Source organism: Opisthocomus hoazin, chromosome 22, assembly GCF_030867145.1.
Source record: "Opisthocomus hoazin isolate bOpiHoa1 chromosome 22, bOpiHoa1.hap1, whole genome shotgun sequence".
Classification (NCBI taxonomy): Eukaryota; Metazoa; Chordata; class Aves; order Opisthocomiformes; family Opisthocomidae; genus Opisthocomus; species Opisthocomus hoazin.
Genome location: NC_134435.1, coordinates 4,279,085 through 4,351,173, shown reverse-complemented (window position 1 = coordinate 4,351,173; position 72,089 = coordinate 4,279,085). Strand labels below are relative to the sequence as shown.

The following is a 72,089-nucleotide window of genomic DNA, read 5'->3' as shown; positions in this document are numbered from 1 at the left end:
CCATAACCCAGTGCCCTCCCTATTTTTGCGTATCACTCCAAATTTTTTCACCCAGTCAACTGGGTGTTGGATGAACTATTTTCTTCAGCATCTTTGGGTCAAGGTGGCCCTGGATGGTGCTAGGAAGACGTTCCTCATCTACCCCACACCATCCTGCTCTTGCACCCGCTCTCAGCCCTTACAGCTGAGCGTGGGAAGCCCAGAGCAGCAGGACCAGGAGGGATCCGGTTATCCTCCCTCCACCCCAGCACTGCAGCATTACCGAAGAGCTCCATGTTATTCCTTGGTGAGAACAGCACAGGACATCACCATTTGGCTTGGCTGTCATGGAAGATGTCGAGGCTCCTGCAAGCTCAGAGAGGAGTTATTTATCACACGTCACTTCTTTCTTATAAAGTTATCTCAATACGATGTGTGGCAATGGGTAGAAGCACGCCGCAAGGAGAGGAAAAATGCAGCAACGCTTCGGCAATTGTTTGAGGGTTTCTTGAGGAAGAGCAGTGCTGGGCTGTGTTTCTTTCTCTTAACTTGTAGAGCAATTTTCATCCTTGAATCAGACATTATTTTCAGAAAGTACAGCTGCTGAGATTCACCAGGAGAGTATTTGCAATTGTGAATAATAAAATATTTATTAACCCAAGTACAGCAGATTAGAGCCTTCTATTCCTAGAAGATACAGTGCAGACAGCTTCTTTCTTAATGCAATGATGAGTTCTGTAAATCCAGGTAAAGCAATATCAGAAGCAGGCAAAGCACAACGCAAAATGAATTCATAAGTACTAAGTAAATTAAGAATCACTGCAAAGGATGACTTCTTATCTTTTAGAATTGGAAGGCTACACCTTACTGTAACAGAATACTTCAGGACTGATCACTTGCGCTGTATTGTTAAACACATGGTTTGTGAATATCTTGACCTTCACTCTGCCACTTCCGCACACATTTTATTTATTAGACACATATTTTTTAAAATAATGGTATATATTATTATACCATAGTTCTACTCCCCAACAATATAGTGGTATCCAAATTTAAAGCTGATAAATGTGCAGTGAGACACTTCAATATAACTCAAAGTTCCAATTTCAGGGAGGAAATTACACACTGGACCATCTCCCAGAAGGAGCTAATAAATTAATTCAGGGTCCTTATAGCACTACGCAGGCAAGCTGCTTTTCCAATGCATTTCTAGGTTCAACAACATTAAGTAATTAGGGAAAAAAAACCAATTCCCTGTAGAAATCACAGGAGTGGATAATCATTCCATCAACTTCAGCCATTTCCCTTAGCACCAAGGCAGGCGGTGAGACTCCTCGTATAAGCAGGGAAGAGGTTCCTCACAGCTCTGCTGAGCTGTCCTCTCGAGGAACCCAGTTTCTTTGTGGTTGAGAGTGCTGTGATTGATACCTTTGGTCATGAGTGGCAAACGCACAATCTGATGCAAGTGCTGTGACACTTGACTACGACCAGAATTTGAATACGAGTTTGAGGACTGCAGAGCAGACTTTCAAGACAGGTCAGCAACCGTCAAGTCCTTTAAAAAGAAATTCTCACCAAAACTGCGACAGTGGCAGCAGCTACGTGTTTGGTCTTCTGCAGACTTGTTCCATCCCATTCACTGTATTGTAGTGATCAACTCAACATCCATTGCTGGTAGAACAGAATGTCCTAATTTTTCGTTACTAAGAGATCTATTCTGTACGTAACTTTACAGATGATCTTGCCGTGAGTTAGCTCAATTCCGATGACTTCACCCCTCTGGAAGTATAAGCGCCTGCCTCATTTGGACATCAAATACCTCACATTGAGAGTGGGAGGATTTTTGAAAGTCCACAGCTTACCCTTCTGTCTTCTGCCACACATCAGAAATTTTCCCCTGACTCCAACGGGAGCCGAGTTAGACTAACACAGGCTTCCTTTTACAGCCAGTCCCTGCAGCCACATATTTGCAAATCATTCTTAGCTGTGGATATTTATGCTGCAAACATCTCTTCTTTTATCAATAAACACCTTTCAAAGCCAAGCCTTCGCTATGTAACAAACTTGAATTCAACAAGCGGATTTTAGGCATTTGTTGAAGAGCCAGAAATAATGAACAAACAGTTAAGGACTTTTATCTTTGGGAGCAGTCACTTGCCATAATTTTCCTTCTCTCTAAGTACATGTTTTGGCAGAGCTGCATTATTTTGTGTCTTACATAATATAGACTGGATAATTACCAAATGTCCCATATGTTGTAGGTCATTCCCACGGCTGTTGATGCTTAATCTCTTGTCTCCTGTTTCTCCACGAGCAGGCATCCTACCAAGTTTTGATGCACATAAGATACTGGGCAGGGGAAAAGAATTCCTCTTCAACAATAAAAAAGGAAAAGGAAAAAAAAGAGAGAGAAATGTTTCGAACTAGCAGAGCAAAACATTTTAATTGAGCTGATAAAAAAATCAGTCCAAAAAGGTATCAAAATCTCTCACAAGATGGCAAAATTTATCCAGCTCTGAATTTGCTGGGTGGATGCTGAGGGCAGGTTGGAATCTGGAGCAGAGACAAGAAATTATACAAACAGCAACTGTAGGAGAAGAGGGGGTATTTACGATAAGCAGCACAGTGCCTGACAGACTGATTCACAAGGAAACCGTGGCAGGACCATTCATTAGTGATTGACACTTCAGATCCCGAGGTGAAGAATTCCTGAGGCTCCGACAGTCTCGTGTTTGGGGGAAGGTAATGAGAGCATTTTGTGAGCAAAGTAGGTCACGGCTCAGCAGGAGAAGCACGTTGTCACATCAAGCTATGACGACGCATAACTTCCAAGAGCGACTCTTTTTTCCTGCAGTTATTTCGTTTAGCCAAGTATAATCCGTATTTTCAGGGAAACAAGATGGTTGTCATTTATGGGTCACCCTATTGTTCTTGGAATGGCTTTGTGAAAGAGAAAAGTGATTTCACTGTCTCACTACAAAGAATGGTGATTTGAGTAAGTAAGCTCAATTGTCTGAACAATATTCTGCAAATGAGTGCAAAAAATTATATCAGAGAACAAAGCATGAGTCACACAGAATTACTCAATAAGAAACAGCAAGTCAACTTGTACAGGATATGGGTAATGTGAATATCTCCTGAAGTTACGCTTCGCTGCAGCAGCAGTTATGACGGAGACAAGACACACACCGCAATAAAAATACCCGGTTGTTTCAAGAGTAATAAGTGGAAAATCTCAGGTGACAAAAACCAAACCAAAACTCAGACACATCGTATTTCCGATAGCTCACGTAAACTCTGCCGAGTGAGACCAGAAATTATCCAAAGAGGTCTGAGGAACTGTGATGTTTTGCCCGCTATCCCATCAGGAGCAAGAGACTAACGACAGGAATGATTGAGGCTAGATTTTGACACTTGACAGTACATAGAGTAGGTGTAGAAAAGATTACGGTTATGCACACAGATGGGAGAATTAGATCACTGGAGAACAGAAGTGTGACAGCATTAAGACAGATAAAGTAATTTATTTTATAGGAAATGATTATACAGTTGAGAATCATGGGGCTTTTTTTTTTTTTTCCATCAGAGTAAAAAGGAGAGAATATCTGATTTTTCTTCCACATGATCCACAAGATGTGTCATGTGCTTCTGACAGTGTCAGAGAGAAAGAAAATGATTTAGAGAGCGGTTGAACATTTGGATTTCTACCTGATTGACAGTCAGGGAATTGGCCCAGCATCAATGAGCATCTAATTAATTCTGGCAGAAAATACTGCCAACAATGCAGGAAAGCGGTCAAGTAATAGGTTCATAATCAATACATTGTGGTATGTATTAAAGAGCCACCACTGAAACGAATAATAATTTTACTAATTCCTTGTCCTGGGCTTCCCCCTGTAGAGGCTAGAACAACTTCTACATTTAAGAGTGGCTTTTTTCCAGTTCAGAGTTCATTTAATCTAGTGACCGAACATAAAAAAAACCACCAAAATGCTGGCAGCCACCCACTGGGAGTTACCCAGATCTCTTTGGGGAGGATGTCCTCCCAGATCTGGCAAAATAAGGTCTTTAGGTCTGAATTACAGGATTTTTTTATTGCTTTGCAACAGTGACACCATGCACAGTCCAGAAAATGTTTTGCATCGGGGTAGTAATGCTTCTGTCTTCTGCACCATGTACAAGCGTGCACAAAGCAAGACTGATATCAATTTTCTAATATCAAAATGGTTTGCGTTCCAGCACATTGAGGCCAAATCCTCTCTTATAGCCAACCCAGGAGTTTCCTATAAATGAAAAGACCAGAACTGAAATTCTATTAGAAAACGATGGAAGAAAAAAATTTTTAAGGAGGAGAAGCAGCTTCAGGTAGCTCAAAATTATTTCAGAGGTTAATTGACTTAGAAGTAATTGGTAATACCACTTAGGCACCAGGTAAGCAATTATATAATAAGAGCTCAAATGTGTGTTAAAAGCAAAGGGCTTTTATTAAATACTCGTGCAAAATATCTTCCCTAATGTTAGCTGTAAAACACACGCAGGCGGTACAAAGGTATCAGAGCCTTTCAAAGTCTTTCATATATTCTTCCTCCACACAGTAGAGACAGAGACATTCAGAGTTGAACAAATCATCAGAAGAAATGTATGTGCTTAAATTCCCTTTATTTCAGCAGCCTATGTATTGTCCGAGAGACACCAGATGGTCGTTTTTCTCAGATATTTAGGCATCTACACATGCAAATAAGTGCCCAGCAGTATTTTCAAGCATGTCCAAACACATCACTTGCTAAATAACCGTTAAAAATACTGATGCAAAATTTTCTTCCTATGAGATTTTTCTAAAATATCAAAGAGAAAAATACTTCCATGGAAGTTTGTCAGTAACTGAAAAGATGCGCACCTCCAGGCTATGGAGAGGGTAGCACATAGATCTGCGATATTGCAGCCAAATGCAATATTCGACAGGGCAAAGCAATGACAGCGGGTCTAGGAATAACCTGGCACTGCAAGAGTTAAAAACACCAGATAAAAGCTACAGCCAAATTTCCTTGTATCTCAACCACATAGTTATCATTGACCGTGCACACAAGGCATCCGCGCTCCCGAGCTTCAACAGCCAAAGGTCTCCAGCCCTCCCCCCCCTCCAGGATCCCCCAAAAACGGATGAGGGCACAAAAATACACATGGGAAGGCTGATTTTAACAAATTCAGCTGAAAGTTACCCTATAAACTTTCAGCAAAGAGTCTTGAATCACAAAAAGAGAAGACTGAGGCAGCGCAGAGTGCAGAAGATCCCAAGTATAAACGCTAATCAAGAATACCAAGATTTATCCCCCTCTTTCTATGAACGAGGATTTTGTGTACTCAAACACCAGCAGAGCTCTCTCTTAAACCAAACAGCCTGTGCTGGATGTTATTAAGGAGGAGCAGGGTCTTACTTTGGTTCTTAAGAAGAATGTATGTCAAGAGGGATATACCATAGGTTTTGTCCTAGTGGGGAACAATTAGAGAGCTTTAAAATGCAATAAAACGTTACAGGGAAAAATCTCTTAGCTATAATTCATAGTTTTGTCTCAAAGGGAATTAACAGCTTTTTATGACTTTGATCTTCTAAAGAATGAGTTTCTTAACTTCATTAGCCGTTTTGCTTACTTTTAAATACGGATGGCACGAGAGCTAAAAACCCAGCATTTTAAAAGGGACAGTCCCTCCTGTATTCGTCAAAATTGCCCTACTGAAGTTCAGTTCAAAAGTTCAGTTAAAGAGATTTTTGGCAGACAATCTGTTATAATTAATGAGCATTAATAATGAACAGCTGGCCTGACGTAGCCTTCAGGAAGGATCACAACCTTTCTCTCTGTGATCGCAGCGTAACGATTCCTTTTTACAATCACAATCTTTCTCGCTACTTAAAAATTTAGCAATGGGTTAAATGAGAGCAAGAGTTAGATAATTCCACTAACAACCAAAATTAAAAGTCCTTTAGCTCACAGTTCTCAGAGACCGCACTAACTGTACTGATTATAAAGCATGAATTTTAATAACAATACTGTACTCTATTCCTCACCAGCATAGGTTGAGAACTAATTAAAATACAACGGGAATCTAGTTGCCTCTATCTGGACAAGGACCATTACTGAGTAACTACATCTTCTTGCATCATCTCAAAAAGAAATAGCACTGGATAACACTGCTTTCCTCTGCAAAGTTAAAAGTCAGTTGAAGTTTTATTTTACTAAGGGAAGGCATTAGTTGCAAATATTTCAAGGGGCTGAGATTTGAGGTATTCCTATTTGCTTTATGTTTCATGCAGTTGTCCTTTCATGAGCACTGTCATAGATATGAAAGAAGATAATACTTTTATCCTAGCTGATACTGATTTTTGAGCTTTTCAAATTTATTTCCATTAAGTTATGGCAATGAAATTAAACCAAATTTATTTGTTCCATGAAGGAGCAGATGTTCCAGAAGCAATAATGTTTTAGATTATTAAAATAACCCTTAGGACATGCTGATAGATTTTCTTTCCAAGCATATTAAGGAAACATAAGTTTCAGACCATCTTTGCTGAGGGCATTTTACACCCTCGCTGGGTGGTGGCCAGTGAACACCAGGATGCTGCATGCTCACAGATGAGCCACCGCCCTACGATGGACACCTCTCCAAGGCATCCCGAAGCAAGGGCTGCTCCAGCACGGTCCAGTCCCATCCCATTTGGCAACCATGGGCAGCTGCCTTGCCTTGACTAGTAACAACTACAGACTTCATCAGTGAGAGCCCAAGACACCGAGCCATCAGAGTTAATGAAGAGGGTGAAGAGGATTTACAAGGTTCAGCCACGCTAACAGGAGAACCAAGAAGATGAGTAAGAGTGGTTTCCCCTCCAGCAGATGTTGCCAGCCAGGTTTGCCACTCACAGGTTACTTTTCCTATCTCTGCTGGTCAGCTGGGCTTCACTCTTTCTTCTGGCTTATACAAACACACAAATAACCCAAGCCAAACCTTGCTTTCCATAAAGGCCTGACCAACAACCTCCCATATAAACAAGGAGAGGGTGCTCCTGGGTTTATAGGGAGCCTTAGAAATGTGGAATGTGAGAAAAACTGACTGATTTCATCTGATTCAAGGCTGGGTCTGCTCCAGGCAGGGACGCTTCATAGTCATCTATGTATTTAAATGGAGCCTAAACATAGAGCGCTGATAATATTTGTCAAGTCCTTCTCCAGGATTCGGACTCCAGCACAGAAGAAGGAATAAGCAGACACAGAAACCTGGCGTACAGGTCTATGAGCCATTTTTCCCCTTTTTGGGAGAATATGCTTGGTGAACAGTACCAACCTTTCAGACCAGCTCTGCTGTAGGAATTGAAGCTAAAACGTTACCATTTTCTTATACATATGCAGGTGGCTTTGAAGAGAAGAAAAAAGGGAAGAGGTTGTTTTTCTTAATGAAGGCTTTAGACCAAAAAAAACCAACCAGACAAATCCTTTTGTTCTGCCATCCTACAGACTACTTCAGTTTGGGAGACAAGAGTTCAGCTGACGGAAACCTTGGCTCTTCTGAGGATTGACCATCTTCTGCCATGGGCAGGGAACTCGCTTCCAGAGATGCTCTGTGTGTTTTACAGAACGTTTCTATCTTAACACCAAAAAGACCTTTGAGTTACAAACAATGAGCAATGTGATCTGTTGAGTCAGACTGTTATGAATGACAAATGAGAAATTATAAAACTGTTTTGCTTTATTAAGCAGCACACAAACAATTAAACTCCCCAGTTCCCTGGCCTGCTGAGGAACACTGTGTTCAATTTTCCTTTAAGTTTTTTTGCAGTCACAGATGGAAATCTGCCTTAAAGCGGTAGCCAGCCACACTCAGAGCCTTGTACTTCCCCAGACAAAGTTTACCTAAAGCTCTGAAGTTAATGCCCAGTCTGAGCAGGGTGATGTGCTGCTCTCTAATCAGATCTGCTCTTCCTATTGCCGAGGGGCACCCAAGGACCTGCGAGTCAGCCTTTGGTAATTAATCCTCTGGAGCCCTGCAGGGTAAGGAGGGATTATCAAGTCCATTTTTCAAGCCGGGAAAGGGGCTGCAAAGTAGACACCTTGTTGCACAGAACCTGATCAGTGAGATATCCAGGCTTGGCATGCGTGCAGGGAGGCAGGGGTGCCCCTGCTCTGTAAAAGAGACTTCGATATCTATGTCTAGGGAATCACCTAGGTTGAACAACTCACCCTTGTTACTTGGTGTGGACTCCCCTCAAAATTTACAATCAGTATGGACCTTAAAAAAAAAAGCAAAAATCAATAACCAGATAAGCAAGAGGAATGGCCTCTACCCAACCTGTCACCTACTGTCTGATAGACACAGCCACAGCTTCCCAACCCTGACAGACCATGCCCAGACACCCGCAAAGAAGGAGGAAAAAATTCTGACACCGGACAGTTGAGTTGTACAAGTAAGAAGCCACGAATAAAGACAGGCTCTGCTAATAAAAGAATCCTCTGACAATCTGTGAAGCTTCCCGAACAACCCTAGTCTCATCCCAAACACCTAATGCTGGCAGACTTAAGGCAGGGAGTAGGGCAACGCCAGCGGAAAAGGATTTCTAGCTGAGCGTTCCAACATTTTCTCAAAAGATGATGGGTACCCCCCAGTCCCTCCTGATCGGAATTTCCTACAATGAAGCTAATATTGTGGTTCAACATGAAGTTTTACAGCATACCAGTAGAACAGGCAAGAGGAGGGTTTTATATATACACGTGGGATGTGTTTTGTGCAGCAGCCTGGAGAAAGACTCATTTTATTCCCTTTGAGAAGAGGCACGGATAGGAGAGACATGAAAAGCACTATTCCTCACAGCCTCCCCAAATCCACTTCTGATCCCCAGAGGCTGCATTCAGGATGGGACAGACGTTGCCATTTATTCATATTACAGGTTGGTAAGGGATTGTTAGTACCAAAAGCAAAACATATTCAAAACTAAAACCTCACAGTGAGTTGTAACGCTTCATCCCTTCTTTTCCTACCTACAATTCACCCCACGGTAATTGAGGTTAATTACTGGGAGTACAGACACTGCCTACAGCACGCAGCCCTGTCCATGCGCATCGCTGTTCTTGGACCCCTCTCCCAGAGCCAGCCCCGGGGAGCACCGTCGTGCTGCAGAGACAGGACTAACACACCGACACGTCGGGCAGCCCGCAGAGCAGCAGCCCATGTCTGCCCGAGGACCGAGCCGACGCACACCCAGCGACCTGGCCGAAGCCTTTCTCCTGCCCAGAGCTGGGCTGTCGCAGAGCCCCGCACTGCCTCTGCGTCCCCTTTCGCACCCAGCTCAGCTCGCACACCACTGCCTCGGGACCAGAAACCCGTTCTCTAAGTGCGAAGGAGGTACCAAAGACAACCTTTCTTTACAATTACACCCTTTGCCTTTACTTTCACACACCCACCCGCTCACGTGCTACGTGCGTGGATGTACTGATGCTGCATCCCCTGGAGCATCGCTGGACGCCCACCCACACACCCCTGGCTGCACGGAACTCAGTGGTGCTTTCCCTTCTGTATACACCAAGCAAGCTATTGTAAAGAGAAAAATTAGACGGTTTTCTTCAGGACACAGGAACATACATAGCTACCACACAAGGACACAAAATCTCTTGCTATGCATGAAGCTTCTAGCACTGCAAAGCCCCTCTGAAGCTCTGTCGGGCCGCTGCAGTAAGCTGGAACGGTGATGGGAGGGCAGGGAGCCCAGGATGCTGTCACTGTTCGCCAGTCAGTTCCCTAAGTCCACTTGAGCAATGGCAAAGCTTACCTGGATGGCAGGAGGTGCAGGATGCTTATTCTCTGTCCCCGGCGGAGTATGCCTTGGTGAGTCATGATGCTCCTCACAACCCAGAGAAGAATGAAGGATTTGGATCCAGCCCTGACAAAATGCACACAAGCTCCCTTTTTTCACAGACTTCTCTGGAAGCTTTCTTGATGCTTCTACTTCAGCTGGTACAAACATGCCCTGAGACACGTAATGTTAGAAGTTAGTTTTAAATAGCATACACAGGCTCTTTTGAAGCAAAATATTTTCTAGACATCTCTGCACTTGGGCCAATTTCTCCAGGCATCCAGCCTCATATTTAAGCAGCAAAGGCAAGACCTCCAGATGAGGTGTCTAGTGCTTAGTTTTATGCCCCTGCATTTGAAAATACCATCCTTCATACCTGACTCTAAGGCACCTGGAAATAAGCACTTTTCTTTGGAGTGTTTAAAACAGGAAATAATCTCTGTATATTATTTTTATTTCCTTTCCTTTATATGGTTTTAAGGCTGCTTTTATGCAGCACTGGAAAGTTACAGCCTATGATTTGTTGCATTCTGGTCTGCTAATAGAAACAACCCACCGACTGCCGCTCACTCCTGAGAGCAGAAGGATCGTAACGCAGATTGTAAACGGTTGCATTACTGAGAAACATAATGTTTCTCTCCACTTTCATTTCCCTCGGTTGATATTTGTCATGACAGAGGTTGAGTAAGCGTGTAAGAGAGAGATCATGCATTATTTACTAGCCTGGAAATGGGGAAAGGCTCCAGCTTTCCACTGCACGGCTGAACCCTGAGCAGTTCCCACCTGCTAAGATTTGGATCAGATTTGGTGGTGGCTTGGCTGAAAGACTCTTAAAAGCCAACACGATCGCCCTGCCAGCCCCAAGAGCAGCAGCTGAACGGTCCTGAGGATCGCAGACTCTGTTTTCCCTTCTTTCTGCTCTGGATCATTTATGCCACTATTTATTTCACGCTATGGCAAGACTCAAGTGAGTTCAGGCCAGAACTGCCACCAGGTCACCTTGACCATCGATAAATTCCTTGGGGTCAGCTGGGGCTGCAGGAGGCTCCAACATCTCCCAGATGAAACCTCTTGCTCTTGAATGCAGCTGGGGGAAGACATGCCCAGAGGGGAGGGCGAGACCAGAGGAGGCAGAGAGCCTCTCCAGCCCTGGGATTGTCCCCATGATGCCACCAGCGATGCTGACCCAACTTCCAAACACGCCAGAAATTGCACCACTGAAAAGTTTATTATTGTTAAACTCCAGGCAGCGTCAGATGTTCTGTGTTTGTCCTTGCAGCACCACTGCCAGTGCACACTCAAAAACTAACAAAACAAGTATTAAATGCTGGAAACCTTAAGAAAAAAAAGAAAAAGAAAACAAGCAACAATAACAGCAAAGCTACTAAATAAGAAATAACTTAATGAGCAAAATTTAGAAGGAACTGAAGACTTTAAAAGCTCTTCTAAATTAAGAAGAACAAAGGGAAAAGATCAGCTCACATTTTTGCAATTAAGGTATTATTTATGGCAATTTAGCTGTTTTAAGATTAAGCCTGGATACAGAACTACAGAAAACACAGCTGATTTGCCCCCAGAGCTTCCCATCAGTTTCTGTATCAGCCTCAGCCAGCCAGCAAGCAGGAGGGGTTTTGCGCAGTCCCGAGCCCGCGTGCACACAGGGCGCTTGTAAAACACCCGGAGGGTTTATCCCAGCTCCGGGTGGTCGGAGCGTGACCACCAGCAATGGTGCGCAGCCAAAGCGCTAGCACTGGAGCTGAACTATCGTATCTTCGGGGCAGAAAACAAGTCCTGCAAGAACGAGAGCGAACGTTTTGTAGGAGTAAAAAGGGAAAAAAATAAATAAAGATTTGGCTCTGTGTCCGCGTGCAACCTGCAGGTGAAAAGGGGTGGAAGAAGGAGGCTGAGAGGGGGCACCCCATGTTTGCAGGGAAGAGACACGCAGCCACGCAAGGTGGTGTGGAGGCACCAACCTGGCAGAGCAAACAGCCCGCTTGTCCCCTCCCAGCAGTGTCCCATCGGCGTGAGGTCCCGTCCACCTCCAAGGACTCCTCTAACAGCCCAGGGGAACGGTCCCTGCGGGCTCGAGGGATGGGGGGGAGGAGGAGGATGAGCACAGGGCCACCGAGGAGCCACCCGTGCAGAGCCTTTCCTTCTCCACCTCTGCCCAGCTTGACTCCGAGCCATCCAGCAGAGCACCACAGGGCTGCCAACAGCACGCTGCTTCCGTGGGGGAGAAAATGCACCCGTGGCTGCGAAATTCACGGGCATCCTCTGTCGTGCTTTTCCTCCCCGCTGCAGAGCTGGTAACGTTTGCAGAGAGGCTGTTTACAACCAACTTTTTGCTAAAGTATGGGAAACATTAAGACTGTCCACGCTAGTTATAGGACTCGGCCCCCAGAGGCCTTCCTGCTTTTTCTACAGACTAATAAAAACAATAAATAAATTTAAAAAGGATGTAGATTTTGGTTAAACTCAAAAATAGTCCAGGCAGGAGAGAGCTGAAGATGCGGTGGTCCTGGGAAGACATCCAGCCTTCCGGGCATCCATGTCACGCCGCTGCTCACAAACTCTCCTATTTCATGGAGACACAATAGGTAAAACAGTTGCAAACTGTATTAGCTTTTTTTATGACACTGTTGATTTTTCCAACCCCCGTGCTGGCTGCCTGCCTCGGTGTCCTGTGCTTTGAACCCGCACAGAGTAAATAGGTGTAACTGCTGCGGCTCCGCGGGCAGGAGACGTGTCCCGGGAGGAGCATGGGGTACGGGCAGAGAAAGAGGCCCCCAGCCTCCCTGGAGAGGAGCATGTGGAAGAGCCAGCTCATTCGGGCTGAAAAAGCGGGGGAAAAAATGAAAGAAAAAAAGAGAAACAAAAATCAGGAAAGCCTTAGAGGAAGATCTCTGTGTGACTTCAAAAGGTCCCCCACGACTTGGAGGTGAACACGCGGGTAGCGGCTTTTCTGAGGACAGATGCCAGAGGTGAACAGGGATGTGACAGCCTTCACCCGCCCCAGCAGAGCTGCTGGAGGCACAAGGGGTCTAACTGGAGCACCTGGAGCTTGGCAGGAGATGAGGAACACGCTGGCCGGGGTCTCAGAAGGTGTTGCCCTGTAGCAGAGGCATTATTTGATTTAAATTTTACCAGAAGATTTCTTCTCTCTTCATTCCCCCCTGTCCAGCAGAAACATTTTATTATGCTAATTGAAACATTTAACCACCCGGGACTGTTGGCTTCCATATCTCATCACAAGCAGCTGTAACGCGTGCTTGGATCAGCACCCTGGGACTGGGGAAGGCGTTTCGCCCTTGCCTCTCACAGGCACCAAGCGCTCCTCTCTTCCTCGCTCCTCTCGCCCCCGCCTCTGCCCCCTGCCCCTTTTTCAAGTTGCAATGCGTTAAAATAAAAGTATTAACAGCACTTATCTGATACATGGGAGTGAGAGATGGTGAGAGGGAGCTGGCAAGCATCCAGCGGCTAATAGCAGCATAAAAGCAATTTGATGAAAAAAAAAAATTTAACATGCTAATTGTCAGGCTGGAGACAGTGCTGGCGACCATACAGAAGGAGGGGAAGGCAAAAAAAAAAAAAAAGGCATTTTCTGATTACTCTATATTTTAACAATAAAGGTCTGAGGAAGACAGACAGGTTTCGACAGAATTTTCTTCTTTTTGTCCCACTCTTTGCTGCCCTCCCCCAGCTCAAAACCTCCAGCCAGAGCCGCCGGCACTCACAGGGCTTTATCGGAAGATCTCTTCCTTTTTAGCATCGTGTCACTGCCAGATGCACCACGGGCTGCAGAGCCGGTCGGCACCACCACGCAGTTCTCCCCTTCCCACGGTAGCAAGTGACGCTGCGGCGGAGCTTCTGTCGGGGGGAAAAAAGTCACGTCTGACAGCACCCTGCACAGTCCCACCTCACAGCTCGGCTCAGCCCAGGGCAGAGAGGAGGTTTCCGAAGAGCCAACCTGCCCTCCTCATTTACAGGGGGGCTTTTTGGGTGTTTCTTTTCTAAACAAAGGGACATTAGACAATTTATACATTTTTTTTTTTTTAATTTTTCTCAAAGCAACCGAAAGCAGTAGCTGGAAAGCTCAAGCAGAAAGCTCAGCCTCTTACCACAGTGCGCCGTTAACTGGGATTAAGAAAGTCAACCGATGCTTCACAGCACCAGGATTTCAACAGCACGGAGCCTCCCGAGGCAGAGAACCGCGACAGCAAATTCAGCAGGACCTCAAAGCAGCAGCTGCCTCTCCCCGCAGATGCCATTTCACCCCGGATTTGTGTGCATCCCACCCCTGAAAACCAGCTGGAAATCCATCGTGCCTTCCCTCCACGGACAGTGAGTGCTGCCAGCCAAAGCCTGGGCTCCCCTCTGCCCGGCTGCCAGCACCGGAGCTGGGTTAGGGAGAGCCTTTTCCCATGCAGGTGGAGCATCTCGGCAGATTCCCGGAGCAGAGCCCCAGCTTCTCGTCCCAGCAGACTGCTGGAGCTCCCAGCCCGTCCCGGCTGACCAGCAGATGATCCAGGGCTTTTCCCCAACAGAGGTGTGCTGGGGGAACGAGGGCCAGGACACGAGGTACCTGTATCATTTTTGATTAATATTTGTGGATGAATGCTGTAAATATGAGGCAAGAAGATTTAAAAGAAAGTCACTGACCCATGAAAGTGAATTAATTTGCTTTTAGACAAAATGCGGCTGGTTTTCAGCCTTTTACAAGCAGGAACATTATCCCTTTCCTATGCCAAAGACTGACTGTGTTTGCTCTCCTTCTTTACTTCTACCGTGGAGGAAATTTAAGCGAGAACATGTATAGTGAATTGCTAAATTCAACCAGTGCCACTGAAGCTCACCTAATCATTCAGACCAACACACCCTACCTGAGCAGCACACCGAGACCCGTCAGCTCCTCCGCTTTTTACATGTCGACAGCCAGGGCGTTAAAAGAAGGGGAAATAAATAAACCAGACCTGGTGACTTACATCATTCTGTTTTTCTTTCTGCTCTTGACTGTGACGCTCATTGTGCTCTTCATAAACTGCCAGCTGAAAAATTCTTTTTTTGCTACTCTTCCTTACGACAGATCGCTCAGGGAAGCGAGGAGCCCGTGGAGGACACAGGCTGTCTGACACCAGCGAGCAGCTATGTCTCACGACAGTAGCAGGCACCCGAGACCCGGTGCAACACGGCGTTATCGCCCCGTGTCCGTGAACGGATGCGACCCTCTTTAGCATAGCAGGCTGCATCGCAGGGAAAGAGTGCTGAAAAATATGCTGTGTGCAAATGGGAATAGCTGTAAATAAAAAAGCTCTGTTACGAACTCGAGAGAGAATTCTTCAGCAAATTTATACGGTTTTGTGCAACAAAATTGCCCCGTGATTCCAGATTAAGCTCTATACGTATGCAAATGTCATCATCCACCCATTCAGTGTCCATACGAGGACATTTGCATTAACAGCAATCTCTGATTTGGGCATCTGGTGGAGTTTGTTACCCACGGTTGTGAAACCATAGCATCAAATGTAAGAAACCGCAGTATATTTACCCAACGGCTCCACGCTGAGGGTACGAGTTTACTTTCCAGACTCCTTTCTCTCAGCTGCTGCTGAAACTGCGTGGTAATGCAGCGGGAGTCCTGCCAGGCAGGAGGAGAAAACGAGAAATGTTTATTTTAGGCTTTTGATTGTGATTCTGTTAAGGGCGATTTTGATGTTTTACTGCATCGTCGATCGGGTTTTAAGTTACCAGTTCCGTGAAACACTAAATACCCAAGGAATTTGCTTTCAACTTTCTAAAGCTACAAAGGAAATTACTCGCCACGGCATGACACCAAAGTAATCAGGACGGGGAGAAAGAAGGAGAGAAAATAAATAAAATTAATAGCATGTAAACTAACTAAAGGGGAGAGCAGAGTGCTCCGAGTTCAGTACATAAAGTAGATAACTTCTGAAAGCCATAAAACAGTTTTATGGGAGCAGTTGCTTTAATGCACAATATCTCCACTCCTTGCTTTTTATATAAATCTAGAACAAATAGAAGCATGCTTTATCAATACAGCAACAGTTTGATTCAACACTGATCACCGGCAAAACTCCCCAGTTTACATTACTAGCTGTCTGATTTTGTTCTAAGAGCTTCTGCTTAACCTTGTTAGCTGACATGCTATTTTACAGATGCTGACTGTTAATAAACTTGCAGTTACAGCACAATTCCAGATCCAACTGCATGAACCCCAAAGCAGTATTTCTGTCTCCCACTAACAGTGGGGAAAGGGCTTGCTTTTCTTTTTTATCCCCAGCAGCTGAACATACAACTGAATTGCAGCCATCCAGAAGCATCAAAGTCCTGAACCCTACTTTTGCTCCAGTTTTCGCTAGCGGATCATTGATCAGAAGAACAGGTTTCAAGTGGTGTCAGACGCTGTGCCCCTAAGCCTGTTCTTAACACGCAGCGTACAGCAGAAGTGCTGTGTGTATATACGTACAGAACTTATTTAATCCAAATGAATAGATTTTACAATGCAATTATACACATACAGGCTCGCACTCACGCACACAGATAAAATGTGTGTACATGGGAACCTGTTTGCAAGTCTTTTTTTTTTAACACAGAAATTGCACCATTGATAACACTTCCATGTCATTGTCTTGGTTACCATGTTTTATTATACTCAAGTTAAACTACTGTATGAACAGGTTTAAATAACTTATTCCTCGATAGGAGGCCAATTTTTATCTACTCTGAACCAAATTTAACTGGTGTAATTCCAGGTGATTAATGTAGAAATGGAGAATAAATTCAAGTGTGTTTATCTCAGCCCTTTTTGAATAAATCGAGTTTTATCAAATCAGGTATTCTTTATTTTTAAGTAACAGCTTGTTTTCAGCTATCAGCCACAATGAGTTTGGTCTAAGATTTTCTGCTGGCAAAAGCCTCAGAACCTGATAAAGCACATGTTGCATTGCACCCTACTGTACTTTATTTAAATGTTCAAGAATAACCTGAAAATAATCCCATTTTTCTCTACAGCCTGATAGTTGGAGTAATACCCCCAAAGAACCTGTCACGCTTAGAGTGCCAGCTGATTTACTGGGAAAGCTTTTATGCGTGCCCTGTGTCGCTCTCATCGATACCCAGAATCCTTTCTATTACACAGGAAAGCTTTATTAAAGACATTTTAACTGATGTCTGAAACATACGTACAGAAGATATCTGATATCTTCTCCTTCATCAAGCCCAAAAATCAAACTGACCATAAAACCCACTTCCCGACCACAGGCATGCCAGGGAGGGACCCACAGATGTTTATTCACTTGTTGTAAGTGGTTTATTAGGTGCACGACACACTTGGGGTCCCAAATGTGTACTCCACCCCTGCCCCTCACCTTCTGCCGGTCACGCTCCTGCCCCTGACACACACACACCATCCACTGGGTCTTTAGGGCAAGGCCCACTTGCTGAATGCACCTTTCAAAACAGCCTCTCGACGCCCGCAGCCCTGCAGCAGCCTCCTGCCTGCTGGCTTCTCTTCAAGGCAGCCTGGAGGTCAATAAGCTAAAACACGAAGGACGAGTGACATACCAGAAATCGGGGACATGGTGCTGTGAGAAACGGGGTGGCCCCAGTTCAGAGAGGTTTTTAATTATACGCTTTGCTTTCGAAGGATGAGTGGCTCCTGTAACGCTTTGGAGAGCATCCATACACTCAAAATACACGGTTATGTGCTCTGCTGAATCAGGACCTGTGTGTGTTAAATCAGGTTTTGACTCTTCTTCCTCTGAGCCAGGGAAACAGCTCATCACCTGCACATGGAAGCAGCAAGAGCTTTCGCATCTGATGCCACGCTTCTGACAGATCATTACTATTGTCATATTTCAGTCTATTGGCTTTAACCTCTTAGTCCAGATGGTTTTGCACCCAGCTGCCATTGGCACAGACACTGCCCATGGGGAGTTTGCCACAGCACTGGTACTGAGTAACCCAGGAGGGGCCGACAGCATGATGCTCCTCTGCAAGAGCACCCCAACCTTCAGAGCTCACTCATCCCACTGCTCCGCCTGAACACTGGGTTTGTTAACATTTCAGGGACCCAGCAGGATCCACCTTCTCACATTTCTTACTTCTAGGTGGGCTGTGGTGGGCTTTTCTTTAGGTATTCACCCTCCCGCATTTCCCTTTTCTCCAAACAAAAACGGGGAGCTGAGCGTTTTGTACACCCCACACCACGTGGCCATCAAAACTGATGCCTGGAAAGGACTCATCTGAAGGACTCGCAGGTCTGTCAAACTACACAGCAGGGCAAAAGGCAAAGAATAAATCCCAACAGCTAAATATTTCACGTCTGTTTGGGATGCCTCAGGCTGGTAAATGCCCTGGTGCTTCACGACCAAGCAGCAAGCAACGCTGCATTGCATGATCCTGCTCTCCCAACCGGTGTCAAACCACAAGAGCCACAGCAATTTGTAACTGCACTTGCTCTAATGAGTTTTCTTCTATCAGTATCTTCAAAAGAAATTAAAAGCCCTTGTCCCAGGACACCACTTCAAAACAGGAATCACCAAGATGAAGGCTCCTCCGCTACTCAGCTTCCATTAAGAAAACAAAGAGAAAAGGCTGAGGACTTGCATAAAGCCGCTGGCGAGCGCTAACAAGAGTGAGGGTTTAGTTACACTCCTCAGTATTTCTGTCCTTCCAAACTTACCAAGACTGATGCCAGAGAATGGCTGAAGAGGCTGAGCAGGCTCCGATTTCTTAGTGACAAGCGGATGTCCGCCACACACGCACAGCACAGGGCCAGACCTGATCCCAGCAGACGCGTGGGGCAAGAGGTTCAGTTCTGCTCTGCCCAGGCACCGTCCCTCCCTGAACGCCACTCTGACCATGGTCCTCATTCTCCTAAACCTGTTGAGAGCCAGGAGCTTCATCTACTTAGCATTCAGAACATGTAAAGCACCAGCAGATACATCACACTGAGCAGATCATAGGAAGACGCAGCTGGATTGTGTTCACAGTGCATTTGGCTTTAGGAGGTTGTTTCTTCCAAACCTTAATTCATAGGACCCTGAGCAAATAAGCAAATACAGAAACTACGGGTATAAGCAAAGTAGCTTAGTTTAAATCCATTAATCCACACAGAAAGTCTCTCGGGCAAGTTACACACACAGTTACACCTTGGTAAGCCTTTTTTTTTTCCCCCCTCATCTCCCCCTCCCTTGTGCCCTCCTGGCAGTACAAAATTCCTCCCCGAGGAGCTCAGCATTTGCCCAGGCAGTGCCTGTAGTACCTACCACTGGTGAGCTATCTCTGTGGACGCAACCTCCTCACTCCTAAATTTGCACTTCCAGGTTTAAGACAATACTTACCTCTAATCTCGTACAGGAAACTTCAGGAGAAATCCTTCTATAAAGATCTTTTAGAGCGCGAGTGTTCACCAGAGACCCAAGATCTCGCAGACCTCCGGACGCAAGTCTCCCCTGGGCTCTTACAGCAGAGTCTCTTTTGCATGGTCTCTCAAATTCCTCCAATCCAGCACTAAAGTTGGAATCACCCCCACAGCTCAGAGCTTTCTCGAGAGGCTCATGAGTTTGCTGACAGCAGTTCCTAAGTCCAAGAGACTTCAGAAAATGAGATTTCGCAGGAACAGTTGGATTATACTGCACTTCTTTGGTCCTGGAAATAAATGGGTTGTTTGCAGTAACAGGTACGCAACTTCAAAAAGAAAATGGAAAAAAGGTATTTGTAAAGAAAAGTAATGCCCTTAGAACAAGAGTTGTTAATTTTAAGAATTGCCTTTTTTTTTTTTTTTTAAGGTTTAACAGAAAAAAGAGTCAGCATTTATCTTCCCTGTATTTTAAGCTACAGGACTATAATCCCGTTTAGCAGGCTGCACTAGTAACACCACCAACACTGGCTGTGAGAAGCAGCAAACCTGTCTCCTCTCGTTTAGTCAAGGCAATGAGCTACAGAGGTAAAAAAATGCAAAATATAATACCAGAGTCCGCTGGAAACATTGCCACTCACTACCCTGGCAGCCCGAGCTCGCCAAGGCAAGGAGTTCGCTTGTGAGGAGCAAGAACATGGCTGGAGATGACCCAACAGCTTCCACTTCTCAGGACCTCACCCCCCAAACCCCTCGCCTCATGTCCCCGTGGGAGTGAAGCAGTTGTAGAGTTTGTCTTTGTGGGAGGGATTTCACAACTAAGTAGGCTTATTTTCTGAACACGAGTTTGAATTTTCACAAGACTTTGAGATTGAAAAAAATTGAGATTCACACAAATTTGCTGGTATGTATAAAAGCTACGCACTGTTTTGTCCTCATCAGACCTTTACCTTGCGTCAGGCGTCCTACACCGCCTGTAGCGGGTTCGGGCACCTACAGCATTTCCACGACACCGCTGCCGTTCCCGCAGCCACCGCCCCGGCCTGGAGCAGCCCAGCCCCTGGTAACCCAGCGCACTCCTCTGATGGCAGCGTCCTCCCGTGCCAAAACCAGCTCGAGCAGGAGGCGGGTGGGCTCCAGGCGATGTATGGCAACGCAGCTGCCCGCGACCACCCTCGGGACGCGCTGCCTTGCTGCTTTCATCCCGCTTCTCTTCCTTCCAGTAAGCACTGTTCAAACAGCAACACAGAGAGTTAATTGATTAAATACAGAACCGATTGATCTGGCATAAACCGACTTGGCAGCCAGAGCTGGTCTGGCTTGTTAGCAGCTTCCCCAATCACACACATTTAAGGGAAGCATTGTGGCCAGCACAGCAAAAATTCTGGATACACGACAGTTTAACCTGCTTCTCGTGATTTTCTATAGATCTGCATCTTCATTTCTTGCACTAAAGTGAACACTTCTAGTGTTCTTCTGGAGCAGAGCTCCTTCAACGGAGATGTTCATGCAGAACTGCTCGCTGCAGGACTGTGCAACAGCAACTGCTTGTTCTAGATCAGGGGTGACCATCACGCTCAGAAAACAGGACACTGTCACCATGCTGGCTTCTTGCCGTCCTTAGAAGAGCAGATGATTACCACTTAGGGTAGCAGTGAATAAGACATGTCTCGCCTGGCAAGATATCTCTGCTGAGATAGATTGCCTGCCTCCACAATGCTGGAATTAAGTTTCAGACTGATTTTTTTTTGTTATTTCACCGTTCTACTTTGTCAGCAGATGCAATGTTTGCTTTTAACTGGACCCTCACCTGCCCTACAACCGCATTTACCAGCCAGTGAAACTGCGGCCTCAGACCTACCTTCAGAAGCAGAGAACAGGAGGATTCAGAGAACCCCAAGCCAGACCTTCCCTGGGGTTTGCACTCAGCTAAAAAACCTTGCTTACAGAAGTACTCGTACAGCACACTTGGACACACGGCCCTGTAAGGCAGTTCACAAGAATAGTATATTCAAAAGGAATTTGACACAAACTGCCTGAAAATTATAAAACACTGAAGCACCCACCACACGAGTACTGCATGTGTCTGTGCTCAGGCCAAGGTGTCTTTTATTCAGGTTTGCTCCCGCTTTTAATATGAATGCGCCACCAGAACTCCATCACCTAGAGGTTTCTTGGTCAGCATCTTGAGGTCTAGTCCTTTGACCGTGCTGGACTTTGGGGAGACCTCCCACGATGGTTTTAGAAGAAAATGGTGGTAAATACAGAAACATGGCACAGAGTCAGACTGTGGGTTACGGTCTACCTGCAACAAATAGGCGTGACATACCGTTTCCCCCAGCGTGTCTGAAAACCTGGACAAGCAGCTCAGGATACAAATATTCTGCCAAGAATGAGTGTCCTACACACTCCCCATGAGCAGTCAGGTGGCCATAGCTACACAAGCACACAGTCCCCTACACAGTCCCCTTCACCTGGGTAGGGGACAGCACACATAAAAGGAACAGAGACTTCAAAGTGACATTTCTTACAAGGCTGAAGGACCCTTCTCCCAACCTGCAGGAGGTGGAAAGTCATGGAAAAGAACAACTGAACATCTGGGAGATGCAACAAGACATTAGGACCCAAAGAGTCCTTTCAGTGGCTTTGGTAACGGTTTTATGCTGTGGGATTAATAGAGGGGTTTTTTCCCCCAAAAAATTGCTTTCTACTGTGACTTTCTTCTGCTGTTCCCACAGCACAACAGGAAGCCCGGGGACAGATGCAAGAGTCTCATATCCCTACTCTATAGCTTGCATACGCTTCATTTTTTCAGCCTAGGTAAGCTACTTAACAGTATGCAGATTTCTTCTACTTCATTTTTAAATGTGCAGGTTGCTGGAGTGAGAATTCACACTACAGAGCTGCAGACAATCACCTTTACTGCGCTTATGATAAAAACGCAGAGGATGACGTTTCTTTACTTCAAAGTTTAGACACAAGATATCCACAACTGCGGGGAACGAATGTTTGTGTTGAATGGTACCAACCCGAAGCGCTAATGCTGCCTGACTAAAAAAACACTAATCAGCATAAGCCAATTCTCTCGCCAGTTCTAATTGAGCATTAAGACCATGCAGTATCTAAAAACATTTACATTTAACTGAGTGGCTGACAATTCACAGGTACTTTGGGACTTTTTACAAATGCCTCAGTGCACACAGAAGATGGCTTGCTCTGCATCTTCAGTCAGGAGATGAACAATGCTTAAGATTTAAAAGGAAACTAGAGCCAGTGTCATCACCGAGTGCAGTCCAATGGTTTGTTTTACACTAGCAGTGTCTGGAAAAACACACGTTCTAAGTCAGAGGCCAAAACACTGAATTTAGCATCTAAATTAAATCAGTATTTCCATGATACCAAGTGCTTACTTGGGGAAAGCAATTTGACTTCTCACTCCAGTCACCAATGCCCTCTGGCCAGAGTATCTACAGTTCAAATAATTTCCCAAATTTTCCCAACTTCTGTGAGTTTTTCTAAACGAGTAGGATTTCTTGCGATGGTGTCGGAGAAGGCACAACCCTTGGTGACAACAGGGCAGGGAGCACTCCAGGACCAGAAAGGCAGATTTCTCCTGGCACAGGACATGGGACACCCAATGTTTAATTACTTTAAATGGCAGTGAGAGATTTGCTTTTTACACACTAGTGAGCAGAAGTAGCCCCTGACTCATTTAACACACAACGCAGGATAGACTGGGGGTGGAAGAAGTGGGTTTCACCCAAAGCTTTTTTTCCTCTTCTGAAAAAAAAAAAAACCCATAAATGAACAATTTCACAGATTACTTTGGCTAGCTACTCACAGAGATGTAATTATCAACTGTTACTATACCTTCAAACTCCCCAGAGAGAAAGACTAGCAAGATTAACAAAAACTCTTCAATTCTATAAAATAATGACTTAAAGCTTTTAATAACCAAGATTTTTTTGGTTGGTAGGGTTTTACTGACATAGATACCTGTTAATACATGTCCATATGCAGTTCCTGGAAAGCCAACAAGCCACTGCAGCATCTAAATTGAGATGTTAACTCACAAATTAGACTGTATCATCTAGGTAATGCACACCAGGTAAAAGCACCCTGATTTTAGGGCAACACTATCATAGAAAGTCTTCTAGGAACTTTACATGGCAATCATTATTTTGGAACCAAAACATCAAAACTGTATCAGGAGATACAAAAAAATTACTACCCGAGTGACTGGATGCTCCTTAATCTAGTGCAGTTGCACATTCAGAGGAAAAAAGCTATTATTACTGAGAAGGTATGAGAACATCACAGAGCACTACTGCAAGGTGGCAGCCCGCCAGCCAAACTAAATCCCAAAGCAGGAAGCACAGGCAAGATCACGCAGTATCAACACTTCTCTTGCAGTTTTACACTAAACAAATAATTTGTCCTTTCTGTAGTTCTTATATGAATATCCCTGTGGAACTGGGATTCAGTATTTTTGTACTCATCCTGCAAAAAAAGAGATTTAATTTGTGCACACCACCAATTACTACTTCAACCTCTATTTCTCTAGCATCTTGGTAAACAAGAGAAAAGTTCTTTCCCCTCAATCTTAAAAAATAAGGCTAGCAGACAGCAAAAGAACAGCTCACTAAAACTTCTCCTAAATTTCCATTTTATTGGAACAGTACTTGAGTTTCAAGAGATATTCAAACAGCCTTCATTTCAATGAAAAGGCTATCGGTCATCAGTGTAAAGCTCTACACATTCAGACATACTGATGGTTGTTTAAAAACGTTATGGTCAGTCACAATGGTAAAAAAAAAAACCAATTACCCCCAATACAATAATCAAGACTGTTGCTGAAGTCTTACAGTTAAACCTTTTTTGTACTACCAATTTAAATATTTTTATAAATACCAACAAATTGATACCGTTTTGGCTGGCTGCATTCTACATGAAAAAAGAACTCAAGCTAATGAAATAATTTAGTCTCTGCTTCCGAGAGCACTGCAGCTTTTGCATTACCAAAAAGCTATAGACAAGTATTTTTAAAATTACAAGATCACATTTGTATGAGAAGGAGTATGTACACGGCAAGGCATCAGCAGCAAGAGTTACAACAGGTCATAAATCAACCCTTGTAAGCAAATATTTGAGACGTACTGAGTTACAGATAAAGGAAATCAGAAAAATCTGTGGGTTTTTTTGTTTTGTTTATTGAAATATGAGCAGCAGTATGCAAAAAATATCTTTAAAAACATAACATAGCAAAACCTAATAATTTTAAATTTAACAAAATAAAAAGATGTTTAGAGTTAAATGAAAAAACTCATTGCTAGAACTGTGTTTCCTACAATGTAAACAAAAGCATAAAGGTTATGCTTGCAACAAACACAGAAGCAGGTTTACGGAGCAGCACAATAAAGCAACATTATGTTGTAATCTGATGGTTTGGTCTATTGATTCGAATCCAGCATGGGTTACTTTCAGAACTTACTTAACAGAAACTTCACAACTACAAAAAAAGAAGTTATTCATGTTTGTATTTTGAAGTAAAACATTTAGAAAATGTTTTGGTTTGGTTTTTTTGTTTGTTGTTTTGTTTTTTTTCTAAAAATCATCACTAGCAACACTTTGGGTAACTAAAACAGCATCCAGTAAAAAAATATTATTTCAAAGTAGGGAGAAAGCCTGACACATTTTAATGTTCTCTAGACTTACATTGCAAGAGTATCTGCCAAAGAATCAACAACTTTCACATTGTAATACTGGGGGGGAATATCATAGCTTCAAGCAAAAACCAGAAGAATTCCAATATTTTACACAATTCCGTATCGAATCATAACATACGGGCTCTTTCATCATTCTTTTGACTAATGGGCTGTTCCGTCAGATTTCTCTCCCATCGGTCAGTCATCCTAGAAAGTCTCGTTTTGGTCCTACAGATACTATAACCCAATGTCATCCCTTCATTTACAACTACTTCATGCCTAATGCAATTAAACAAACGTAATACTTACGCAAGGCACTGGACTGACTGCCAGCAAGACTGAAGTCCTCTAAGGAGGAATATCCAAGCTACTATCTTATCTTAGTGACTACAAAAGCAAACCCAGGAAGAACTTCAGTATATGCCTGTTCTAGGCTCCTTGCTGGTATTGCCAAAGCTGTCAGTTAATGCTGTGGTCGGTGCAAAGTAGAAAGATGCCCCAAAAGAAGAAAATACTTACACTAAAAAAGCCAAAACAGTTTTCACCGAAGAGTAACATTCAGACTAAGCTGGGCTATACTGGAAAGGCTCCACCTTCCACTACCACACTACTGGCTGACTCAATTTCTCCATCCCTCCATCTAGATCAAGAAGTGACTTACACACAAGCATGCCGCAACAGAAGCAGCCCTCTGCTGTCGCTACACTTCAAACATCATTAGGGTCAAACAGTTCTCCACCCAGTCCATCTGTGCACCGATACCCGAATTCTGTATCAGCGGCACAGATGAACTGAACATGATTCGCAACACCATGAACCAGTAGCACACAAAACTTGCTAACTAGAAAGCTCTCAGAAAGTCCTACCTAAAAGGAAGGGAAAAGTAGAACACAGACAAATCTTACTGGGTCTGCTCCTGCAAGCCTACCCTGGCAAAATCAGCAGTCACAAGGATATCCCCAGCACTGCATATATTACAGTTCAAGAATATGTACACAAGCAGAAAAATGCCAGAGTACTTTAGTGCTTAATGACAGCATCAGAAGTGGGTTAACTGGATATTATTGCAGAAATTATGGTTCAGTGCACAGGCAGCCAACCTAACCACCGTACTAGCACTAAGCACCAGCTCTGGCTCATGAACACCCACTTCAGCACCCATTCTTGAGTCATTCAGTTGGCCACATCTAAACATACAAGTGAATAGAGATGAAGCCACGTGAAAAGCATTTTGGATAAAGTAAAATCTTGTACCTACAACCGAGATCTTTCCTTAATCCAACATGCAATGACATTTATTACAAAAGCTAGTCAAGAAAAAAAAAATCCTGCAGTGTCAAATATACATACTCAGCAACTTGACAAAAGTCAGGACCAGGGAGAAGAAAATAGAAGCCTGACCCTGTGGCCAACTGACTTCGCATCTTACTCGCTCAAAAGAACCATCTGTGGGTTGCAGTTCCAAAGAATGAAAGAGAAGACACCAAAGGTGAGCGGCAAATAATGTTACTCCCCTTCTCCTGAAGATGCACTTGTTTGTTTTTAAACACATTGAGAAACTGCTTAAAAAAATCCCAAAACACAAAACCAAAACACCAAGTAATATAGAAATTCCTGTACAAGAGAACATTAGGGTTCTGCAGAAGTGTTACAGTTTATTCCTTTAAGGCATTTCATAAGAAACATTTTAATGACACGTAAACAATTTTATTCCTTTAAGATCACTTGTTACTTAGGTACCATATGATGCATTATTTCCACATTTGAGCAGAAACTGTCATTCAACAGAAGACACAAGAACTTGTGTAAGCAATCAATGTCTCAGGATTGCAGTAACTGACTGCAACACATCTTTTAATAAGTATTTGCATTTTAGAGTTTTGAACCTCTCCCCCAAACACTGAACCCTTTTCTGAAGGGGGTTCAGGAAAGAAAAAGGAGGGTGAGAAGTTAAAAAACACAACAGGTCTTTTTTCGCATGCAAAGAAATCTTGTATATAATTCACTTCTAATTCTCTTAGAGTATTTCTTTCAGCCTCCTTTTTTATTATTTAAAGGGGAAAAATATGCATATGTTATTTAACTGATTTCTTTTAGTGTTTAGTACAGTGTTTAAATTCTCTACTGAGTAATACAACAGTACAGGCAACAGGATTCCTTACACATGAGAGAGAAATTTCATCATCATATTAATGCAGTCCTTCAATCCCATAAAGCTGCCAACTACAGTTACGAGTCTTCTGACTGAACACCTGCCATCAGGGACAGGATCAAGACCGCTAGTTCATGTAGGCTACAAAGAAGTGATTACTTTTGGTCATTACCAACAGGTCTGTATTAAATTACATGATCTGGAAGTAAAAGCTTCTGCATTCAGTCACTAACTTGCTAAGCCACTCAGTCTTCAAAGAGACTCAAACTCATACTGGAAATGAATTAAATACAGTGTAATCACTAATACTGCGTAATGTCTACAGAGAGATTAAAAGGCCTAACACAGATCAATTCCAGACAAGTAAAATAAACAGCTAGAACACCAAAAAGAAAACAAAAAATTTCTTCCTTCCAAGAAGTAGTAAGCACTGTCATTTACAAATAGTAGTGTTTATGTTAAAATAGAGAAGGTTACCTAAGAAGAAATAGCCTTGGCAACCAAATCCAAATGGCATGAGTGTAAATCAAAGCGAAACAAGAATTACTACTCCAGAAACGTGCAAGATGTTTACCTTGTATCAATTACTAATTAAAATGGTGGTTAAAAGAGATATTACAAAACTGAAGTGGGAAAAGGCTAAGAACTGCTATTCTGCATTAACATACAGTGTGTTTATGACAGCATTTTCCAATAGACAATACAAGTGTTTTTACACCACTCCAATATTTGTACAAAGTATATTTCACGTGTACACTTAAAAAAAGTCACATTGTTCAATCTGAGGCAAATTAGCCATAAGAAAGTCTAATTTTGCTGATGACAGATGTCAACCTTAAGATGTTAAACAACTACGCTAAAAATACAGCTTGCAAGCTGGAGCTGCACATGTTCAAACAGTTTCATAAATGTTAAAAAGAATTCCAAACTATGATATGTATTTATTTGCTGAAATCAGTCTTCATAATTCTTGTCCCTACAGGACAAAAAGAAAAAAATTTCCAGTTAAGACATACGCCTGTGTAAGTTCTACTTGAAGGAGGGGAAAAGTGTTCTGAATTTTTCAATAGACTTTTTTTTTTTCCCTTAGGGCTCAACTGTCACTTAAGCATCACAAGAACAAATTGAAATGTAAAACTGGTTAGATATACACAATGGAATTGGTCACAAAGGGATTTAAAAAACAAAGTTAAACTGTAGATCCATTCTCCATATAGCTCACAGTATCCATACTAGAAGTTTCTCTAGAATTAGTGTAAGTTCGCTAAAAATAACGCTGAAGATAGAATTGCAGCACTATGAAACCGATGAGATGGGATTAAGAGGAGAACCCATTTGTGTAAGTACTTTATCCAGCCACTGGAGGGGCCCATGAAGATGAATTTCTATCCAGCATGGAGTGCTCGTGACATCTTGTCGGTGATATTCAGCTCCCCAGCCCTATAAAAACGAACAAAATGTTATCAATCAAGTTGAGGACATGCTTGTCTTTCAAAATAACTGTACTAACAAGCAGCAGGAAATCACATTCTAGGACACTTATCTGAAGGTAACTCGCAATCTAGCAACGCTTCTTATTTAAAGGAAGAAAACTGAAGCTGGGAAGGAGGGGGAGGGAAGTTGCACCTGGAAGCCAAGTCTTGTCAACTACAGACGTGGAATGACTGCACCAATTCCTCTGTGGAGCGCACTGCTGGCTCAAGAATGACTCCTGGCTATGGTCACATCTCTTTTCTGTTTCACCCTCCTGCTCCCTATCCTCCACACTCTCAAACTGAGCAATATTTACCATAATTGACAAAGTAAACAAGACATCTTCCGGACAAGATGCAAAAAAAATCTGGAAGGCCCAAGACTCCATACTAAATCTGAAACAGACAGCATCTTGATTAAACAATGCTGAGGAAAAACTACTGTGAGAATAACAGCACTTCACAACACTTCACAAATTAAAATCATGTCTTTTTTCCATAATCAATTTAAAAAAAAATATTAGTATTTTGAAGGAGATTGCAACTTCTTCTGCAATCACTTCTGCTCCTCTACTCACATTCTTTTAGTGGTCTTGTAGTTCAGTTTGTTCCTTCAGATTTTGAGCATGAGCTCAAATCTCCTTTAATAAAATTATAGCAACCAGAATGGTTAAATCCCTGTCCTGAATACTGAACTAACTAAATACATAGCCAACACTCCAAACAGCAATCTGTGCTTTTCCTTGCTTGCATCAACTTCCCTCTCCCCAAATTAACCATTTTCAACATACATACCACCAAAAAGAACCACATCAGGTCAGAACAGCTTTGGTACATTGTTACAGTGCTAATGTAATCACTGCTGAATACCCAAATTCACAATAAATTTAAACGGCTCCCAAATAATTTGCTTACCTTTACAAAACTCATTCGAATGGTGCACATTTTGGTGAGCTCATACACTGCTTCAAATCCATGGTTGACCGACTGAGCTAAAAGCTGAGCGAACTCCTGGTTGTTAAAAATTTTCAGACTGCATCCGCTAGGAATCTTGCATACAGTTGTTGGATGAAAGCCATGGTGGTAGTTGCAGTTCCTGCTCTGTACAAATATGCTACTATCACTTAAACACTCAGCGTAGACCTCCCCACCAACATAGTAGAGATGAACTCCTTGAAAACAAAGACAAATATATTTCAAATTACTTCTTTTTTTTCCCCCAAAAAATATAGTACTTAATACAATCTCCTTGAAATCAAGGACAGCAAAGTAAATTTTCTGTTTGAGGAGCTTTTCTGAAAAGCTCTTTTGCCCACGCTACAACGCACTACCTCATTTCGAAGTACAGCAAGCTTCATTACTCATCTGCCACTAGATGTCATTCTCTCCTCAGTTACAGAACTGAAAGAAAAACTGCTTCCACACATCGACAGTTATTTCAAGCTATTGTTCTAGAGAACTTTGGTGGATTTTAAAACTCCAGTTTCACAAAACCAGTCGCTTCTGGCTATGGCAATTCCAACAGAAATGAAAGTGTCCTGGGAGCAGCAGCAGCGATAAACGTGAATGAGAAAGTATATCCATGGTCTGCTCCAATTTTCAATGTATTTTATCAAGCAACCAACAAAGCCCCTAGTTTTATCACATCTGCCTGGATTCAGCTATGTACGTGTGTGCGTTTCCATCCCTTTATGTTCTGAAGCCCACATAACACTATTACGGACTAAAAATTAATTTATAAAACCACTGCAGACTACGGTATCCCGTAGCTTGCCAGATGAGGCTGCAGCAAGTCAACAGATGCAAGTTAATCTTTCAGACAGCAGCAACTGCTGTGAACATTGCTACAGCCCCTCAGGACTAAGGTAGGATGAAGGTTACAGAGGAACCATTGGCTTCATCAACTATAAGCAGCTACCAGAAAATCTGGGGTGGGCAAGAACGAGTATTCACAACACAACCCTATTCATTTGAAAAGACAGAGATGACCACTTGCTAGCTAAGTTCTTTTGGGTAAAGACCTTCCACAAAATCTCTGAAGAGGGGAGCTGGGTAGTGTAATGGTCTGAGAAGAACATAGATACTTCAAAAATAATGCAACACACAATTAGAAGTGACTTGTGCTTGCAATGCAACGCTTCACAGAAAAGAGCTTAGTAAATAGGACTGGGTAGTTTTAAGAAGGCAAAACCACAAGACCTTCCTAACAAAAGGCATAAATTAATAGTATTTCATGCCCGATCTTAATTGTTCTCAGAACTGTTACCATAAAGCAAAGTTTTAATTTAATAATTAGTATTAGAGATGTAGATACTTTACAGCTCATTGCAGCCAACACTTCCACAACATAACATTGGATCCTTGGTGTGTTTCTGACGTTAAGACGACACACAAGATTTCTCTGCCAGCACCATCAAAAGGAACAAGCCAGAACAAAAGAGCCTGACCAACCACATCAGATACCAGTTGAAGCCCTTTATAGCATTAAATTTTCTCGGACAACAGCATTGCAGAGCGAAGTTTCCAACAAATAATAATACAATTCATTGTCTCCAGACTATCTCCAAAATTTTGCCATATTTATAGTAGTTTCTAATTAAAAGACTGTTAAGGGATAGGGTGCATCTCAAAGATACATTACAAGCAACAGCAACAGTGACTTTCATCAAAAAAAACTCAAGCCCAACTATACCAAACTATCTTAGGCGTTGAAAAGGCCTCTACATATGCACAACAGAAAATGGGTTCTCTTCTGAGGACTGACTGAGTTACAAAAAAGGAGATATTCAGAAAAGGAGTACAGCATTTTAAGATAATCCAAGCACATTCCACCAAAGACGAAAACCTTGCATCTATATGCGCTATCAGCCAAACAGGACAGGAAAACTAGAAGATCTTGCAAAACCTGCTGTCTCCAGGAATCCCTCCCACACACATACACACCCCGTGGATTCACTCAGACAAATGAGCCCTTGCAGTTTTGCATTAGCACTTCAAAGTTCTGCTGCCGACTCACGTAAGATATCTGAACACGCTGTAGACAGCAGCGTAATACCTTGCATGAACAACAAAATAATAATAATTTTTTTTTATATATACTGTGAAGTGGTATGAAGAATTTGATTTAAGAAGCAGATATAACATAGGATATCAGAAGCCCTGCAATGTGCTTCTTGGTGCTGAAACACAAAATCCCACATACAGACTACCATTAACCATAACAAACAAGCCCCTATGGCAATATAGTTTGGTAAGGATGAAGTAATACTTCAATTTTTAAATTAGTGCCACAGAAAACTGTATGCAATTCCTAGACTAATTTGAATCAAACTATGCCTAGGTTGTCTTCAGATACTAGAGGTAGGTAATCAATATATGACAGATTACTTAAACTGTTCTTATCTGAGAACACTCACTGTTACAGTGTACAGAAGTCGAAATAAAACCAAAGACTCAGCTTCTTAATCATGCGTAACACAACGAAGCTTTACCTTTTCCAATATGTCGTCTAGTGTTCTCAATTGTTGAGTTGCGATTAACATTTGAGAGCAGACCTAAGCAGAACCTGTTTTTATTATTGGAGGGATCTGTAAACCCATCTACTAAGACACTTGTAGAAGATGCATGAAAAGCCTCCCCAACACGATTATTTAATTCGTAATACACAATCGAACACCAGTGTTTGGGTTCTTCATAGGCAACAGGCTGAACATCTGAAAACAAGCAAAATAGAAATAACAGTTTACATAGAACTGTAAAGCAGGCCTTCCAAAATAGCAACAGGTAACTAAAAGCTTAGTCGACAGTTACGATGGGCAAGAACAGTCCTGATTAAGATCTTTAGGATTTTCACTTTCATGCATTTTAGCTAGTTATAATCATTTTCCTATTTTAAGCGAGGTATTAAACAAAAAAACACCTACACAAAAAAACATAGATGACTGTGGGATCAGATTAAACATGATTTTTCTGACCACTTTTTAAAAAAATTGTTTTAATTGGTATTTTGGGACTCAATTTTCAGAGCCTTTATGCATATAGAATTCCAACAGCAAGCAGAGGTAGCCGAACACACTAATTCTGAGAAATGAAAAATACTCAACTTGTAAGCCACACTACACACCTGAAGCTTTAAAAACAAGAGATGCAAACAAGCAAGGCAAGTTTTATTTCTTGATTCTGTTACAGCCCCGGTGTGCTTTGGAGGACTGCTTCCATTTATCCACAAGTTTTACTACACTATTTGAAGCTATTCATTCAACTTGAGTTCTAAGAAGCCAACTTACATTAATTTTACACCACACTATACAACTTACCTCTGGTAGATATATTTGGCATGATTTGAGGGATCATAGTATTGCTTGTGTCCATTGACTGAGAATTATCCGGCCCCATTTGATCATCAGGGGGCATATATGCAGGAGGTGGAGTATCAGCTACGAACACAAAAAAATAAGAATAAACCTCAACAATTTAGAGTATTTATTCATTTTACAGTTTTAAACATACAAAAATACTCTTGAACAAGAGATGTGAAAACATTCGGCCCCATTTTCTAAGTAACCTGAAGACAACCTAGCCAGCTGTCTTTACAGTAACCTCCTTCAATAGCTAGGATTCTTAGCTATGGGACTAACAAGAAGATTGGACACTTGAGGAAAACTAAAAGATGTGCTTTCTTCTTTTTACCTTTTTTTTCTTTAACAACTGTACTCCTGCAGCTGGGCATAATGACTATAGTTCCCTCCCCCCCTCAAACATTAATTTTACTGTCTACCCTCTTCTCTGTGTTCAAAAAGAAAGTAGTAGAAGAAATAAAGTTACCTGCCACAGCACAACGAAGGCCTAAACCAGTCTTTTTTGTGTTGTTGCTTCTGTAGTCTGAGTTCATTATAAAAGTGTGGATCTCTGCATTCTTCCACTCAGCACAGTAGTCAGTGTACCAACACACTATTAAACCCAATTTCAGAAATTCCCTCTAGATACCATTAATACATCCGTCCCAGCGATCACAGTCCTGATCCAAGAGGGATACCCCACTGAATGGGCTCTCTTTTTGCGGCACTGGGCAGCCAGCAAGAACAAAGATGAGGCCACCGAGCTACAGGAAAATTAAGTTCTTCAATCTATTAAACTATCTTAGTAGGCACGGCAGTGATAGATTGACAGTTGGACTTGATGATCTTAGAGCTCTTTCCCAACCTTAATAATTCTATGATTCTAACTTCTTGGCTTTATAAACCACACCAATAACCAAACAGACTCAATAATGGTTCTTTCCTTTGCCCCCTATGAATTGCCAGTTTTTCCCTATTTTCACCCAAATAAGTTCCAATCAAAAATTTGTTCTATTTTTTTTCCAGTTAAATACCACATGTGTCTTTCTTCAGAGAAAGCCATTAATAAACTTCTTGCTCAGCCTCTTACCTCTGCTTTCTTTTCATTGCTATATATTCTTCTAAAGCATGTATCAGTTATTCTACATTGAAGCTGTGCAAAATAACTCATTACTACAGTATCCGTGACAAAAAACATTTGGAAAAATAAACCTATAATGATTAACTCTGACCAGTGACAAAACTAGGAAGAAAACCCCCCTAAAATGCAAACAGAAGAACAATTTATCACAAGTACCACAAATTCCTGAGGTAGTAAGTCACAACAGTATGTGACATTTCAATGAAGTTGACATTTAGGCTGTACTTACCCGGTAGCTGAAATGGACTAGATGGTCCAGAGCTAGCTGGGGAGCTTGGGTAAGTGCTGCTGGCTGGAGAAGGTGGATAGGGACTGTTTGGCGAAATGGAAAATGGAGTGCTGTTGGGTTGCTGGAAGGAATCTGGAAACGTCGCATTGTGTGGCATATGTGGTTCATTGTGGCTTAGGTTCCTGAACTGGACTAGTAGACTGTGCTGTGGATTGAATTCACTATGTCTAGGCACTAACACTGGAGGTAGAACTGAAAAACACACAAACAAAACCCAGGGAAACTTAAGATTAAAAACTGAGAAAGAGGGAAAGAGACACAAATAATGTGCTCATCATGAACATTTCAACACTAGCTGGAGCAGAAAGAGGAGCAGGGGATTCATCTGCCATGCCTTTATCCCATCCGTTCTTCATTTTTTTTACATTATGCTTTACTCTCACAAAAATCAGAGCAGAAACACACTTCTATTTCATGCAACTGGAAGCAGACCTTTTTTAAAAAAAATAAAACCAAAGCAGTCCAACATGGCAGGTACCAAAGTACCGATTTAGAAGTGCAAAACTCACTGTATGTGTACATTATCAAATGAGTAAAAATGGAAATAGTCTGTACTACTATAGTCAAACTACATAGTTACATGTAGTCCTTTTCAGACAAACAAAATCTATACTACAGTATACAACTATTGCTAAACTGGAGTTTTAACTTTTGAATTCAAGAATGCTGGAGTCTGGAACTCAAGTGCTACACAGCAGAGCACTTGAGCACTACAACCAGTTGTAGTAGTGTTACAACCATTTTGTGGAACAACAGAAGCAACTTTTCGCTATACTTCCCACAGCAACATATTCATCTCTTCAACTCATAACCACAATCCTCCTTATCTTCTCCCACGGCAACATGCCTCAGCAGCAGACTTGCTACCTGACACAAATTTGGTATGCAGCTTGCTCTAACCCATCATCACTCATCAGCCGTATTGTCTGCTAATGGGAAATCAAGTGGGGAACACCCCACCTTAGAATATTTTATTTTTTTATCTCCTCGATTCACATCACTCACTGATGAAATATTAAGCCCCTGAAAGTACCAACCTCCTTGCAAGGATTGAGGTTTTTAAACAACTTTCTCAAAAAAATGTAATTCTTTTGATTACTACTTTCCTATTTTCTTACAACTGAGGACTTTGCCACTAACTTTCAGGGTAGCAGGCTTAAGAGATCTGTGGGAAAAGTGTGATTTACCAGAAAGAAAAAACAGCGAGTATAGAATGGACAACACATCTCCCAGTATCCCACCAGAACATTCCTCTTCTGTTCAGTTTTTAGACAGCCATGTTCAAACATACCTGGGCTCTCCACTCTCTTATAGTGGTATGGATTGATGCAGACTTCCTTCTGTTTAGATCCAAAAGGAAATTCACAAATATCCAATGGCTTCAGCTCGTGATGGCTTTGTAGATCAGGCCAACGCCAAACACGACAGTAAATTACATGGGGAAGGCCTTTTCTGTGAGAAACTTGAAGTCGTCCATCTAAAGAGCGAGGGATAGTAACACACTTGCTGGGCTGTCCTGGACTGCTCAAGGCTTTCTCCAATTCCTCCATAGCACCTTTTTTCTTTTTCAGTTTTTTTACTAAAGCATCAACAGCTTTTTCTGCCCATTTTTCCTCTTCATCTCCTTGTTTCCAGCCCAACAGACGCTTTACAGCTGGGCTAGTAAAGGAGAACAAACTGGCCATTGACGTCATTTGACACAAGTCTTCAAAAGGTTTGTTGGGGTTTTTTTTGTTTATTTGTTTTTTCAAATAAATGTCAGTGTACACCAAAAGCAGTTATTGCCACTGATGAGCTGTATTATTTCTTGGATGCAGACAAACGAATATACAGATGTCAGTGGCGAAGTCTTCACGGCAAAAATAATGATGGATTCCTCCAATTTAGTTCTATCAAAAAGAGAAGTTAACAAGTAATTAGTAAACAAGTAAAGAATGTGGTAAAACAAAACGGCAGATATTAAAAGAATGCCTGTTTCAACCCCTTGCACCTGATTTTGTTTCAGAACAAAATCTGAGAATTACTAGGACCTCACCCCAAAGCTAAATAATGTAAAACGCCATCAGAGTCCTCAGTTCTTGCATTACCAAGTAGTGGGAAAAAGGACAGTCGAGGGACCAAAGGGACAGCATGGTTTCTGTTAACAACACTCCTCACATCAGTGAGTTTCCTTCCAAAGACAGGCTTGGTGAATATGCGTTAAAACTAGTATTATATCCCTGTCAGAGTGCTTCACCAGAAGATTTAAACTTGCTATAAGAGGCATGGTGGAACCAGCAGTCCCAGAGCCAGTACTGCACAGAAGTACTCAGCGTCTCAAACGGATATTTATTTCCAGAAGGAGAAGCTAGCAAAGCACCTACTTGTTCTTGAGCTCCAATTGGGTAAGCTATGTTTTTTGAAAAGTATTAAAAAAATGAGGAAGAAACTGTAGATAAAAGAAGAACAAAAACAATTAAAAGAAAAACCCAACAAAAACCTCAAAACAGCCACTCAGAAAGGTGGTCAACCTTTTCAGCTGTGGCTATTTTTATGCTGCACTTCCTTATATCTCCTAAGAAGATTATTTGAAGCACTGGATATTTTTAGCCTTTGGCAAAAAAACAAGTTTTCTTTTCCCCAGAAAAAGAGGGGGGGGGAGGAAGGCACAGCAGAGCAAGTACTAGAAATGTGACCTTTACTACAAACTGCCTCAGAAAGGACAGGAGCAGAACAACACTGTGCAACTCAAAACTGCGCTCATGAATGGTGGTGTTTGCTACCGCTCACCAGCTCTAATGCAAATCCTCCCCCCCGCCAATTTAAGGAGTAAGGATGACAAGAGGAAATGATGTGCTGTGGCAGCGAACTGATAAGAACTTGTAAAATCCCTTGTGAATACTAAATAAGCAAGCATAGACAATGAGCAGCTGGCAAAAAGCAAGAACAGAGCTAAGAGAAAGGATGTCAATAACAAAAGATGCTTCCTTTCTTGCTACAGAGACTGCCAAACAACATTGTCTCTCCACTTTTGATAAGCTGTGGTGAATTAGAACACCTAACATACCCCAACCAAGACACCAAATCTGCACATAAGAGAGAAGGGGGGGAAGCAAGATTTAAGTACCTCTGTGCTGCTTCTCTTAGATGGCTACCTCTAATCAAGGGGATCTTTTTCCTCCCATTTTTGATTAACTAAACATCATCTGATAAGGCATTTCTAAGTGTCTAGGCACATTTATGAGCTTACTCAGACACATGGACGGGCACTTTCTTGTAACAGAACTATATATAAGCATCATCAGCCAAAGATACAGCAAACATCCCCAGACAAAGCATTCAGAATGTCCCACATGTAATAATCCCAGATTCTCTACTGAGGAGGTGGAAGGTGGAGCAGGCAGGGAACAGACGCAAGGACACTTGGCTACGATGCAGACTGTAAATTTAAAAACTTATAAACACCCTTTACAGGAAAAAAACCATTCATTTCACACAGTAGCTTAATCCCATTGGTACTTTGATTATTCAGCTTTGTTTCAATAATACAAGAAAAACTGGGAAAAGCAAAACAAGCAGAAAAAAACTGTTTGAAAATCTTTCTTCCTAAGCACTCATAAAAAACAAAATGAAAAAAAAAAGTAAAAGTCTCTCACTGCTTCAGTAAGTCCTTAGAAAAGGGTATTGCAAAAAGAAAAGAACAACACAATTATGTATCACCTTATTTCTTCAGAAGTAAGGGCATGTCTGCACTTCAAGTATAAATTTAGTTCCCTAGAACGATTATACGAGAACCTTTGCACCCTTCAAAGTAACAGGAAATGCATAAAGGGAGATAAACTTGGCTGAGAACACAGACTAATTTTATTCTTTTACTGAGGATAAAAGTTTTGTGTTCTAAAAAGTAAAAGCTGTTTACAGTCACAATTAACTTACTTCCAGGCTTTGCGTTACATTCAGTATGATATGAGCAGCTGCTCACACCCCTAAAAAAGGAAATGAACCCACCTAGAATCTCCAACCAGCCAAAAGACAATTAAAAAGTTCTATTTCTGTTTCTCATCTATGCTTTCAAAGAATCTTAAGAATCATCAAGGCAGAACATACACTAGCAATTCCTGTAGTTATGTCGAGCTCAGAGGAGATTTCAAGAAATGCCTCTTGGCTGTTGCCACTCTCATCTACTCCATTACAGCTGTTCCATCTATATTACACAACCAAGTTTACAGATCTATGATTCTATTCTGTGATCACGTATGACCTTTTTTTTTCCTTCTAGTTTACGAACACAGTAACATGCAGCAACTAGGAATGAAATTTTACTGGTTGTGTATCATTTCAACATCACTTACGCACAAGTATGCTTATGGAATAAACAAGCCAACTAAAAACAAAGAAAGCTGGAACAGTTCTACTAAACTGATGCTTCGCAGTAACGAGTATTTGTAGGGCAAGTGTCAAGTGAATTTTGATAAATGACTCTGTCCAGTAAACTATGATTTTAGAAGTAATCTACTTGGAGTAAGTAACTACAAAAGTATTCCAGAAACATGGTAACAGATTTAATGAAAACTGTTCTAACTTCTTAAAAAAAAGTTTTCACATACACGCTTGTACTATAACCACTGAAAAACAAGACTGTTGAAGTTCAAAACTTCATCAGCATTTACTGTAAATCCATCCTGGCCACCCATGAGGCTTTCAAGACTCTTCCATTGAAGCATATTCAAGAACAGCAAGGGCAAAATAAGAAAACCTGCAACAAACCGAAAGGCTTCGAGAGGTACAAATGACACCAAATTTACCTCATTAGATGCCCTTCTGAAATTCACTCCAGAAGGCAAAAATACTGAATGATTTACAGCTTTTGCTTTTTCTTAATAAAACAAGGTAGTATTAAAAGCTTTGTGAACTATTTGTAGACTAAAATCGTTGCCTTCTTTGGAGCTATTTTAGGTCACAAAGAAGTTAAGTTCAGGCATTTATGTAGAAACCAAACTTCTTCATGTAGAAACTTCAACTCTTGTGGGGTTTTAAAATTTCTGAATGAATGGCATAAACCACATTTAGAACATGTACTTGCATTTGATGCAAATTCAGCATCTAATTTTTGCAAGATTTTTAAGTAATCACAACATCTGCTAGGAACAGCTTCGCCAGATCACAGACTCCTAGAATGGTCTGGGCTAGAAGGGACCTTATAGATCATCCAGTTCCACTCCCCTGCCACAGACAGGGACCCCTTCCACCAGCCCAGGGTGCTCCCAGCCCCGTCCAGCCTGGCCTTGAGCCCTGCCAGGGAGGGGGCAGCCACAGCTTCTCTGGGCAGCCTGGGCCAGGGCCTCTCCACCCGCAGAGGGAAGAATTTCTTTCTTATATGTAAATCTGCCATCTTCCAGTTTAAAGCCATTACCCCTTGTCCTATCACTCCATGCCTTTGTAAAAAGTCCCTCTCCAGCTTTCAGACCATCTATGTTTACAATCAATTTCTTTCGAGGCTTTAGAAGTGCATGTTATGAGCTGTGACTGCAGTACAACAGAGTATTATTGTATAAGATGTGAGCACAGAAACAAATGCTTTAAAAAGTCGTATTTTCATTCATAGTGGTGCACAAATTACTTCCATTGTTGCACCTCTAGAAGCAGCTGGTAAAAACGTTCATGGGGAAAAAGCTTTCTCAAATTTCCTTAGGAGGCAGAGGGTCTATTATGCACTAGCTTCTTTTATTAAATAACTTTTCAACTGAGCTACAAGAGAATATCGTCTGAAAAACACGTTATTACATTTTAAAAAGCTAGTTACAAACACCCCTTAAAGAGTGTGTAATGCCTGGCATGGGGTAACATGTGGGGGCTTTTAACAGGTGAATATATAAAAGGAAGTAATCACTATCAAAATTAGACTTTGGGGCATGCATTATTTACACATTTAAAGTTCTTGTTAATGACTACAGTAAATGGAAGGAAACTGGTTGTGTGAACAGGTCCATTGTTTGAACCCCTTCTTAATACCTCATATACTTCATATCAAGCCAGATAAATATAAACAAAGTTGGTTAACAGCAGAACTTACAAATCACATTTCATTTGTGAAGATGGGAGAAATAGACTGTCTTTCATCTGTCATCTCAAATACTAAGCAACTCAACCACCTTTCGGTTCCTCTTCTGAGATTTTCTTAGCCTACCATATCAAACTGGCAGGCTCAGCAGATAAACTTGATTCACCATGAATGAATCTTCTTCTCGCTAAAAGGGCCTGAGCGGGACTCCCAGCAGAACAGATCAATATAAAATTACACACAGTGTGTTTATTTTAATGAGGCACACTTTTTATGTAACTTGTTCCACTATCGATTCAAAACTCATTTCCCACCTGCAAAATCTAAATTTAAAGTACCATTAACCAAGCAACCCATCACCCCAAGCAGCATGGCAAGGAACAATGCTTTTCACAAGCATAAGAATAAAATGGTAACAACTACACAGTCCACATCATCTCCTACTGCAAATACTAAGCTTGTATTGCAAATGTACAAGAACTATTCTTTTCCTGCTTAATTTACTTGTTTGCAAATTAAGAAAGCTTCCTGTAGCATCATACCCAATCTGAAATGAGGAACTTCACTGCTCGTGATTAGAAGCCACTTTGAGACTCAATTTCATAACATAAACAAACCACCACTTATAACCAGCTACGCAATTGGTAGTTCATTAGAGGAGCTGCACACTCGCAGTTAAAACTGCATTTTGCAGTCAGCTCATGTGCCTAACTTTATTGCCCCTTTAAACTTAGAAATGCTCAAGTATTTTGACTCCATGCACACCTTAACACATTACACATTCATACAGAAAGCTCAGAAACTCAATGACAGGATATTACAGTGTATCACTCTACATTCAGTTATCAATTTTTTTTTAAAGCTGCCTAAAACTACAACTTCATACATCAATTTCACCTGGTTTTATTAAGGTCCTTCCTTCCTTTACAAATTTCCTGACAGGAATCCTGCAGGACTGTGCTTGGCTTTTATCACCATTTTCCCAAGTCTACCTCTTACATTGCAGCAGCATTCATTAGAGTCTTTTCTCGAAGACAAATATAGAAGAAACACTGGTTATTACATGCACATCAAGGATAAAACAAACCCTAAAGTTACACTGTCATTAAAGAATTTGAGCAATAAACTTGAAGGGCCTACATATTCCCTGCCATTGCCATAGCCTTTCAACAACAACAACAAAAACCCTTTCAGTTATCCTGTGCAACATCTTACTCAATGAACATCATCAAAGATTCAACTCATCTTTTTTTTCCCCACTTCTCCTTAAGGGTAAACAAAAGATGAAAGGAGATTTTATGAATGATACCAAAAAGGAACTTGTGGTATTTTCATCAGAACTGGGCTTACATATCCAAATGCATGCCCAGTTGACCAAAACCTAATATATATACATGTCTAAATGCTGTTATACTAGCACTAGATATTTTTTGCTTCAAACATGCCTTGTAAGGCAATATATTTTAACTAATAATACATGTAAACAATAACAGAAACGAATTATCCGTATCTTCAAAAATTTTACTAACCGTGATGGCTCTCCAAACGAAAAAATGTATTGACAACTTCAGACATGGCTTTCTCACACAATACTTGTTCTTTTCATTTCCACATCTGTACATCATCTAACACAGCTTAAAAAGCCTGAAGCGTATAACTGTCAGCTGAGAAGTATTTAACTAGCACTCTCTTAAAAGAAACATAACAAAAATCTGAGGCCAAGCACAAGCAGCAAATAATGCATCATACATGGAAGAACTGGTATCATAAAAGCCATTTAGCTCAGATTGCAAAAGTGATGCTTCTATTTTTTCTTAAAATTTTTTACAAAAATCCCTGTTAAAGTAAGTAATACAACTGATAATAATTTATATCACAAAAAAGGTCCAGTCACACAGAGTTCACTAACAGAGCTCCACTGAATTTCAAAAGCACCCTCACTTCCATCTGGTGCCAAGAAAACCTCAGAAAAAGTGTAACCGAAGAACAGAAAGTTTTGAATTTGTTCTGCATCATGGCATAACTTGAATTTAACTGTGGTACAGAAGGGAGAGGGAGGGAAGTAAAACAAAAACTTCCCAAGCCTAAAAAAGTTAGCATCCATTTCTTAAGGCATCCACTTAGAACACAAAAATTAAATGCTCACGTGGGCCTGGTCTCTGCAACTACTCTAATTACTCAGCAATTAGCTTTTGTTGAAGTTCTCAAAAACTACAGATTCCGTCCTAGAACCAAAATCTCTCTCCCTTAAGTGTTTTCTCAGAACCCTGCATTTTCTCACACTTCCATTTCAGCTAATTGGCACTTTCCAACAGAAGCATTATGCTGAAAAATGCCATCATCAACAGCAGTCAGCACATCTGAAAGTCAGCCCTGAAACTGCCTCAGCTTTTAAGGTTATTTAAGATTTACTCTAACCACAGCAGACAACTACAAGTTTGCATCCATTTCTTAATTAAAATTACATGTAGGAGCATCACTAAATTTCACTAAACATGAAAACAAAAGCTTATGCTTCCATTGGTAGGTTGGTGGACACAGACAGGCAAGTGGGTGATTAGGAATGACCTCGGTACTACACCAGGAGAAAAAAAACCATGAAAATAAAGGACACCTTAATAGTTTTCACAAACCCTAAAGTATGTTAGAAAATTAACAAGCTGGATAGAGCCTTATAAAAATGTAAATGCTGGTATACAAGACCTTCATTGAAGAATAAGATCTTAAATACCGCCACTAAAAATGAGAACTGGCAACAACAATCATAACTTGAAAGCAGGGACTGTACAGACTTTCATAATGCTTTAAAAGAGGGGAAGAAAAATAAAGATGTATACTTGTGTGTGTGTATACACTTCCACTCCAAATGAAATGCATTAAGACTGTGACAAGTTTACAAAAGCTACAGGATTTGGAGGGAACACTGACAATAGTAATTCAGCAAGCTTTTTTTCCCCCCTTCCACAGAACGAATGAATGGCAAAGTATTCTAAATTTGTCAGTTTGTGACATCCACTGACCCAGAATTCAGAGACACTACCTCATAGTTGGTGGATCAGTAGCAGCGATTCTGACAAAGCTCCTCTGTCAAGGATGACAGTCCTGGCAGGCTCAACCTTGGTGGTAGGTCAGCAGGGATAGAGACTTGGCAGGCGGCATTCTGCACCTTGCCAACCCGCACTGGTCAACGCTCAAGTGCCAGCCAAACTTTTCTACGTGGTCAAAGGAACACAGCTAAAAAGGCTTCCAGAAAACAGCGCAGGAACTTGCACTGCGACTAATGATAACTGCAAAAGTCTTAGATTTCTGTTCGGCTTGCTTTTAATGAGTTGTTTATCGACATTAGCTGTGAAATACCTGAAGTGTTCTCAGCTCAAGCAAGAACAAATCTTTTACTTCTGAGTAAGAGCCCCTTAACCTGCTGGTATTAAAAAATCATTTAAAGATCTCTGAAGAAGAAACATTAAGACATTTTCAGCAAATCTATCACAGACATTAGAATAAACTCGCATTTTAATAAAAAAACCCCAAACAACTTAACTGGCAGGGAAGGAAGTCTAGGAATTTGCATAGAATTGTCACAGCCGTATTTCTGCAGGTATGTAATTCAGCCAAGAACAACAACAAGAGTTCTTAGACTTTCCTTTAGAGAACTATCAAGAAAACGTAGAGGACATTTTCCTGAAATTAAAAGTGTTCTCTGAAATACTAAAGATCACAATATAATTTGCAAAGACCATTTGAATAAACAAAAAATCACTTAATAGAGCATCTGCTCTGCATCCTGAGAGACAGAATTTCTTCCAGCTCAGATAATATTCTATCATCATAAAAACTCTGCACAGATCACCCACTCAAGGTGCAAGATTAAAAAATCTGACTTCCTAACAAGAACCAAGCAGCAGAGGGTTCACACTTTTAGTTCCTTCAGGTTCCATCAGAGGTTAAAACTCCAAACCTCAAACAAAAAACACCCACCACAGCTGTATGCACCATTATAGCAGCACAGCCTTTTGTTGTGATCTTTTGTCATCAAGAAAAACAAACGCAGAGGAAGCCTCTCTTCCTCCTTTCCCATTTCTCATCCCCATTCTGACTGTCCCTCTTAGGCTTCCACTAGGAAAGTTTTCTTTAGAAAGCAAGAAAATTCCTCCCTCAATTGTATTTTCTCCACATTTGAAAGGAAAAGAAAGGTTTGACAAAGGCAGGTACCCCAATAAGCACATGACTTGCTGACGTTTTGTTTTGCAAAAGTAAGTGCTTAGCAGCAATTTCAAGGCCAAGTGACCAAAATTTTAATATCAGAGGTCAGAGTAAACCACTATCAAACAGTAGGGATTAAGATATTAAATCCAACAGTATCCTACACAGCCAGGGCACTCTCAAAAGTTACAACACGCTAATTATGAAACATCTTCAATTAAGTTATTTGCTGCTTCTATTAACTTCCACTACCACCAGCTGCCAACTTCATAAAGTATTACAGCTTTTGATGAGCACGGGCACATGATTGCAATAGTGTGTTTGCACCGTTTTCTTCCCCCCGCCCCTTCTCTTCAATCACACTCTGCAATTCCTCAGCATATCAGAAGGATATTCTGTGCAGAACTTCCAGAACTGAGATACACAACGAACAACGCTCATTTCAGTTTTCAGTATTTTAAAGCCTCCCATGGATGGTAAATTACCCAAAACTAACACAGGAATGAAAAACAGCAAAAGATTTCATCTAAAACCACCACATACTGACAATCTAATTTCCCATGACAAGACAAAACTTACAGGCCGACGCAAATTTTGACAGCTACTCCTTGGAGGTTTTGTTAAAGGGGAGAGCCCAAGTGCAATCTCTAAATCCCGACGGATTCCATCAAAAGATTCAACGACTAGTACTGAACGCATCCAACAATATATCCAACAACTACTGCTGAATCAGTTCTTCCCTACCTCATTTTACTGAGGAATACCTTCATTTAATCAGCTTCAAGTCACATCAGAAGATACACAACTGGAACAGAGCGCCAATCACTTGATTTCCAGTCTTGTGCTTTCAACCGCAAGACCACATTTCCTCTATCAAGTTTACAACCCGCAGAAAACAAAAACTGCCATTCCGAATCAGTGAAGCGGCCCATCTGTCGCCAGGCAGCTGTCAGTGCCGGGTGCGCGCAGGAAGAGGCCAAGGTGGACAAGCGTGCGTGTGCCCTAACGCCCTCAACTCCGCGGGAAAGCGCCTCTGAAACGTGGAGCTGTTACTCTCCCCTTTCCTCTGGGCAGGCCTTACTCCGGCTAGGAGCGGAGTTCCTCGTCTTCAAAAAAAAAAAAAAAAAAAGAAAAAGAAACAAAACCACCGAGCCTCTCATTAGCATTGCAACAGTTTGCTCCTACAGTTACGTGCACGGACTTATTTTTATCAGCACGAAGCGTGTTTTAACAGCCTGCCAGCGCGCTCCTGCGCTCCCCCTTCCCCCCCGCGCTGTTTCTTCCCCCCCCAGCTGCTGCTCACCGGCCCTTCCCGCCGCCGCCTCGGCAGCCCCCGGCCCGACCCCAACCCTGTCAGCGCCAGGCCCGGGCGGCCGGGACAGGCCTCGGCCCCTCCAAGGTTCCGACAGGGCCCGGGCCCGGCCCCGGCGACCCCCACCCCCAGGCAACCCGAACCGCAGCGCTTCGCCGCCGCTCGGCGCTGAGGAGACGCCGCTCCTCACATCCCCCAACCCCCCCTCCGGGCCGCCCCAACCCACCCGGCACAGAGCGAAGCAGCCTCCCCCGCCGCGGCGGCACGGCTCCGGTGTCCGTCGGGCTCCAAGCGCCGGCTGGGCCGCGGCCGCCCGCTCGCAACAAAACTTTATTGGGAGCCCGCGAAGAGGAGCGCGGCGCGGCGGCGCCGGCGGGGCCAGCGCCGGGACCCGGATGTAGGCGAGGGGCGGGGGCGGGGGGAGAGCGAGCGGGAGGCTGCGCGCCGCGCATGCGCGTTGCCAGAGGGCGGAAGGGGACGCGGCGGGAAGGGCTGGGCCGGGCTGAGGGGGCCTCGTCGGGAGGGCCCCGCGGGAGTCAGAGCTCTGGGCGCAAAATGAAGTGAAATAAATAAAAAAGCGAGGTGTTAGGGGTTTGTTGTCGGAAAAGTCATTTACCCCAAGACGGAGAAACAAAAAAATCTTCAAGAAAACGTGTTAGCGGTGTTGGGAATGACTCCAGAAAAGGCTGTAGGGATGAGGAGTTTCATACTGTATATAATGCCAGCAGGGGACAAATACCCGATTTTCTCACAGTGTTGGCCTCCTCACACGAAATGGAAATGATCCCTGTTTCCTCAAAAGCTATTTTTTGATCTGCGCAGAAGAAAGTTCCAGAGAGGTACCAGGCCAAGAGCAGCACACCACCACCTCACCTTGGCTGAGCGTGATTCTTTGTTTCTTGACATTTTTAACTAAGCAAATTGATTAATAACAAGGGGAAATTCAAGAAGAATTAGGTTCCACGCTGTGAATTGATGGCAGAATGTTTTCATTTTTTAAATTGCCCTGAGTACGCCACTGACTTGTGGAACACACAGGATCACAGGATGGTCAGGGTTGGAAGGGACCTCTGGGGGTCCCCCAGCCCAACCCCCTGCCCAAGCAGGGTCACCCAGAGCAGGCTGCACAGCACCGCGGCCAGGCGGGTCTTAAATCTCCAGAGAAGGAGACTCCACAGCCTCCCTGGGCAGCCTGTGCCAGGGCTCTGTCACCCTCAGAGGACAGAAGTTCTTCCTCATCTTCAGCTGGAACTTCCTCTGCTTCAGTTTGTGCCTGTTGCCCCTTGTCCTGTTGCTGGGCACCACTGAAAAGAGTCTGGCCCCATCCTCCTGACACCCACCCTGCAGATATTTAGAGGCATTTCTAAGTTCCCCTCTCAGCCTTCTCCAGGCTGAACAAGCCCAGCTCCCTCAGCCTCGCCTCGTAGGAGAGATGCGCCAGTCCCCTCACCATCCTCGTAGCCCTCCGCTGGACTCTGTCTAGCAGCTCCTCATCTTTCTTGAAGTGGGGAGCCCAGAACTGGACACAGTGCTCCAGATGGGGCCTCACTAGGGCAGAGTAGAGGGGAAGGAGAACCTCCCTCGCCCTGCTGCCCACACTCCTCTGAATGCACCCCAGGATCCCATTGGCATTCTTAGCAGCCAGGGCACACTGCTGGCTCATGGTCAACCTGTCGTCCCCCAGGACACCCAGGTCCCTCTCCACAGAGCTGCTCTCCATCAGGTCCGCCCCAAGCCTGTACTGGTGCCTGGGGTTGTTCCTACCCAAGTGCAGGACCCTGCACTTGCCCTTGTTGAACTCCAAGCAGCTGAATTTCCACCAGAGCTGAAGAACGTGCTTCCCTCTGCTGAAATAGGTTATTGGCCCGCTCCAACTCGCACCGTCGGGAAGGATGGGCAAGGTCTCGTTGCCCTTACGAAAGACGAGACACCTTGGAGCCATGCACGGAAGCCTGAGCTCGGTCGAGGAGCAGGTGGAACTGCTGGCCACGAAGCGTTGCTGAGGCCCGAACTCTGATGGCATTGAGAAATTTAGCTTTATATGGGCAACGGGAACATCGACAATGAGGGGAAAGTATTTCACACTCCAGCCCACAAAGTGATTTTAAGAGGAAACTTCTCCTGCAGGAAGATTACCTCATAACCCAAAGGCTGCCTTCCTCAGGGGAGGCCGATCGGAGCCTGTTGCAGCCACGCTGCTGAATTAAACTGAATCCTCGTCTGACCCAGTGCAGAAAAGCCTGCAGAAGAGCTTCTCCCTCTGGCAAAAATACCTTGTAGGAACAGATATACGAGGCAAAATCATAGTTTGTATATAAATTCGTATCTCTTGTTGTAGGACATGTAGCTGCACCATCCTGCAGCAGTTAGAAATCCGGCATGGCAATTGCATCTGGCATGCCAACTGAATCCTGCTAGCAAACAAATTTCTTTTGGAAAAAAAGTATTAGAAACAAGTAAATGCAGTGAAAAGTAATTTTACATATAGACATATATAGGTATATATAAAAATACATATATAATTAAACTAAAAAGAAGCCACATGAAACCCCATGTTTTCTTTATGTAAATTAAGGGTAAAACATCTACCAACAAAAGAGAAGAAAAAGCAGTGTTTGTAAAAACAGGGAAAAATATCCAGTGAGCCAAACTGAAGTTTCAGTTTCAAATACATTTGAGCTTTGAAGGAATTTTCTTTTGGTTCAAAACTACGTGGCGCGCAATTATTTTTTATGTAAACAGAAGATTTTAGCACCAGTGTACTCTGATCAGATCTATATAGGGGTCAATTAATAGCCCAACAAGGTATCTCTACTAAAGTTCATGACAGCGGTGAAGGAGCAAGGCTTTGGTGTAATTTAGTTGAAGAACAGAGCTAACCTGTGGGGACTCTGATGTATCTCTGCACCAGCAATTGTTCTGCTTTGGCTAGGCAGTCCAAAATATGAGACAAAAAAACCCCGTTGGTCCTTTTCCAAATCTTTTGTGTAACTTAATTAATAAACCAAGTAACAAACAACAAATTGGCAGCAGGCATTTTAGGTGTTGTTCATGTGCCAGCCATGATGTCTCTACAAGACAAAATGTTCTTGTATTGAGAAGTTACAAAACAGTTGTATGTTGTCAGATGAGGCTACAATGCAGAGCTCCGACATGCTTCCTCGTTTTAGAGTTAGGTTTTAGAGTTTAGGTTTTAGAGTTCCAGTGATGAGGAAAGCTGAAGGTGGGCATGCAAGTGTATGGGACAGGACAAGGAAAACTGTAAGTTTTCCAGAACATTCTCAATTTGAACTACAGGCAAGTTTGGCATGTCCGCTTGCAGCACACCACTCCTCAGAAAGCAGGGATTCTTAAGCACAATACACAGACTGTTTTGGAGTATGGTGATAATGAGTATGCTCTACCAGCTGGAAAACAGTTATCCTCTTCTTTTTGCCATTTTATCACTGACTAATGTTGAATGGGCAAAACCTAAATATCTAAAGTCAAGTTATCCCCTAATCAATGAGACAGACTAAAGCACAAAGTAAATGGCATCGGTTGTCTAATGATTCAAGTCCATATATCCTTAAGGTCACAATAAAATTAACACCGCTTACGCCACCGTCTGCTTCGTATGTGGTTTCCATGACTGAAGTCTCTAGTGCTGTGCTGCAATGGGTCCACTCTAATAACGTATCAAGTTTGATAGAAGGCTTGCAACAAGGAGACTCAAGGCATCCTGAACACAGTTTCCAGAAATCATGTGCTTGCAGGAATTAATGAATTTCACCACTTGTGGAACCAGCAGTCCTCTTTTAGCATTGGCAAGTCGATGTTTTCCAGCCTATAGGCATGCAGCTTTGATAATCCAAGGAAAAATGACTAGATAACCTTCTGCTTACCTGAATATTTTAATTATGAATCGTGTGTTCAGATTCTGCAAAGTCGACTGCACGTGTTTATACATTTGGTCCTGCCTTGCAAAGTCAACTAAAGTACAAGTACCTGTCTCACATTCCTTTGCGCACGATCTAATGGCACTGGAGAGAGAAAACTCTCTTCTCATAACCCTATGCTGCTGTAGATGTTTGTGTTGGAGCTAGCTGTAACCTTACGGTCTGATCAAAGTACAAAACAATCAACAGAAAAACTACTGCCAGTTTGTATCAGGCCTTGCATGGTTGAGAAGCAACCATGAAGTTCAACAAGTATCTTAAATTACATTATTTTGATTTTCTCTCCGGATTTTGAATATGATCCCTACATTTCTTAATGAGATTTTTGTTTGGTTAGAAATGAATATTTTGAAAATCAAATAGATTGTTTAAATTACAAGGAAATAGTCTTGGGAAAAGTTGCTTTATTATGAAACTTTGGCCTTCCTGTGACTTCTGAAATGACTGCATTGTTCGACTTAATTCCCTATCAACTTTCTAAATTGCTGGGGGGAGGGGGGAATTAAAAAAAAAAAAAAGGCAGTTACCACGCATCTACCCATATTAAATATTTGCAAAGCCACTTTATAACTATGTTAAAAAAAATTCCTTTAGTGTGAAAGTTGGCTTGGCTATTTAAACCAAATCTAGCTTAAAATCAGAATTGGGGGAAATGGATAGGATAGCTCAGGAAAGCTCCACTCTCACAGCTGTCAGCTGAGAAGAAATGGGGGAGGAGGGAAATGCTGAGAAAGGAATTTTTTTTTTTTTTTTTTTTTTTTTTGGCAGTGAAGAGAGGAACATGCCATCCCTGTTTGAAAAGTTTCAGGGTGGGAAAGGCGAAGGAGGGGCTGACATACTATACATACCTTTACATATATTTTTGAGGCAGAAAAACAGTGTTATGTTTGAACAGGGTTCAGCAAGTGGAAAGGGAGGTGGCATTTGCTCTGGCCATTTGGTCCTCTTAAATAACCCCACAATTTACAGCATGCTGAGAACCAGCACAGTAGATGGTAAGTGGCTGCCTCACAACGAGGAGGAAATACAAACGTTGCATACATCGCATCACATATGTAAAAAAAAATTTAAAAAATGTTTAGTGTCTGGAGGAAAGGTAGTAGAAGTATTTGCAAGGCCCATGGTGGTGCGGGCTCCTGTGAAGTTACACTCACTGGCTCATAGCCTTTGAATTCTAGGAAAATAAATTATTTACCCTGTTACTGTAACAGCCACACTTCTGGGTACCTTGCATGACTCAACTCACCCAGGAGTACGGAGAAAGGGAGAGAAGAATTAGTCTTGTTTCCTGAAGCTACAGATAGAAGACATTCACATGAAATTGTAGGGCAGCGGAGGGCAAGGCAAGCCAAAGGTATACTTCCCAGCAAGTTTAAAGCTGCAAACTTTTCTTCCTAGACTGGAAGAATAAATGAGATGAGACATGTAGCTGAGTGCTGGAGATGTTAGAAACAAAGACATTATGTAAAGGTTTTGTAGGTTCAGCTCAACAGTGTCTTTTCACTCTCTACAGAATAAAAATATGAATATATTGGGGATGGTGTATCCAGTTTGACAGATCTGAGAGTCAACTAAGGGTGCAAAACTGAATGTGCAATTCAAAAATAAACATCTGGAAAACGTACAAAAAAAGGCAAAATCCTAAAAAGGGAAAAAGGACACTGCGGGAAGAGTAAGGCGTGTAAGAAGCAAAGAACAAGAGAAGCCCTTGCCTGAGAACCATCGAAAAGTCCACATCGGAGTGCGAACCCTCTTCCATTGACACCTGTGGACAGAGTCTGGTCAGGGCAAAGTACCGTGAAGTTGGATCTGCTTCTTGGAACTGGGGGTGGAAACCTTCCCCGAGGAATGGAAAAAAATGTCCCAGCTGATTAATGCAAAGTCATGCACTGCTCTCACAGAGGAAATGATAAAGAAAAGAATTTTAAATGGCATGGTTCCTTTGACTATTTCTCAAGTGTTGCTATTTTTCTAGACCGTCCCCCAGTTTGCCCTCACCATTGCAGCAGCAGTACAGAAATGTGTACTCTCATGCTTCTCACTCAATGATTTTCAACTATTTCCAGAACATGACCTCCCATTATAAGAACACTTTCGGGAGTCTGACGCCTGCTACTAAGCTCAGAAGAAAGAAAGCCCCTGCCTCCTAAAAGCTGTCTGCAGCAACCAGGTCAAATACCTGTGGACAACAGAGAAGCTGGACCACAGAAGTGGGATAGAAAAGGTAGTCCAGAAAGAGAACGAGTCTAACATCATGGTTAGCTTCCTTGCATGGACCATAACCATGAGATCACTCTGAACTTTTTTCTTTTATGAAAACTGCTCAAAATTAGCCATGAACTAAAGTGCGTCTTATTTTCTTCTGAAAGATTTGCTCCCTTCCCTACCACTTGTTTAACATCCTACACCGCCAGCCAAACACGGAGCCTCCTGGGAGTATTCCTCAACGTTACCACCTGCATAGACCCAGTTTCTCCTAGGGCTCTTCACTCCTCAGCCCGGGCGCTGCCTGCGGAGCATGGTCCTGTTTGGAAGTGACTGGCGTTTGGGTGGGACGCACTCTCGCTTTGGGACAGTGAGGAGATCTAACGTGCAGCCTCACACTCAACGTAATCATCTGCCAACACAGTCATGAGCTGGAATTCCATTTCTTGTAGCAATAGTTGGGACCAACAGCCACAATAACTCTGCGCTGAAAACTTGTATTTGTGGCTCCATGGCCAAAACCACAGGAAAACTATTTTTAGCGCAACGGAGCTCTAAATAGTGGAAGCACTGAAAATTTAGCTCGCACCGTGGGCCAAATTCTTCTCCTGGTTACACCCACTCTATGGAGAAGCTTGAGTATAATAAACAGAAACACTCTGAAGCAGAAGTTAAAAAAAAAATAAAAAGGTAAACTTTTGCTTATTGGTAAAATCAGTATTTAAAACTTTAAATGAAGAAAGGTACATGTCCTCCAGCATTTCCTCTGGAAATAAATGAAAGGAAAAGGGAACAGTTTGAAATAGAAGCGATCTGTTACAATAATTGTACCTATTACGATAAAGGTAATTCATCCCACTATGTATGCCTGAACAATACGTATAGCTAAAATCGCTCTCCATTCATTATGCAGATACTTTTGGCTTAGACCAGTGAAAAGGACACTGGGTTTATCTGTACCTTGAGAGAAAGACGCAGCAGATGAGTGTAGCCTATGAGTAACAAATCAGGTTTTAATAGCTAGACCTACACTTAATTACTCACAAGCCAACTTTCTAACAGCAGTTTATCACCTCGGGATTTCACAACACAAAGCAATTAGTGATGGCGAGGCAGAGTGCTCAAGCTTTCTCCCGTAGGAACCGACAGGACCTGACTTTCTCCTTCTGGGTGTATTTCTGCCAGAGTCCCCGGGTTACATGACGCTGCGCCTTTACAACTTGTATTTAAATTTCGTGGCACACTTAGGGACGTGACTTTTTTTTCCACCCTCATGACCAAACAGTTGGGTTTACTAATTTCCTCTACAGTATCAAGATCTGCATATACAAGCATAATAATGGCTATTATAAAATTAAAGTGCTTTTGGCACAGTGTGGTGCAGGCTTTGGACAGCATGTTGCGAGCTATTTGCTTCCCTTTGCAAAATTTCCACAGAAGTTTTATTTTCCTTTCTTTTTGTTAGGAAAACAGGGAACTGGATCATTTTCTAAAACAAAAAACTTTTGGAGAAGCCAGTAAGATGAAAGAAAAAATAGGGTTTTTTTTTCTCATATTAATAATTTAAAATGTTATTTTTCATTCACTGTTTCATCATTGACGAGATTTCTTCCACTCTCTAAGCACTGCCCTATGACGCACAACGGAAATTCAGAGAGGAAAATCAAAAGGCAAACAACACATTTTCAATTTCGGTTACATTTTTGCAAATCTAAAATAAATTTATATTGTTGTTACTGTCTAAACACCTTCATATTTCACACAGGAAAGAAAATATAAAAAGTTCATCATCTTTTTCCTCCAGCTGCTTAGATGGGCCCCATGTAAGGCACTGTCACTAAAATAGTTCACAGCCCTAATTACAATTCACCACATCTTGGGAATGACATTTAGGATTCTTGAGGCGCTTTTAGATAATTTTTAGACTCTGCGTAGAAGATCAGCTGTCACAAAGTCAGTTTTATTTTGTAACAGATTTTATCCTTTGGAATGTTATGTTTGGACTGAGCTGAAGATATGGAAAAATACATGCAATATAGTTTGCTTACCCGACTGAAATATAACTCCTAAAACAAAGATGAAACTTTCTGTCCTTTAATGTTCATTATTCCAGCCTGTGCTTGCCTATAGCTATTTGGAATAGGAAAGAGGGGGTAGGGGAAAGAACTCTCCTTTACTGCATTATTCTGACTCCATTAGTGTAGTCAGAGAGAATTCCTGCTCTCTATCCAGTAATTAAATAAATATTTAACATTGCAGGATTTAATTGGAATCCCAAAAGTTAACAATAGCCTCTGCTATCAGTGTCGCTATCTCAGGGGTTCTGTTTTCACAGGGTATATTTAGATCTCAGCCACATCGCCCACTGGCATTACAAATAGTATAAAACTCCCCCCCTTGAAAAAAAGAAAACAAACAAGAAGCTCCACAAAATCTGGAAACTTTTATAAAGTGACGCCATCGCCGCGAATCTCCTTCCCCCTGCTGCAAAACGTACTTCAAGGCTTAACAAATTCAGTGGCAGGCAGGCTGTCGTAAAAAAAAAAAACCACCAACCAAAAAAGCCCCAACCAATAACAACTGAACACAGCTTTACCTTGCAGCGAATTACTGCAGCTCCATTTTCCGACCCTTGATTTTTTCGCTCGCTCCCTTCCCAGTGGTTTCTGTTTCTGGCTCTCCCATGCTGGCGGCGGGCGGCTGGGGAGGAGCCCAGCGCCGAGGGTCTCCAGCCCGCCGGGAGCAGGGACCGGATCGGGTAACACACCCGTGAGCACACCCAGAGCCGGCTGCGCAGAATTCAAATCCCCACTTTAGAAACTTTCTGCAATACTTGTGTGTCAAGTCTATTTTTGCTTCCTTCCTTCATGCTGTAATAATGCTCTTCGGTCCGATGCAACGCAGCCATCTTTTGTGCTGTGCCTTTCGTCCAATCTGTAGATCAAAAGCGCTTTGCCGGTGTAAATCCTGGCTTTGCCAGAGCTGGCTGGTCCCTTTCGGGGAATAATTTATGTAGTTTGCAAAATGGGAACAACTACAATCGCCGTGTATTGACTCTTTGCATGAAGTCTCTCTGCACAAAAAGAACGCTCACAATCTGAATGCATTTAATGGCTACAGATGTGTGTAAACATGTCTAATACAGATACATAAATACATATATATACACATAGTTAAAGCATCCAGATGGTATATCTATGCACACATACACCTCAAAATGGGCCAGTTTAATTAGGATAATATGTTTTTCATGTAAAAAATACAATTATACAGTAGGAATGTTCTTCATACCAGGCCTTCTACATTTGCATTTTACCACTCTGCATGTATATACAAAGATAGCAAAAACAGAGAGTAACATTTATAACATTTATATATGTGAGTGTAAGTCTGCAAAAGGCGGATCGTTCTCTGTGGATCTACTGAGCTAAACACAGTAAAAGCTGGTGAGTCTTGTTGACAACAGAGCTCCTAGAGGTTTCAAAGTCCAGTTAATAGGAACAGTCTGACAGCTGCACACGCTAGAAGAACCACTTAGAACATAACAGTCATGCGATTAGATAATTGCAGAATCAAAGCATTGCTTACTAAAATAATGAGATTATTATGATTATGTCTAATTGTTAGCCATTGGTCTTGATGAAGATGACTAAGGTTGTGTCCAAAAGATCAGCTCAACCCTCTCAAACCCAGGTTCATGAGAAACCTTGTGTCTTCCTCACAGTGCAAGCCTGAGTTCCCTTGCCAGAGCTCCAATGATCTGGCAAGACCTGAGCCATCAGCAGAAAGGAAGGTTCAGAAACCCCCCGTAAGGCATACGGTGGGGAAGGAGGAGTGTGGCTTGTCAAAGAAAAATCAGGCTTTGCAGATCACTACAGGATTTCTTTGAAGGATTCAGCCAGCAGTGAGAGGTTATTGAATTCTACCTGGATTTCTAAAAGACTCTTGACAATGTCTCCCACCTTTCTCAGGGAAGATAATCTGCTGGGGGAAAGGAGGTAACGGTCTCCTAAGAAGGTATAACTACTCAAAAGCAAAGCAGCAAAGAGCAGCAGTATCTGGTTCCTTTTCACAGCAGAGGAAAGTGGAGTTTCACAAGCACGCGTGTGCCCATTGGTGCCGCTCAGCGTGTTGCTGAATGAGCTGGAGAAGGGAGTGGGACGATCTATGGAAAACGAAGTTGTCTAGGAAAGTGGAGATGACTCAGTGTGAAGAGCTGAGGAGGGAGTTCGCCATACTGAGTGGGAAACAAAAGGCAGATGAGATTTGGTGTAAATATAAATGTAAAGTTGCACATGTGGGAGCGAAGTCACATCCAAGATGATGTGCTCTAACATATTATTACTCAGGAACAATATTTTATAATAGCTCAATGCAGGTGTTGAATGCATTTTTGATCCCCAAGGAGTGCACTGAATGTGAGGAATTGCTACGAAAGGAATGACAAACAAAGCAAAGAAGAGGGCTCTGACGCTGTGAATTCTCGGTGCACCTGCGTCTCGGGTTCCATGAAGAGAGCCAGTTCTCCATCTCAAAAAGCAACGCTACATCTGACAGAGGTACGGACAAGGCCAAAAAGAGTGATCTGAAGAATGAAATGGGTCTCATGCAGGGAATGTCTAAATCGTCTCTTCCATCTGGAAAAGACACAGCTGAGAAGGGACATTACAGACCTCTGCAAAAAGCCCAGGTGGAACAGGGAAGATGAAAGAAGATGTTGTCTTCCAGTTCTGGAGGAGGTGAAAGGAAGCTTAGCTGCAGGCTTTTGAGAAGAAAAAGGTAGTTCTTCACACAAAGTGTAAGAAGGGGTTCAAATCTCTGCCACCAAACTTTGTGGGTACTAAAAGTTTACAGGAGTTCAAAACCTGAAACTGGTGGCAGAGCAAATTCACAAAAGAAAAGCCCATTAAATGTCACTAAATATAAAGACACCAACCTCTGGCTCCGGAAGTCCCTCAGCTGCAAGTTGCTGGAAGAGTATTCTGTGTGATTACTGTTTGCCCGGTACTTATTATTCTTCCTCTGGGCATCCTCTGGCTGTTGGACAGGACACTGAGCTCACAGACCTCTGATCCCACCTGGCAGGGTCACGCTCACGTTCTTCACATGCTCTCAGGAGAACAGCTTTTCATCCTGGAGCTGATATCTCACTGCAATCAGATGTTATTGTCTAAAACATCACAAATTCTGGTTTATGTTTTTTCTAATTTGTAGGATATCCCAGTTCTACCTCTGCACCATTCTACAAATATCATTACGTATTTATAAATGACATACATAAATGCTTCTAGTAACGGGAATAAAACTCTTCTGGTTAAAACTGAAATCTTCTTTTTTACTCTAGCACTCTGGCTTTCTCAAGATGTTCAGGAGAAAAGCTTCCAAAAAGACAGTAATGAGTTTACACTATGTCACTCAAAAATGCACTAATTACTCTAATCTACATTAAGAAACTATTACTAAGAACTCCACAGTAAAGGTAATTTAAATAGAAGCTTCAATGTAGTGAAGCTGTGGTATGGTAGAGCACAACGGTGCAGAGCTTGTAGCCCAATGTACGTACTAACTGAACTAATGATCTAGTGTCTTTTCATCCACTTTTTTATATCATTATGTACAACAAAGAACGTTATGTTTTGAAACGTACATCTGGTCTCTTCCAGTGAGACCAGAGCTCTGCGATCATGGGAAACTTCCCTTCATGCCAAACAGCGGAAAAAAATGGCTTTTTAAAATTTTCTGTAAAGGGAAAATGGTGGCAGGGAGGGCAGATGTTTGGCATTTGAAAAGTTGTGTTTTGATAGAAAAAAAAATGCCTTTTAAAACAGTAATGCAAATGAAGAACATCTAGTGGAAAAGTCACTTCCAGAACTTGTGTTTTGACAGTGATGAGATGGGATTGCAGCCAAACTTTTCCACTTGTCCGTTCTCCTCCTTCCCGAAACTAGCAGTGAAATGCAACTGATTTCATAAGGTATTTTAACAAATTTATATATGCCAATGGGACAGATCTAGGCCAGAGTTTCTTTGGTCTAGCTCAAAAGAACAGAAAAATACTCGATGGATATTTAATAATTATACTTTCTAAGAGAAAGGCATTTTCATTCCTATTGGAAATACAAAGAAAATTAAATTCAGCAAGAAAACGCCACGTCCAAAATCAGACAGATACATCAGTGGCAATTTCAGAGCTGAAATTTTTAATTCAACCCCCAGTTTTGAATTGCAATGACTAACCCTCTACAGAGGATCTCGGGTGTAAAAACACCAACCAGTTGTAGTTGCACTGCAGTTCCCAGTGCCTCTGAAATACTGACATTTAGGGGTTTCGCAGAACAAGGAGGTGTTTCCATTCTGGATTACCAAGGATGTGTTTCTGAGAAAGCCACACAATTCAACTTGAAATAAGCACTTTCCTGCCTTTCTTATACATAACTCATCACACCCAGCTTTTAATATTTGTCTATTGTTTCAGACCTACTCTGCCAATTTATTATATAAGCAGAACTTTGATCTTCATTCTGTCAAGCAAATTTCTTAGAAAAACTCTGGTTTTGGTGACAGTGTTTAGTAGCGGGATAGTTGGAACTGCGGATAGATGGCTATAAACCTCAGTCTTGGGAAAATACTGATTAGTACTTATATTTAAGCATGAGAATAACCTCCCGTCTATTCAGCGAAGTATTTATGGCTATGCTTTACTTTAAGCACACACTTAAATTCAATTAACTTTATTTTAATCATGGGCATAAGTGCTTTGCTCTCTCAAGATAATAAGACCATAGGCATTTCATTTAGCTGGCTGAGCTTGTTTTGAAGTAAATCTTGTATTCTCAAGCACAAACTGACAAACATGCAAATAAGTGTTACCTTTTTGCCTAAAGACAGAAAATGATAAACCGAGTAGTTTTCCAGTCCATGAGGGGAAGCACCTAGGCATGGAATAGATGTTCATTTCCCTGATACTATCATATTAATTGTCTGGTAGTGAAACGCTGCCTTCCAAGAAGGGAGTGTGCCATCTTTGATCTCCTTCTGTACATGAGCAAGGAGAGACAGAAGTGTTCGCTTCCATTGAAATGAAGAGCATTTGTTTGCTTGTTTGCTAGACAAAAGCAAACGTTCTGGGGACACTGTGGGCCATACCTTCACTTGATATAAATTGGCACGTCTCTTTCATTCCAGGAGAATTACACTAATTTACACCTCAGAGTACATCTCGGAGACTTTCCACGTCCTGTGTAAACTTGAATAGAGAGATTCTGTATCATGAGGTGAGATCATAATATGCAAGTGTTTCACAGACATAAAACTACGAGGTCTGGGAATGCTTGACGGTAGCTAGTAAATACAGTATGGCCTGGTCATTAAGTGGGACCCCCATTGTTTATAACAAGAATAAACCAGTTGGTAGGCAGAGCCAAAAAGCAGTTTTCTTTACCGTGGTAATCCTAATTAACAGCTTTTCCCCACCGAAGCAGTAAAATGCAAAATTATGTTTTTATTAAGTCTTAGGTGGCTCAAAAAGCCCCTTTCAAATGTCATTAACATTTGATCCATTCACCAGAGAAGTGACCATTTTAAAAAGAAGTAAAAGAATAATTGAAAAATTGGAACATAAACCAGCTTACACCACTGGACAGAATGTTTCTGAGGCAAATTGAGAACTGACATAAAACAAGGCCGATTTTACCACCATTCAATTTTAAAGGAAAGAATTTGTGTTATGTTGTCATAGTTACTTCAATTAACATGAAATAAAATATTTTCAGAGTTTTCTAACACTGTTAGTGTTTATGGAACCAGACCAAAAGCAAACCCAGCAAAATTGGAATTTCTGCTTGCCATACAATCACTTATATGAATACTGATGTTAATGAGGGCTTGGTATAAAAAAAAATCCATTGAATGCATGTAGCTTACTTCCATTTTTATCTTGTGAACATTACTGCAATTATTTTCATATACAGGAAAAAATATTTCTAGGGGAAGAACAATGCTGAACGGATATTGGGAGAACTTCAGACAGGAAACCTGGTACCTTCAAAACGAAAAGTTTTGCAAAGTTTCAAGTGATTCACGGCCAGTTTAGAGAGCTGAGAATCTGCCCCCGGCTGCTCGTCTCTGCCGGAACGGGAAGGCGGCAGTGGGCATAGCCAGGGCGCTGTGGGTGCCAACGTCTGGACGGCCACGTACCTTTGAGGACATCCCCAGCAGAAGGCAGAGCCATCGCTCCCGCCATCACGCACCCCATGGAGCTGGTCCAGCCTGGAGAGGTGGAAGGACAGTGGACTTTCCCTCCTGCAGGCCAGTATTGCTGCAGGGAACGAAGATGAACAGTAGTGAAGTGAGACAGTGGGAAGCTTGCAATGAGCACTTAGCGTTTTCTCTCAAGTTACAACATACTGGTACCGCTGCTGGTGGCTCCAAAATTCAAGGACAATAAAAATGCTGAATGGAATGGCTTTTCCCAGGTCCTACCCTTCACCTGGCTGACAAACACCATTTTCTACCTTGAAGAAATACCATTTTTGGTTTGCAGAGGTCTGTCTTCTGGCCGATTGCTTCCCCTGCCTGGCTTTTTTTCCTTTCTGCTTATTCGCAGCCTTTGCACCAAGAAAGGCGTAATGCCATGTGTGAGCCCTAAATGTAGTATTTAGTTCTTTCTTCTAAAAGGAAAAAAAAAACAAACTGTCTGGGGGCAGAAAGATTTCAGGGTGTTCAAATTCCTGACATGGAAAAACCTGTGGTTAGTCAAAGATAATCCTGTTATTTCCACCAGTTTTACAACCCTGTAACCCTCGCTTCCTGTTGGGTGGTTACGAAGCTATATCAATGCGAAGGGAGAACAAAGTTAAACCATCCCGGCTTCTGAGTACAGAAGGGAGTTTGGACCTCCATAAGTGTTCACTTCCTTGTTGTAAATGACAATAATTCAGGAAAATTATTCCTAGGTTCTTTGCATTTAAACATCAAATAAGATGCAGGGCTTCAGAAGCACTTTCAATCTATGCTGGAATTCAGTGGGAAAAAAAAGCAGTAAGAGTTAATAGCTTCTTTGGAGCAAATTACCATTTACAGCCGGCTCACCGTTAATGTGTACCTGAGCAACCACTCTGAGTTCATAAAGTTCAGTGAATTCAGTAAAATTTAAATGACATTATTGTATATTAAAGGCTAAGTCATACAGGTTTTTTATGCAGGCAAAAGCCTCGCTGCTTGCTTTCTGAATAAGGCCTGATTAATGACAGCAGAATTCAGCACTATGTTAATGCACCGTTTAGTGCCCCACTTCTGCACACTGCAGTGCTACATCTGTGCCCATTTCGTATTCTCAGTTAAATTATAATCAAAAAAGAATAGATTGAAATGGTGCATTCCAAGTATCTCTCGCATAGTCTCGCTCGTAAGCTGAATGGCCCTTTTTGTAACCAAAAGGACCAGGAACGGCCTCCTTTCCCAACTGGAGGTCTTTTTTAAATCTGGCTTTTAATATTCTTGACGTTAGCAAGGAGGAAAAAACCCTAGTCTATGCTGATGCTCTGCTTGCAGATTGTCCTCCAGAGCAAGGGGCACAATGCGCTTCCCTGGCCGATGCGCGGTTGCGCGAGAATCATCCATTTTTATCACTTTCAGTTATTGTTTCCTTCCCTCGCCACAGATATTTCCCACAGTGCCACTGTTTTCTCTTGGCCTCCTTACTCATCCAAGCTAATGGTTGGGGGCACACTGGGCATTTTGTTATGCTTTTTTTCTATGTTCTGGTAGGCATGAAAACACCCAGTGGGGATTCCATTATGTTTTAGCACTTGTGCTGAAGGGTGAAATAACTTCACAGCCCGTCAGAGGAGTGATGCATCATGAATAGTTCCTTCTTTATTCTACATATTTTTATTTAAACATTCTTAACCGTGTTTTGTAACAAGCTGCTTTCACCGTACTAGACTGTCTGGAGGAGGAGGATCTGTTTTAACTTTCAAATGACCGTGAAAGATTGGAGAGAAGCAACAAACAAGAACATCTCTGTATTAAGTTGTCAAACTTTTTCCAGGGATCTGAGGCTGAAGGGACAAATGTTAGCAAAGAGTTTTTGCCTTCATTCAGTGTTTTGCTGCCTTTGTTTTCAGAAATTTGCATAGTTTTCACCTGGGTATTGGGTTCAACTAAAACTTTGCCAGCTTTGTCTCTTCCGTGATTTCTTTGAAGACTGAATGCATCAGAATTTACATGGGCAGAGCAAAGAGCAAGCTGGTGTCAAACCCCACAACATCTGTGTTCCCCATTGGCACTCTTTTACTGAGAATCTTCAAATTCTTGCCAACAAATCCTAGGTTTCCAGTGCCAGAAAATGTCAGGTTTGCCATTTTTACTGTGTTAGAACTCATCACCACATGCAGCTAACTGACTGCAACAAGCCTTTAGTTAGTGAACATCTCTGATGAGTTCTTTTTCATGGAACACCCAAACCTCCTTTTACAATATCAAATATGTGAAGGTCATTTAGCCTTAGCGAGTGGCCCTGCCTGGAAGGGACTGTGACACAGGTCACGGATGGAGCATCAGCAAGGGAGAAGAGGAAAGGGCATTTTCCTCTCCCAAAGCTCCTCATAGTGCAGTTCAAGCCAGAAGTTACTGAGCATTCCTGACTCTTCCTCAGCTCTTTAAAACAAGTACGTCAGCGATGGAAGGATTTTCTGTACTCACAAGGTGAATTCAAGTCACAAAAACTCTGCAATATCTTCTCAGTCTGATAATGTGCTTCTGATTTACCTCACCTCTCTTTTGAGTTTACTTGTGAAATCCCTCAGGGGTTGGCCAAAGCTACCAACTCTGCTGGTACATCGAACCGGGACGATGCATTAGCAGTAGTACAGCCTTCATTATCTTGCCTTATGCACTGACCTGTGCTCACTGCTAACATTTCTTCAATGCACCACAACATTGTATGTTCCCCGAGATGTCCACCTTTATAAACAGTCTAGACACAAAATTCTAGAATGTTAAGTTGAAAACCTAAGAGCAATTTGTTCACAATACATAAATCAGGAGCATCTGTTACTGCTTTTCCCTAAACCCCACTCATGATGAGCACAACACATGCTACCCAGAGGCAGGCTGAGACTTAGATCATAGCTGAAAGTGTTGTTCATCTTCCTTCCTTAGGGTTTCCTTCCTCACTGCCTCCAGGACAGGGGTCCTACACCAGCTTTCTGCCTGGAACAAAGAGCGGCCCCGCGGCGGCATCTCGGGCTAACCTCTTGCAAAGGGAAAGGAGTTCACTGCACACACAGCCCCATCAGTTCCTGCTGACATCCAGGGAAGGCACAGAGCTGCCCTGCTGAGCCCGCTCGCTTTGATGCTACTCCTGGTAGTAGTATCAGGAGTATCAAGGTGTGGAGCCCATCCAGGGGTCTGCTTAGCAAATGCAGACCTGGCCAGGTTCGAGCACTCTGTGCAAGGTCCTTCATTTCACTCAGCATCCACAGTGCCAAGATGCTGGTAGCCAACAGCTGTGAAAAGCAGGGTCATGAAGTACAGAGGCCCTAGCAGCATGCTGGCTTGTGCCTTGCCAGAGGTCACAGACTGTGGCCATCGCATGGTGCACCTCCAGAAATCGGCAGCCTCATGCCCCCGCGCCGAAACCAAGCTCTGCTTCCCAGCCAATGCGCTGCATCACCTGCAGTCTGGCCTTTACAACAGATACCAAGTTACTTACATGCAATGAAAAGTTTTCAATCCTGTCTTCTGTCCCTAAAGTAAAAAGCACAGGGGAGAAAAAAAAAAATAAATTGGTCTATTACTCTTCCAAAAAGATGGGAATGAACTGGACTTACGCAGCCTGCACTGTAACGGGAAACATGAGAGCCCTCTTTCTAAATCTCTGTAGTCCTGTGTTGATTTACAAGTCCTAAGGACAAAATTCATTAACAATATTCCCCTTACGACTTGACCTGGGAAATTTTTTTTTTTCCACCCTTGCCTAAGAATATATCCTAAGAGTGGTAACACAGTGTTATTGCATTGACCCAGCAGAAGAAGATTCAGGACTGATTAAAATAGATGGCCATATGAATTCAGCGGCATAGTTGTTGAAATTAAAGTGCTAGCACCAAAATAATATCAGAAAGTTTTTAAAAGCAGTAAAACATTTTAGATCTGTCCTAAGTCATTGATTTACTATAATGGGGAGAGCTGAAAGGAAGCTTTTGCCTCAAAACCCTTAGCGAACAAGAACAAGGTTTCTACAACATGATGGCAGATTTACACAAGATAAGGAGAAAAGTCTGGGAAGCTCTGCATCGTGAATCTAGAGTGCCCTTTTAAGGATACTGCGGAGGGGCTAGGGTTTGCAAAAGAGATTCAGTAAATTTAGCAGCACAAAGGTAACAGTCGCTTGTTCTTTCATCAGTTCCATGGTTTTGAAAACAAACCCATTTCCTTTGTCTCAGCTTTCTCAGAATGTTGAGAAAACTTTTTTCTCCACTTTTTGAAAATAAAATTTGCACCTCTTCCACTGGTCCATTTATTATGGGAATAACTGTGAAGTGCAGGGTGAAATGCTGGCCGCATGCAGTTTGCGCTCAAAGGACACGGACCAGACTTCGTGCTCTCTCCTGCCTCACAGACATTTTATCATCTGGAAGAAAATTAAGAACATCCCGGCGTTGATTTGCATTCACAAGCTCAATGAAAAAGAGGCAACACAGGAAAAGTAACCACACGGGAACATACAGAGCTTTCAAACCAGCAACAAAAGATAGTGTGTAGTCAAAACACAGGTGCTTCATCCTCATATTTTCACTCAAGTATCTATAGCCTCAAATGACCTATACAAAAAATCCTGGAAGTGGTGGTGGGAGGACTGTGGAGGATGAAGGAAACAGTCTGAGGAGGACATGGAGCTGGCGCTGGAGGATCAGAGGCAGCAGGAGGGTTCTGGGTGTTAAACTTGTTCTCATCTATATAAAGCTGCTGGATCACAAGCTGGGCTCTCTCTCTGGTGCGTGACCTGCCTTCATTTTCTCAGAACAGCTAGGACCCGTGAGTTTCACACATGACAATTACGGTGGTTTGTGAACAGAGAATAAAGAAAATGCGCCCTTTGGGTTTTCTTGACTGTTATTTTTACAGCTAATAATTCAAAATCAGGTTGAGAAGCGGATCCTTGCTGAAGAAGGGGAGAGGAGAGGGCAGGGCTGGACACCGCAGTGCACAGCAGTGCCAGCTGCCGTGAAGAGCGGTGTTCTTAATGTCGAATACACTGAAACCAAATCACAATTGAACAGATACCATAAACACAATAGTGCTGCGTTCATGTTACGCTGGTTACCTGCTCCCCTTGTCAGGGTGAGAAAGGTTCTTGAATAGCCAGAGCTGTTGAAGACCAGATGTCTTATACACTTTCCTACCATCTCTGGTCAGAAGAAGGAAGGAGAAAAACCATGTATGCTTGTAATTATAAAGCAGAGGCCTGATCCAGAGTCTATTGAAGTCAACAGAAAGGTTTCCATTGACGTCAGCGAGCGCTGGGATGGGCCCCCAGAGCTTCACTGCATGCTAACAACATCTTGACTGTGGTCAGCTGGAGCTTCACTGGGTGAATTTCAGGACTGGCTCGGATGCCCAGGTTTCCTCTCCTTGCGTGATGGGTGAAACGGCAGCCTGCAAGCACGGAGCTGCAGGTTTTAAGGCTGGTTCTAAACAAGGACCAAGCTTCTGCAGATTGTGCAGCAGCCTTGGGCTGTGCTAAATTAATGCCATCTGCTGCTGGCCTTCCTCCCCTCGCCTCCTCCCTCCTCCTCCCTCAGGGGGCTCCTGACAGTGGAGAATAGCTGGAGTACAGTCACAAGCATCACGCCTCTTCCTGTCCCTAACACACCCTTTACACCCTTTGTTTCTCTCTAAGTGTCATGGGTGGAGTAGGATCCCAGTACCCTGGCTCCAAACCAGCTGGCAGCATCCGACCAGCCTCAGCCCCATTTCTCCCAGACTTGGGGGACCTGAAGCAGGCAGAGCCTCCGCTGTGCAATCTCCAGGGCTTCAGGATGGGCTTTTTTCACCCAGGAGAGGAGTTCTTTTCAGTGATGTCACCGCCCTCCTGGCTGAAAGTTTAGGAACTTTCCAAATTCAGAGAAGAATTGCAAATACCGTGTGAAATCTCTCCTCGCCCTAGGTTGAAACCTTTGCCAGCAGCCCTCTCGGAGGAAGGCTTCCAGCGCTAGCCTGAAAGTTCAGAAGGTAGGACCCAGTTCTCACCACCAGTGTTTGTGAAACGCAATTGAAAGTAAAGATCCTAATTACATTTGGCATTTCTAATAGTCGACCTCCCGCTAAACAGATGACATCATTTGTGGCATTGACAGTAAAAGAGCCCACTGTAAACAAGAGTCCATCCAGCCTCATTCTGCTCTGACAAAAGGAAGGGGAAGGGGGGGAATCTGGCTAAACGACCACGACCTTCACATTTTTTTCAAGTATTAGAGATGTCCTTGATGCCTCTGCAAAACGACTTTAAAATGGGGAAAAAAAACTTGCTCAGAAACTGGGACTTTTGGCAGCCATAAGGAAATCACTGTACTCAGCAACACGCAGCCGCTTGGGCTGGGGGCATGGTCCCCCTTGCCTTCCTGGATCTCAATTTTGTGGGTGTTAAAGATCTGTGAGGCTGGATTGAACCTCCTCCTGATTACTGAATGCTACATTCGACATTCCTATGGGATGCATTTTCCAAAACAGGATTTATATTCACCATTCCTCTTGGAAAAAAAAGTTGCACGTCATTGCTTTCTTGCTCATACCACATTGCCTGCTCCTTGCCCTTCACCTGCGGGAGTCACAGCTCCCACCTCTGTTGAAAGGGGAAGAGATGTTTGTATTTCAGCCTAGAAGGAGCTCCCTCTAGAGAGGAGCAAAGCGGCTCTTCGCTAGCGGGGAGGAACTCCGCACGATTTTGGTGTAGCAATGTATCAGCCTGGCCTTTTGGGGAAATACCAGGATGCAGGAGCTGCGCACCAAATTGTGCTTAAGGGAGCAGACAAAAATCCCTTCCCTCCCTTTAAAAAAAAAAAAAAATCACTAGCTCAGACTGCCGTGTTTCAGTCTCAGGTTGTGCGTTTTCTAGATGGCCCCTGTTCAGCAGCCTGTCCCGTGGCTACGCTAGGGATCAGCGCAACGCCAGCTCGCAGCAACACGCGCTGCCAACACAGGAGGATTCTTCACAGCTCTCCTTTCCTCGTAGCGATCCCGCTCAACTCTGCTTAGTTTGTGATATTTGAGGGCATCACAGCGTGAAGCGGCATGAACACAGACCATTAATTGTAACAGGATGCGGTTAGAGGCTTTTTGATATCTGCGTGCCCGTAACTGTAACCTGCATTCAGCTATTTTCAGCCCTTCGTGCAAACAGGAGTAACATTTGCATTCAGATTGCCCTTAGTGCATAGATGTGCTAGGTGATAAATTAAAAGTACAGTGTAAGGGCAATACCCATCTACTCCATGTCAAATACATACTGTTTTTTTCCTCGCCAGGTACTGTAGATGGATGACCTTTGCCAGATTTCTTTTTAGGCAGTTACACTCACTGCTGAAAAACAACTGCTCATTTGGACAGCAAGTCTAACTACAATCTTGGAATTTGAATACTTTCCCACTGCTCCATTTTTGAAATCTCCTCCCTAGTTGTGCTTCTGATAGCTTCCTTACCCTAAGGAAAGATCTTCTCCTTGGTCTTTTTTTCTTTGCAAAAGTAAATTATGGGATACATTCTTGATCCAAGCATATGGAAATATCCCCTCACCTCCGAAGCGAGATGGGTTCGTAATGGTCCCTGCTGTTATTAATTTAGTTGCAAGACACTGTCTGAATCACTCACAGTACCATCATGCAAACCCTTTCACGGTAGTTAGGCTTTATTCATAGGAGCACTCGCCTTGCGGAGTGTGAAAGAGGCCATTTATGTTTAATAATGATAATAACCAGCAGTTGGAGACAGGGAAAAGAAAGGAAAATAAAACCCCACAGAAGTTTACAGGAAAGGACATTCAGTATTGCCAGGAGGGTGAGAAGGTCAGACATCTGGTGGTTAGTCTCGCCCTGGATTACAGGCAGGAATGCACGGCCACGGAGGTGGGGCTCGGCCGGCCGATGGGACTTCGGGGTGCCCCGGCGTGCCCCCCATTTGCACAAGACCTCTTTTTTTTTTGGGGGTGCAGATCACAGAGCGGGCTGATTCTGCACAGCCAATCTCCCAGGGGATGAACAATGGAAGAGAAAAGCACACCCTGAAAAAATTTTGGAGAATAAGCTGAGGTAAAGACTACCGAGGAAATATTTATGAAATCCCTGAGAAACCATGTCATATTCATCCTTGTTAATCATAAATGCCCCCCCCCCCCGCCAAGAAACAGCGATCACATAGACCTGCATGCCTTCACTCAGTGGTCCCAAACTTTCTGGGAATAGACTATCAGATATTAATAAAAAAGTGTGTGTTTCAGGAAGCCACCTGCAAACCACCTTGCCACTTTTAGATCCTTCTGCAAGGGGCCACAGACATTGCTGCTTTATTCTGCCCCAGTAAGGCAGAAATATTGCAAGTGTGCTGAAACTGCGAGTATCGAAACCAGGCAGTGTCCTGCTGTGAAGACGGTGGGACGGAGAGCTCACGTGGTCAGCTCTCACCTGGCCACGAGTCAGTGAAATAGAGAGAGTAACGGGATTTACATTTTCCCAAAGCCAGAACAATGCTGGAGTTCAACCTTCAAGAGCTCAGCAGCCCACGAGAAAAGGAGTATCTTATTATCAAGCCCTGTAAGATCTTGCAATGTTTTCCCTTTGGTGCTGCAATTTCGACACCCCCAACGTTTATTGTAAGTTATCTCAGACATTCACTGTGTTCAGTTTACATTCATCTCCATCTATTTTTAACAAAAAATAAACTCAAATGCACATTGGAGCAGTACAGTATTTCTCTTGAGTATCATTAATACTGCTTGATCACATCTTTTCCTGGCACTTAGTCCATTGGTTTATGAATTATTTTGTTACACTGAGTACATAGTTGATAGTTTAATGGCTGGAAGTGATTGTTCTCGAAATATGGATGGAGTTGTCATGGTAATACATTGCTAGGAAGATTAAGCATGCTTAAATTAAGACATGCACTGAATTCTCAGTTGTTTTAGCTACTCTTTCCTTGCCATGTTTGGAGAACATCCTATCTCGTGCAATCCTCCAAGACGTCTTACTGGATTCCCCGTCAGGCAGTGACTAACCCAATGCTTTGAGTCACCCATTTGCCATCCCTGGGCTCCGGCCAGTCCCGTGCAGCGTGCGCAGGGGCCGGCGGGGCAGCGATTGGCCTCCAGCGCTGCCTGTTTTGCAATACCAGGAATTCCTTCCAGCCCCTTTGAACTAAATCCTGAGCAGACTCGCACTCGCCGGAGCGTTTGGCTCTAAGATACACAGGAAGGTTTTCAAAAGCTGACAACAATGAGAGCTAAGTTTCTAGAACTCGATTTTTAAGGGTTTTAAAAGCATCGATAGCGCCAGATGTGTTCTTAGGAGATTTCCAGAAACACCTGTTGAAAGTGTCACCCCTGGGATTGCCTCCCACCTGCCCTATGCAGCAATTTGTTGCGAGAAAGTCACCGTAGCCGTTCCTATCAGAAAGTCTGATAAAGAAGATTTTAGTCGAGTATCTCAGTACTTCTGATGGACCGATAGCATTTCTGGCTTCTGTTGAAAGAGATCGGCTGACACCAGTTGTATCTCTGGTCGTGTGTGACCTGTCAGTGGGGATTTTTCCGTGTGGCCTCGCTGACAGAGACTGAGATTGTGTGCGTGGGTGGGAAGGGAGAAGCATCATTTCCCCAAGAGCAGCTCCCTGTAACCAGCCCACTTCGGTGTTCTTGGTAGATTTAGCCTGTGCCTTCCCATCTACGCACAGCAAAAATGAATATATGCTAAAACCTTATCTTTGAGGAAATTTGTATGGGAAAGGAGCATTATTGGCAGTCCCACGCAGGGTCTCAAATCCATGCTGATATTTGAAACATGAGCGAAGGAAACCTTCAGACATCGAAACTCAAGGAAAAGCAAACAAAATAAAAGGCCAGTCTATGAACATGTGGAAATACAATTTTCAGAATTGCCTAAATGAAACAGAAGCCCTATATTTGTTTCTGAACATGCTATAGCTGTGGACAAAGCAAAGCCACAGCAATAGGCATTAGCAAAGAAAACAGTTTATTGTCAAATCCACTGACGTGGTGTAATAACTCCTCATTGCAACTGCAGCCAACACCTTTCTTGTAAATCCAGCAAATAAATATTCACTGCCCTGTACGTGATCTGCAGCTTGCAGCAAAGATGACCCCAAGCACATGGGAAAAGGATCAAAACAAAAAGCACGTGATGGTTCTGAACAGAAACTACATTATCCGTGGAAGGGACAAACACACATGGCCTTCAGATCCCTGTAAAACAATACCAGGGCTGCAGCAGGGCCGAAACTGGGAAAAGCAGATGCTGCCCAAAGCAGAATCTGCTCAAGAAGTTTAACATGCACACCATATCAGGAAATCGGAGCGCTTCCATGTGAGCAGAGAAGAGTTCATGGCAAGCTTATTTCCAGCTAGCATCAATGAACCAAGTGACAGAGACTCAAGAGGCAGAATTCAGACCAGGATCCGTATGCTCGCTCGGTCTGGTTGAGGTAGCCCTCGTATTCAGCGTCTAGACAGGAGCCAGCTACAGACACGAGGCCTGGCTGAAGGTCAAGAGCTACTGAAAAACGTAGGAGCAGTTCTGCAGCATTTCCTCTTAAGAGACGCTGTTCTCCACAGCGAGGAGCAGAAAATTTCAGCTGGTGCCAATTCATGGGAAATTAAAAACTCACACAGAGCACGAGGGTCCATGAGACACGGCAGCAGGGGAGAACCCTCCCCCCAGCCACATGTTTTTGACTCCTTCAAAGATGCAGTCAGTTTAACCCTCAAACCTAGAGCTGTTTCCGCAAATGTAAGAAGAGCATCTCTAGCTTTTAATAGGTGCCAAGTCCATTGTTTAGGCTAGAGAGTCAAATTAGCTTTGGGCCAGTGGAACAGACCAGATGATTTACTGAAGTCTCTTCTGCAGTGCTTGCCATGATTTTATGAACCAATTACAACATGCAGAGAGTTTTAAAAGCATTCAAGGGCAGTGTCGGCGTCCTCATGCAGCGCAAACCTGTGCAGATCACATGGAAGTTACCAGCGTTGTTTCTAAGGACTAATACATCCTAATTCCTTTAGCTATTCCCAGTTCACAGTAACAGACACGGAACGTTTACACCGTGTTTATGGCTGATTTAGAACTAAGACTCAGCTTATGACTCGACCATGAAAAAGTGACAGATAAATCTAGCTAGATAAAATGGACAAATACTGGTGGTGTTCATATGGGCTGAGTATCTCCAGAGGAATGCTCTGCCCTTGAATGGTCCTGGAGGAAGGTGAGGAGCTTCATGCATGTGTGTGTGGTTGGGCATTCACTGTTTTCCATGCACACAGCTTACAGATGGGAGAGAAAGAACCCTCCGCACTCAGCTACAACTGCCTACACGAACAGGAAAGGTCTGTTCACCACGTTTCAAGTCCTCCATTCTCCTTCTACACCAGGGCATTTGCAATCAAATCTCAAAGCGCTAAGGTGGCGGCAAAGACCAAAGCTTTTCCCTCATCTGTCATGTCCAAGCATGAGAAGGTGACGCTCAGAGTCCCAGCAAGGATGCAGCACGCCTGTACCTCCGTGGTCCTCACCACAGCATCACTCCCAGCCTCTGTGGATCTCCTACGGGATCTCGCAGAGGAACTGCAGTGACATGTGAATAGGGTCAGGTGAAAGGCAAAGCTCAGGCCAAGAGTGACATCGGAAGGAGCTGGGTCCTGCGAAAGGGAGGTGGCTGCAGCGCTGGCATTGCTGTTGGCTGCCTGCCCTGCCCCGGGGCTGCCACGCAGGGAGCGCAGAGGCTGCAGCGGATCTGCAGAAGGGAGCGGGATGCAGCTGCCCGTGTTTGGGGTGTAGATGGAGCCTGGCAGGGAGAAGGAAAAGCAGCTTGTG

At 42.8% G+C, this 72,089-nt stretch overlaps 2 protein-coding genes across 3 annotated transcripts; one reads left to right on the top strand and one right to left on the bottom strand.

Moving 5' to 3' along the window:
• The first annotated feature begins 13,624 nt into the window (after positions 1-13,624).
• SMIM32 (small integral membrane protein 32) lies at positions 13,625-14,943 on the top strand. Its single transcript, XM_075441619.1, has 2 exons — positions 13,625-14,392; positions 14,565-14,943. The coding sequence occupies exons 1-2, from the start codon at positions 14,334-14,336 to the stop codon at positions 14,941-14,943; spliced, it is 438 nt and encodes a 145-aa protein (XP_075297734.1). The 5' UTR covers positions 13,625-14,333.
• Positions 14,944-24,383: 9,440 nt separating this feature from the next.
• Positions 24,384-54,709, bottom strand: SMAD5 (SMAD family member 5). Of its 2 annotated transcripts, none has more exons than XM_075441548.1 (7): positions 54,584-54,709; positions 35,581-36,178; positions 34,230-34,481; positions 32,839-32,958; positions 32,014-32,235; positions 29,438-29,694; positions 24,384-28,490 (listed from the first exon to the last, which is right to left on the bottom strand). In XM_075441548.1, the coding sequence occupies exons 2-7, from the start codon at positions 35,981-35,983 to the stop codon at positions 28,347-28,349; spliced, it is 1,398 nt and encodes a 465-aa protein (XP_075297663.1). In that variant the 5' UTR covers positions 35,984-36,178; positions 54,584-54,709; the 3' UTR covers positions 24,384-28,346. The 2 variants fall into 2 exon arrangements, with proteins under 2 accessions (XP_075297663.1, XP_075297661.1); XM_075441546.1 differs by lacking the exon at positions 54,584-54,709 and adding an exon at positions 46,071-46,226.
• Positions 54,710-72,089: the final 17,380 nt, after the last annotated feature.

Coding starts and splice junctions, on each gene's coding strand:
- SMIM32 (XM_075441619.1), top strand. CDS start 14,334: ATGATCCAGGGCTTTTCCCCAACAGAGGTGTGCTGGGGGAACGAGGGC. Junction 14,393..14,564: donor AACGAGGGCCAGGACACGAG/GTACCTGTATCA, acceptor CCTATGCCAAAG/ACTGACTGTGTTTGCTCTCC.
- SMAD5 (XM_075441548.1), bottom strand. CDS start 35,983: ATGACGTCAATGGCCAGTTTGTTCTCCTTTACTAGCCCAGCTGTAAAG. Junction 34,482..35,580: donor TAAGAGAGTGGAGAGCCCAG/GTATGTTTGAAC, acceptor TGTGTTTTTCAG/TTCTACCTCCAGTGTTAGTG. Junction 32,959..34,229: donor TAGTCCATTTCAGCTACCGG/GTAAGTACAGCC, acceptor TTGTGTTCGTAG/CTGATACTCCACCTCCTGCA.